The following is a 72,089-nucleotide window of genomic DNA, read 5'->3' on the forward strand; positions in this document are numbered from 1 at the left end:
CCACATTTCTCTAGGTGCCCCAAGCTGTCAGATCTCGAACACAGAAATCGAGGTGTCCATCAGCCCATATGGTGTGGCATCGGACTGTCCGGTGCCCCAAGCTGTCTAGGTGACCGTTTGAGAGAGGGAAATGGTTGAAAGAGACCCGGTCTTTGTGACCACCTCAACGGGGACTAGGTTTGCAAGAACCGAACCTCGGTAAAACAAATCATCGTGTCACTCGCTTTATTTCTTGGTTGATTTGTTTTCACCCTCTCTTTTGGACTCGATTTTATTTCTAACGCTAACCCTGGCTTGTAGTTGTGCTTAATTGTAAATTTCAGTTTCCGCCTATTCACCCCCCCTCTAGGCGACTTTCAAAAGTCCCTAACAACGGGACGGGGCATTGTCGTGTACTGCCCTTGGTGCCCCCGACTCCAACCCGTATGTCCCACCAAGCGTCGCTATAGAGAAACTCGACACTAGAGTCACTATAGTGACTCACATACTGAGTAGATGGAGCGATTCACCATACCAGGCGTACGCCCACCAGAAGACAATGTCAGGAGAGCAACATCAGCAGGACCGTCATAGACAATAGGTCACACCCTCAGACGATATGTCCCCGTGTAAGGACCCCCTTGAACTATAAAAGGGAGGGGCATATAGGCAAAGGAAAGAGCATTTAGCTAGAGTTCTCCACTCACTCAGTCTGACACTTGCACCTGTTGTAACACGTTCCACAGTGAATACTACGATCAGCACTACACTGAACTAGGGCACTAGCCTGAACCGGTATAAACCCTCTGTTTGAGTCACCCGTGATTAACCATTCAAAGTGAGTCCACGCTATGCTCCCCAACCGAACACAAATTTTACTTTGTCCCCGATTTCTGAAGCCACTATAGTTGGCGCGCCAGGTAGGGGATCCGTTAGCGTTCCAAGCGACTTTGTTCACTCTGATGGCTCAGTCATCCTCCTTCACTGTTGGCGAGACTTTCGCATGGGGAAGCCACATCATCTTTGGCTCCCTCGACTTTCTTACCACCGGTGAGCTTCGCCTCACCAACTCCGACGAGCCTGCCATGGCAAGCGTAGGAGGACCCGCGCAATCTGCCGCGAGCAGCAAGGCAGAGAAACGATGCCTCAAGAGGCATGCCACCACCCTCAGACAGTGCCTTAACCAGCTCATCATCGCCATCAAGCAAAAGACGGAGGAAGCCTCACCCTCAACGTTTGTGGCCGTCATCGACCACCAGCAAACTTTTGTCCTCGACCTATTTTAGGACGACCTAAGCCACAGTCGATGGAGGAGCTTGACTCTGACGTCGCTGAGGCGATGGGAAGGGCTTGCTTCGTGGCAACACCGTCGCAGAACGAGAATGCTGGGGGACAAGGAAACCCCAACCAAGAGGAGGAGTACCAGCGCCAGTGCCATGCATAGATTCTCACCCACGAGGCTAGCCTCCGATAGCTAGAGGAGGAGCTTGACACCCTCGTTTGAAAACTCGATAGAGTTTATGGCGACATCGAGCGTCGGCGCCTTGAGGCTGAAAGGCCTCAGGCAAGGAAGGTCTACGATCAGCTCGGTGAGGGGAGCGATGGCGCCCAGTACTTCCTCAACACCAGGCAAAACATAGCCACAACGGTCATGATGCTTTGATCCATCCTCGAGCCAGACGAGCCATATGTACTAGAACCTCTGTAACATGGTGGAGAATGCTGTCGTGCAGAAAGCCAAAATTGATTGACACACACCCACCGGCACGGACAGCTTCGACACTCGCTCAGCCTCGTCCTGGAGCAAGGGGCATAGCCCTCCCAATCCACAAGGTCACGTGTTCTGCTGAAGAACCACCTCGGGGATATCTGTGATGCTCGCCACATCCTCAACAACCAGTGGCAGGAGCAAGAAAAACTAGAACAGTTGCATGCACCCAAGAGGAGATGCGAGTGTAGTCCTTGTCGACCTAGGCCAAGACCACACGCCTTTGGACGTGCGATCCAGAAGGAGCAGTTTCCCGTAAAAGCGCATGTACCAGCAAACATGAACAAGTACGACAGGACCACCAATCCCAGCATCTGGTTGGAAGACTACCGCCTTGCCAGCCACATGGCAGGACTCAAGGATGATCACCTAATCATCTAGTTTTTCCGTATCCACCTCGCGGAGGGGGCGAGGGCCTAGCTCATGCACTTGCCGAGCGACACTATCCACGACTAGACCGACCTTAAAAAGGTCTTCGTGGGTAATTTCTAGGGTACCTGCAAATTCCCTAGGACTTCTTGGGGCCTTAAGCAATGCGTTTAAAAGAGCGGGAAAAGCCTCTGGGACTACATCCGAAGGTTCTCCCAAAAGATAAATGAACTCCCCGATGCCACCAATGCCTACATGGTTAGCACCTTCATCTACGACACTACCAACGAGGCGCTGGTTCACGAGCTCGGCCCTAGGCAGCCGAGAACCATGCGACCAAGTTCTCTGATGGAGAAGACGTCGTGGGGGCGATCTTCTACAAGGGGAAGACCCCACACGACGTCCGCGACATGAGCGACGTAAAGAAGGAGCATCGTGAGAACCCCCGATAAGCACCGGAGATGCAACCACGCCTAGCGCGAAGGAAATCAATTAGCCACCGCCGATTACCCGCCCAAGCCACCAACCAAGAATGGCGGCGACTACTTCTAGAAACTGGTGGATGTGCCATGACAAAATCACTACTTCCCCATCCACCACAAGCTCTGTGAGTGTGAGTTTATGAAGCGATTCATCACCAAGCCTCCCATCAAGAAGGTGAAGCCAGAGGAGGTCGCTAAGAAGGCAGAGCAGGAGGCCACCGATGAAGGCTTCCCATGAGCCAATGGGATGCCTTATTTAGGGGGTGCATTCGATATCATAGGATCTGAAATGTGTATTTATTTCCATTTTTGTAAGCTTTAATTGTCTTGCCATCAATCACCAAAAAGTGGGAGATTGAAAGTCTCTTGTGGTTTTTGGTGTTTGGATGAAAACACAATTAAAGAACTAATCAGGGTGTTAAGTGTTGAACAGATACTTAGTGTAAAGCATGTAAGGTTCAACACATCGAGTCAAGTGTGATATTACATATAAGCTAAGTTGATTATGGATTATGGATGTCACAAGTGAAGAAGATGAATGATGGACATTGATTAAGTGGGATTCGATGTACATGACTTGGAGATAGCTTGGTGACTGAGGATAAAGGAAAGAAGGACTTCAAGGGACTAGAGCAAGGGTAAGGTCAAGAGGACTACGATACCTGAAGCTAAGGTGAAGAAGAGGTTCTTGCAAGAAGTCAAAGTTGATCAAGATGAGAATGGTTATGGTGCATTGAGGACCACGACATAAGGACATGACTTGAAGCCATAAAGGTAACTCATATTCATAGGATGGTTCAAGTCATAAGGCTCAATACTACCTAGCTTGAGTGAAGTCATGGTCACAAGAATGAGCAGAAACTATCAATGTCAGAACCTAGAAGGCCGCAAATAACTAAGCGTACTTTGATTTGGAGTTTGGGTCATTCCTAAGTTTGGAAAGGTTCTTGTTGACCACTGGAAGGTGATGAAACTCAAGAACGATGCAGAATTGATCAGATTTAGAGTTTGAGGTTCTGGAGTTTATCACTCAGCTCAAACGAGGCCAAAGAGGACAAATCATGGTAAAGGTGAGCATCGGTGAGTTCATGGGATTGAATATGTTCTAAATGCCTTTATGAATGTTTCTAAGCACATTGGATAGGCTAGAACTAACTGTTATTGCAAAATTGCATTTTGGTGCCCATTTGAGTTGAAACAGGAACTTCGAGTGGAAAAAGAGAAACATGTGAGTTTTTATGTATTAGTCCATTGGATTATACTCTAATCATATTTATCTAATACATAGGAAGGTTCTTGAGAAAGTCCAAGTCGAATGGAAGAAACGATGAAAATGGACAAATCAGCTATTGTTTATTGAACTGATCCGGTGGTGCATCGGACCACGTGTGCAGAAAAGTCAGCAAGCTAGGCGTCTTGGAGCATCGAACCTAGGGTCTGATGCATAGGGCCATCTATAGGGAACTTCATAGTGTCAGGAGTTTTGGCTAAAATTCACTGGGCCTTCTACGGTCTCGGTCCAGTGGTGCAACGGACTTCAGCTCCAACGGCTATTTCAGCGTCAACAGTCGACTACAACAAATAGGTGACACATAGCGGTCCGATGGTAGAATGGAATAGTCCGGTGCGACCTGAATATGGAAGGATCCTAATTAGATCCTAGAGGCAGGCGCATTGTTAGAGGTCTAGTGCACCCGCAGACAGAAGCTTTCCAGATTTATGTGCAACGACTATTTTGGCCCTTATATAAATAGACCCCATTTTGACTCCAAGCATATATAGAACAAGTGCATACTCTTGTTCTATCACTCTCTTGTGTATTCCCTTGTTGATCAAGTGGTTGGCGTGTGTTCTAGCCAAAAAGAGAGGCACACTACTACATAGAAGAGCTAGTGTGTTCTTGAGTGAGTCATTCAGATTGTGATATTGCCGGAGAGCTACCAAGTTGTTATAGCCTTGATACCGTTGTAACCAACATCGAGATATAGTGGAAGTCTCGGTTTATCACCAAGGTGATAAACTTGAACAATCGGAGGAAGGAGTTGAAATAGACTCCAAGCTACTTTGGCTAACTCCAATGTGGATGTAGGCAAGCATTTGAGACTTGGCCGAACTACGGGAAAAATCATCGTGTCCTATCTCTTTGCTTTATTTCTTAATTGCACTTCTTGCCTTTTTATTTGGTATAGGTTCTTTGTGAAGTGCAGGTTTGTTTTGGACAAGGACATCATTCCACTGCATAAATACTCGTCAAAGTCAAGTAATAATGTTATATAGGTTTTAAGTTATATCAACGCATATTAATCCCTTCTAGGCGACATCTAGGTCCTTAGTACCTCGAAAGGTACTTTCAGTTTGCAACATAAACAGACACACCTGAGTTAATCCACCAAGAATGACTAGGATATTCTAAATATAAAGACTCATCTACAAATATTACTTGATCTTTACTATTTTCGAGTAGATATTTCAAGGAGTCTAAACACTGCCTCTTGTAGCACAGATAGGTATCTAGGGTTACCAGGAAATTTGTGCATTGATTCAGCTTGCTAGAGCTGATAGAAACATTATCGTCTTATTTGCCTTGCTTCTTAAACTTCTTCATGGGGTTCTTGTTCTTTTTCTTAAGGGTGTGCTTGGGATAATTAATTGAGTCACCTTTGTAACTCTTAAGCCTTTGTTTTTCATGGACATAATGTGCCATGAGATGGTCCAAGTTCTACTTATCCTTGATAGTGGGTTGTAGTGCACGTGAAATGTCTCATACTCCTTTCATGGAGACTTCATTATCACATGTACTACAAACTCCTCAAGCAGAGCTTGCTTAAGGTACTTGTTGAGCTTAAAAACAATAGATGTCACTTTATGAATGTACGCCCACACTCCATTACCATCATACTTCATATTAATGAAGTCACTAACGACAATGGTGGCATAAGCTTTAGAGTACCCGGTGAATGGAGCGACCACTTTCTCTAGGCACTCCTTAGATGTATCGCAATCTGGGATGGACCCCTTAATTAGATATCAGGCTCTTGATGATAATCCAACACTTTTTGTTTGATCTTTCCCACTTCACATTTTCTATGTTTATTGCATTGTCTTATGCTCGTACTATGGTGCGCTCTCTATGTGCTCAGCGGGTTTCTCATATTGGAGTGCATAATATTTTCAATCGGTGTGAACACCATTTCTATCTTTTCTCAATAAACATGGTAGTTACTACCATTTAACGGTTCTGTATGCCCCAACTAACAAAGAATTAGGACAACATTTGCATCTTTACAAAATAAAAAGAAAATTTTCTGGACCATTGATAATAAAATTCTAGAAATATAATACCTACATGAATTAAATATTCAACGTTGGTCATATAATAACCATGCATCTAATACAAACTTTCTAATTCTCAAAATTCTAAGACAATGTTGGTCTCGCCCTCTTCTCTGTCTTCGTCTTCCCCAATTCTAGCGATGGTGGAGGACCTCCCCAGACGATGGTTCTCCCTCGCAGCCCTCTAACTTAGTCTCTGTTGGTGCGGTTCTTGACGTAAGTCGGTGGCCGGTCATCGTCGACTCTTGCTATGGCCTAGATGAGTTCCATTAATCTCTTCTTATCGGATCCCATTTATGTTCTTGTAATCTTGCGATTTTGGGGTCTGAGTTAGGGTTAGGGTTTCTCGATCTAGCCTTTGTTGTGTTCTTGTGTACGCGGATTCGATTTGGGTCCTCTCTGAGTGACTTAGACAATGCCTTTTTGCACTTGGACTCACTGTTCTATGATTGATTTGGGGAATTTTTTATTAGGGTGTGAACCCCAATCTTCTTTGTTTTTTGTGATCTATGGTTAGGACTTGGGATCTGTTATTCTAAGAGCCCTCTGTATGGTTCTGGAAGAATTGGGATTTAGGGTTCTACACCCTAAAGCCCTAGGTGGTGTTCACTTTTGAAATTAGGGCTAGGTTTACCTAACCCGAATCTCTTCGTTCTTCCCCTTTCACCTAATTTGGAGATTTGCGTAGGGTTTTTGTACTCGAACCCCCTGTCCTTATTCTTCTTCGTTTTCATTTGGGGGTTAGGGCTACCTAACTCGAACCCCTTTATGTTCAATTTGGGAATTATTGTTAGGGCTACCACCTTGATCCCCTTTTTGTTCTTCTTCTTTCTTCTTCTAATCCATTTTTGGTTCTAAATTTGGGTCGAGGTTATGCTTGGATTCTTTTGAGCATTCCCTATTTTGACCTGATCCATGTTCTTGACTCTAATTCATCGGAATAGGTGAACAAGGGGCCCTTAGGTTGGCTCCAATGCCATTGATAGAAAACAGAGACCCGCCGGATATACCTAAGTCCCTAAATTGCCAATCTGAAGCAAACTCTATGCAGAAACAAGTCCTAACCTAATCTGAGAGGTTAATGGGGGAAGGGAAACACACATACCTTCTAGACCTAGGCTTATGGGCGCACTGGTGAGCGTTGTTGTGTCCTATACCGGTGCTCCACCTCCATCTCGTTGACTCCCACCTCTGGTGTTGTCATGTCCATGGTTAGTGACAATGACATGGGGCTCTTCATTCCCCAACGTCAATGGATACAATGGCTCCATTGCCGCCATAGGCTGCAACGATTCTGGTCACTAGAAAAACTAGAAGATCTGATCTTGTGAATGTGGCGCCTAGGGCTTGCGGGGGCACAGATGCTTTGGCGTCCGTGTCGGTCTATTACTGTTTATACAATGTCTCTCGCGACTGAGGGCCACAACCATGAATTAATTTGTGGCCCCGCTCAAAGCACGATCTAACTGTGCCGAGGGAGTCTGGATAGACTCCAGCTCGGTCAAGTCAGATAACATCTTCAAAAGTTCGTTTTTTATTTTTAATGTATGTATGTTTCACGTGTTTATCTCACATAGTTTTTTTAGGGAGGAGGTTATGTCTAAATCGACTGTAAGTTTATAGCCAGTTTCTGCTCTCTCTCTCTCTCTTCTCTCCTCCATTCCAATATTCTACTTTTATACTTGCTATACTTGCTCTAATAAGAACAAGCCTATCGGATATCCATGAAAGGTAGCGGTACTCATGTTCCGCTTAGTTGCGTGGCAACTAGGGGTGAAAACGGGACGGGATTACCCGGCGGGTACCGGATACGGGTACTTAAAATACCTGGTTTTTCGGGTACCGGATACAGGTAATTTTGTATACGGGTCGGATACGGATACTACCCGGATATACATCAGTCGGATACGGGTAGGATATAGGATGACTACTATCCGGCAAATACCCGAGACGTACGGATAGGATACGGGTACCCGGTTAGCGGGTACCCGCTTCAGTTCGTGCGTGCGTCAGTGCGTGGAATGGAACGTCTCCAGTGCAAGCCGGCCTGCTAGCGCGTTTCAATTTTCAAGTCCAAATGTCAAATCGACCAGCCCATGCTGCCATGCACATGGCACATGCAAACAATGAAACGAGTCCAGTCGGCCAGCCCATCCGGCCATAACGGAGCGCCGCACGACCAGCCCATCCTGCTAGTCACTTCTCTAGTTCTCTGAATCTTTGTTCGTCACTTTGTCCAGACGTCACCATGAAGCGCCGCACGGCCGTAGCCCTAGCCGTCGTTTGTGGACTTGTGAACATGTGAATCTATACTACCTATTAAGGCTGTAAGGGGTAGGCTGCCTCCCCTGGTTCTGTCTTCGGTGAATCTCAGCCGTTCTTTACCTTCGGTGAATCTAAGCCGTTCTTCCACGCGCGATCCGCCCCTGATCCCAAACCGCTCGTTCCCCTCCCCCTCCTCTCTTTCTCCCTCGCGCTTGACTCCCCCGTCGCCCCTTCCCGTCCCCACCCCCACCCCGACGCCGACCGCACTCCGCTCCCCGTCCACCATCCCAGCGCGATGGCTGGGAGGACCGCGCCCGCCTCCCTTCCCTCCTTCTCCCTCACGCCCGACGACGAGTCCCTGCTCGGCTGCTCCCCTCCCCTCTCGATTCTTTCGGCCGCATGGCGGTGGCGGTTGTTGACCCACATGGCACGGCGGCGGTGTGGTGCGTGTGCAGGGGCTCGGCCAGCGGCGGCGAACGCGACGACCCCGACCTCCCCCACCGGGTGCGCGGCGTCCAGCGTGAGCGTGAGTGCGTGACGGTGTCGCAATCCAACACGGGCGACAGGGCCGGGTACGACCCGGTATTCGAGGTGACGGTGTGGTACGCCTGCCGCTGCGCCGTCCCCGCCGTGCGCCTCCGCTCCGAGGGCTTCGCCAGCTCGGTGCCCGTGGACCCGCGCCTGTTCCGCCGCGCCGGCCGCGACTACCTCGTCGCCGACGGCCGCCGGATCGAGCTTGGCGCCGACGCGCGCTTCCGCTACGCCTGGGACCGCGCCTTCCGGATGACCGCCGCCGCCGTGCGTGATGACTGCTCCTGATGGAGTGAGTGAGTGCAGTAAGTAGCTCCTGGCTGCAACGAGTGAATTGCAGTAGCTCCTGTCAGGTGGGGTGCTATCTGTTTGGTAGGATTAAAAAATAATTGTTCTGTCTTCATCCTAGGTATATCGCAAGTTCTTCGGCGGGTACTGCAACTGCTCATACCATGGTTAGTCTTAGTGAACCTCTCTTGGTGTTCTTAGGTTTACCTATAGCTATTATTTATCTGTAGCTATTATCTACTGGGTTTCTTTCTTGGTGTTGATAATTTGTTGGAGATTAGGCATTTGATTTCCTTTACAAAATAGGTTTAGTTTGAAATTGCGGCCAAAGCAATGTTTTCATGTGGTTTCATCAATTTTAGTTTCTATATTTACATGTGTTTGATTGTCCCTTGCCCTCGTTTAGATAGAGATTTCTATCAAGAGTATAGAAAGTTGGTGCCTGACAACTAGCTGCTTGCATTCATCCACCCCCTATAGTTTCAATTTACAGCTGAGTTCTTTCTTCAGATTGCAGAGCTGAGAACACCTTGAAGCTAGGAGATGTCATCCAGTACCATGAATGTGGTTACCGCATTCTCTATAAGAAGCGGGCACCGATCCATGTGCAGTACCAGCAAACTTCCCATTTTCTATGACTCCAAGGTCCGCTCAACTGCATTACCTGTTGTGACATGTTTAATGCATGCACATTCTTTCTATTTCTCTATCAAAGGAATTGCTTTGTATCATCTCCATAGATCTGTTAAGCATGCTCCAAAAGGATTTGATCTTTTAATCAATTATCTTCTAATGAAGGCCTTATGTCATCCAGCAATGGCAGTTGCCGTTCAGTTTGGACTATAGAATTCAATTATGAGTTCAGTTTGTTGATATTAAAGGAAAGATACAGGTCAGCCTCTTTTACTTAACAAGGTAAGAGCTCTAAATTTATGTTAGTATAGTAGAAGTTTTTTTTGTTGTAAATATCACTTGCATATACACCAGCTAGATGCTCACTATTTGTCCTCTCTCAAGGTCTCAATCTGTCTGATGTTTATTCAACCGATTAGCTATCATCATAAACCTGAATAACACTTTGGTATTTAATCTATTCATTTGAGTGATTTATTTTGATTTAGATACTTTGAGAAACAATTTGAGTTGGCTGAAGTAGTAAAACTGCCAATGTTTCTTTACATGTGTGCTGCTGGCGAAGACTTCTATGAAATCATGACACAGAATTTGCATAGGTGCCATATAATCTGTATTCCATAGGTAATGTTCGTGTACATTTCTCTATAGCTAGATTTTCTTTAAATTACTGATGATGAAGAAATCATTTGAATTTGTGTACAACTGGCATCCTACAAGTTCTTTGTAAGTAGAACTATATACCTTCTGTGATATTTTTTTCTATCTTCTGGAATCTATTCCTATCTTTTGGATTTTGTGACTATATTATTGGGTCTATTATTTTATTAAACGGTCAACATTGAAGATAGCTCCATTATCCGATATTGCTATATATTACAACTTTTATGGACAATATCAAACAACATAGAGATGATGTTTGTGAAAGATGGAGCACACTCATATGGATGAACATGTTCATTCGTCCAGAAGAGGTGGTCTTCAAACTGTCCTGTTCATAATCAGTAATATATCTTTCACTCTTATGGAATAGAAAAATCTGCAGTTATATATACACTCCTTCATAGTTTTCTTTAATTTCATAAATAACAGGAATAATCTATTGATATCTATCATCTTGTGTTTTCGTCCACTAGCCTTTTTTATTCCTATAGCATACACTGTCTGGTTGTCGATTTCCCAGATTTTCTCTATCAAAGTTGTTTAATATATAAGTGTTCTTCTTATAAATGGCACTCAAGTTTTCATAAAATGGTACCAATGTTGTGAACCCACATGTTCTCCTTATTTCAGTTAACGAAGGATGTGAACGGATTGTAAATGTAGCGGTCAGTGCAAATATTATTATAAACGTAGCGGTCAGTGCAAATACTATTTCGTCAAGGAGGTGGTCAAGGGCATCGACGAGAGCGACCTCCAAGGCTCCACCAGACGTGGATCAAAGTCTTCGCCACGCACAACGCCCACGAGCGCATCACCAAGCTCGAGAACATGTATTTGCACATCTAGCACCTCACGCGTAAGAAGCAGGTCAGGATTTCGCACGTCTCTTTCGTGGTTATAATCTCTCGCTGCTTTTCTGTTTTGTTAATAATCTTGCTCGCCTCTCGATTCATGTTTTGTATCAGTTTGATCTCTATTTTAATTTGATCTCTGTTTTAGTTTGATCTTTGTTTAGTTTGATTTTTAAGTGTTCTCTGTTTACTGGATGGAGATGCATGATTAATGAAGCGCACACTGCACAACGAGTACAATATCTGATAAATATTCTAACCGTTCGTTGCTTTATGTTTAAGCCTGATGATGAAGTGATGGTAGATCAGTCATGCATGCCTGGTTGTGGTGCTTCCAGAATTCAGAACCACACACTTAACTGAGATGTCACATCTTGCAATGTTTCACTGTTGTTCATATAAAGGTATCTCTTCGTTCATTCTAGCACGTACTACCTATTAGGGTAGACGCGGTATACTCACGGATTAGTTTGTTTTTTCTTTGCCTTTTTTGAATTGAAATTAATTGGACACAGAAGGATTTACGGGTTTTTTTTGTCTATGACAACAGGGAATAATTGATATTTTCTACTGTTGTTTAGTGGTTCTATTGTTTCTCAACCTGGTTCATTTTGGGAAGACAATAGTGGAAATATCGATCGATGTCTTACCCTTGGTTTCCAGGCTTTGGATTGCTGTCAGCTAGGGGACGAAGTCAGGAAGCAGGAGCTGAAGCTCGACTCACCAGGTCTGAATCTGATACAGTATACCCTTATAAACGAGCCATGATTCATGCAGTATAGAGTCACTTTTGTGCTTTCTTTTTGCTTTCACCTAATGAATTGTGTCATGTGGTGATTCAAGTTCAAGATGCATACGCAACACAGACATGCAGCAGCGCAAGGATGAAACGAGGCCTATTTGCATATTTAGTTGGTATGAATGTTTAGCCTGTTGGTTTGGTTTTAGGATATACTAGGGATTGATTAGTTTGTTAGGAACTTCAAGAGATGTCATCAGTGGTGTAGGCAAATATTTACCTCCAATTTACCTAACACCCACTCTGTTTCAGAGGTACACCGATCTCAAGCCCCACAGGCAACCGGTCCTTGGTGTCTTGGTTGCTTAAGCACCGAAAAGCTGCAGGTTTTCACAATTAGGTAGCTTGATAGAGGCATTCATTGACTTAATTCGTTAGCATTGTTTCTGGAGTTATGGTAGTTGTGCATGCTAACATTTGTTTCTTCACTAGCTTTGTTGTATAAGTAAAGGCCATTGTCCATCAGTACAGTTTTCACTTAAAACAATGTGTAAAACCATGATGTACATTTTAAACAATTTGTTGTAAGAGGTTCCAGTATACGATACACCTGTGAGTGAAGGATTGCATATTCTATAAAGTAAAGCTTGTATGGCTTTATGCTGTTCAATACTTGGTATATCAGGATTGACTATTTCAAAGTCACCTTTTGAACTTGCAAGTACAATAATGTGATTCGTGAATTGCAACTTTTTTCACTCACATGCCGATCAAGAAAAGCATGTTTGCATTACAAGGATTGATGAAGGGACTAACAAATTGATAATTAGTGAAAAAGAAGCGTGGGTGAGTTAGCTACATTGACCTCTAGCTCTGCTACCTGTTATCTAAAGCACATATCACATAGTTTTATGCTTTTCTTGTGCAATATTTGTTTGAAGTACATATTTATTGTTTATTTGGTTAAGCAACTTATCTGGTTACTTGTGCCCTCACCGGTTGGGTTCGAGGCTATTCTTGGCCTCTTCCCGGTGCTCGCGGGCCGCCTCAGCGCATCGGTCTGTCGTGGTTGACGTTGGCATCGTGCCCATCGTCCTTGCAGAGTCCGGCCCGGTGCTGCTCCTTGAATTAGTCGCCTTGGTTAGTTGCTGTGCTAGAGAGTAGTCTTGACTGTGCAAGACATAGCATTAGGAATATTGAGGAAAGTTGTTCTGAAATGTACTAGGATTTGAGATAACAAGGTACGAGGAAACTGGAGACAACTTTATCTGTTATTGAGTGGGTGTATAATGATAGGTATATGCATCGGAAAGTAGGTGGGTTTTTTCTTCACGTTGTTCATTGCTTGCTTCCCTACCACTATGAGTAGCATATTTTGACAAAAAAACATTCCTATCTAGATTTGTGTGTACAAAATTACTCTCAATCCTTAGGAAATCATTAAGGGCAACTGAAGCACTTCTTGTTTCACCGTCATGAAGGTAGACCTTTTTCTGTACAATTAAATGACAATTCAGGTTGTCGATGTCCCAAATGTCTCTTGGAAGGATATTGGTGGGCTGGAGAATGTCAAGAGGGAGCTCCAGGAGGTAATTAGATGCTAATTGACCACCTGCTCTTGGTATTGTTTATGTTCCACATTTTGCTGATTTCTTTCAAAATTGATGCAGACTGTTCAATATCCTGTGGAGCATCCGGAGAAGTTCGAGAAGTTTGGTATGTCTCCATCCAAAGGAGTTTTGTTCTATGGTCATCCTGGTTGCGGTAAGACCTTGTTGGCAAAGGCAATTGCCAACGAGTGCGAGGCTAATTTCATCAGTGTCAAGGGTCCTGAGTTGCTTACCATGTGGTTTGGTGAGAGTGAAGCCAACGTCCGTGAAATTTTTGACAAGGCTCGTCAATCTGCTCCTTGTGTCCTCTTCTTTGATGAGCTTGACTCAATTGCTTCTCAGGTGTATGCACATCTCACCTTGGCTCTTTATTTATTTCTGTTGTCATGTTTTTTTGTCTTACAGATATTAACACATGTTGCAGAGAGGAAGCAATTTGGGTGATGCTAGAGGTGTAGCTGATAGAGTGCTTAATCAACTACTGACAAAAATGGATGGCATGAATGCCAAGAAAACTGTGTTTATTATTGGAGCTATAAACAGGCCTGATATCATTGACCCTGCTCTGCTGAGGCCAGGGCGTCTTGACCAGCTGATCTACATTCCACTGCCTGATGAGCAATATAGGCTCTAGATCTTCAAGGCCTGCCTTAGGAAGTCCCCTGTGGCGAAGGATGTGGACTTGAATGCTCTTGCTGAGTACACGCAACGGTTCAGTTGAGCAGATATCACAAAAATTTGCCAGCGTGCGTGCAAATATGCAATCAGAGAGAACATTGAGAAGGTAACTTCCTCCAAACGTCAGTTGGTACTCTACAAATTAATACTCTAGAGTATAAGCTATCATCATTCCTAATCATGAACTAAATAGACAGCTTGTGTAAAAAGGAGCCATAAGTTAATTTTTCTCTCCAATCCACCCCAGCATGTGGATTTAGGTGGATACTGAGTACATTATGTAGACTTGAACTCGCTATAAACTTTCAGTAGACCTGCTAAGGAGCGATCTCCGTCCAATTATCAGCCAGTGAATTCATGCACTGGTACTTTTTGATTCTTTTGTTTTAGTACATTGTTTGTGACTAGCAGCTTTCAGATTGCATGAGATTTTCGATTCAGATATTTTCCAATAAGTTTTTGTGCCCACCGATAATGAATTTAGTTGCACTGGTATTCAGGCAATACTGATTTTGAAGGCTGATTTGTTTGCCTATCTAGAAAAAACATAACAGAGTGGATAAGGAAAAACATGGTTAAAATATTAGGATGTTGAATAAGATTATGCTTTCAGGCATTGTAAAGTACGTTCTAATAGGATGCATATGTTCTATCTTTACCTATGGTTTGTTATTGCAAAAGCATCTAAAAAAGCATGCTTGTTCATGATCATCTATTTTTTTAGTTTTTCATATTTTTCATTTTTAGGGTTGAAAAGAACTTGAAGTTGTTGAATCAACAGAGCATGATGTGCAAAATGAAATTAGGGATAATGACAATGAGGATACTCAAGCTCGTGAACACTCTGATGAGGAAATGGATTCTGACGAGGAACCTGAGAGGTAATTTTTTGAATATCCACACCATTGGAACATAGAATTAAGCATATGGTGATCAATTTAGATTCTACAAGTTATGGCTCACTTCTTGCTAAGCATGGCACGGTCTGCTCCTCCGACCTTAGAATGGCTAGGTAGAAATACAAGTCAGACCAAATCTCTACTGCTGGGGAAAAGAAAAGAGTGAATTTTCAAGCTTTGGCTATGGATGGCCATTTCGTTGATGTTCTTTTGTTGAGATTGGTTTAAGTGCTGTCTCTGGTTTTCGTTCTTCTTTCTGACTACTCTCAACCCGAAATAAGTGAGGATAGGATGCTTGATTACAGATTCATAATTATTTTTCTATTACAGTTTGTTGTTACCGTTGACATTCTTTTATGTTCCCTTTTCCAATCATTAGATGCTTGGCAAATATATTCTTCTTACTGAAGTAAGAATTAATGAAGTTAGTATCCATTTCAGATTTCACCGGTGGTTCTAATAAACCTTTAAGGGCTTATTAGAACCACCAGTGAAAATACTGGGCCGGGAGGCTCCCAAACCCCTTTCTGGTTCAGTATATGAAGTATTTTTACTCCTATAAGTTCAGCTGTGAAGTATTACTAAGAAAATCATTCACACTTTATGGTGATCTGTTAGACTGTTACTCTATACCATGACATGGTAATATGGTAGATACTTTTTGTTTCTTATATGTCACTTCTGAGTATATGTTGTTGAAACCTTACTTTTCATGCTCTTGTTAGTTTCCTTACTTTAACCCTCCTTTTTTATACGTATGTTTGGCTATTGCACTGTTCAGGTGAATTTCAATGGATAGCTTTTTTTTCTTCTAGAATATGCACGACAGCGTATTCAGTATCTTTGTCAGCTACATATATGTGTTACATGCTCGTACCTTTGCCTTCTTACAGGGCAAAGAAAGATGTCTCACTGAACTGAGAAATGAGCTTAAAATTTTGGAGACTGAACATGCAGAATGTCTTGTGAATTACTTCAATCTGTTTTTCACGCAAACTGAATTGTGTGTTAAAGTTTTTTTCTTAACATGTTCATTTTAAGAAATGCAATACACTTCATTTGTAATGTCCAAAATGCTAGGTACGACCTCCTGTGAGTGCTCTAAAAGTTTCATGGTATTAAAAGCTGTATAATTAAAATGATCGAGTGACCATGGCCAAGTGAGTATTGATGTTTCACAGGTTCCAAGGCTGTCGATTTAGTTGCCCTACCAATTCTCTCGATGTGTTTTTTCAGTGGCCCACCTACAGAATGTTTCATGTTCCATTCCCGAGCTGCAGTGGCCAAACTACATTCTGCTAATGAGGTGAGAGCAGATTATTTTGTCTCTAATTGTTGAATGGAAAGCAGTTATCAACTGAAGAGCTATGTAGTGTTGCAGTAATGCAGTGTAACACTGGTGCGACAATTTTTATTTTTATTTTTTGCTGATCGCAGAGCAAATGAATCTGACTAAACCTAGATTGTTAGTTACCACTATTGAATACTTCGATCTAATACTTTTGATACCACCTACATATTTGCACTTTTAACTGAAAATGTCATGTTATGTTTTTGTTTCCCCTCTCGGCTCAGGATCACAAAGGAGGCATGGTGGTCATGTGTGGTGACCTACCATTGTTTTAGGCAAGAGGTCAATAGTAAAAAGTATATGCAGCATGCAATGGATTTTGGAAATGTCGAGGGTCAATGTATTTCTATTGTCAACAACAACCTTCTGCTTTCCAGTGGTGTACAAGGATGTTTTGCTCTATCTCGGTAGGTTATTATAACACCCATTTTGATTTTCCGTTTCCTATTGTTCAACTCCCTTATGTACCTCCTTGGCATTTAAGTACTAATTCTTTAGTCCTAAGATATTGCAACATTTTAGATGCTATGTACTGCTTTATAAGTAATTATAGCATGCACATAATTGGTACTTTTTAATGAAGGAAGAATTTTATTAATTCACCGTTATGCATATAATTGGCATGTTGTGTGACTTCATCTTTCTACCAATTTTAACAAGTTCTCATCCTACTTGTAGATGTACTATGTGAACCAGGAACTTACAGTTGAGGATTTTCTTTATGATTATGATTACAAGATAGACCTTTCTGGGTCTAATCTGAATGCCCTGTTTCGAGTTCACTGATGTGCTATGTCAATACCCTTACATGCGGTGGGATGCCCATATCAGTACTGTTTTATATTTGGATTTGGCTGCATAGAGATGAATTAAGTTCAGGGTATAAATTTGTTAATGGTATAGAATGGCAGCTAGACTGGCGGCATGTTAGCTTTGAAGATATATGTTATTGCTTTTTACAATTGCATGCTTATTACTATGGCCAGCACTATCATTGTTCTACAGTCTATTGCTTTCATGTTTGTGGAAATCAGCATAGTCAATGGTCGTGGTTTTGTTCTACAGTCTATTGCTTCGTCGTGAGTGTTGCTCCTTAAGGGTATGTCAAGGCTGGTCTAGCTGAGTTGGAGTTGTGGTGTGCAAAGGCAACAACTGAGGTGATCCACTTTCTATGGTGGCTTGCTTTATTTTATTTTATTGATTAACACTTAAATTTTGTGTTACAATATGCAGCATGTTCATGGGATGAGCACAAGCTTATTAGATTTTTTGTATGACCAGTTCTACCAAATTATGCATTCTAATATATTCACGCCGAGACTCTAGATACAAATATGAGATCAATTGTGTTCTTATATTTGGATGTGCCAAAGTTTTATATTCATTGTTTGGACAGGAGACAAACACAACGATTTCTGTAGTTTGATCTTGAGTTTAAACTGTTTCAACCAGCAACCAAATGAGTTACCACTTGCAAACAAGCTTCAGGCCAGTATACAACGTCCATTTTAGACAATCTTTTGCTTTGTAGGTTTAGCAAAAAAATATATGTTGCTCAGTTGTACTGTAATTGAAGTGATCAGATGAATAGAATATTCTAACGTTATGTGATCACTTGTCTAGCCGGAATAACATATTGATAAGTCTTTTTTTGTAGTGATTAGATTAACCTTTCTTCATATACTCGATTCATGCAAATCATAATGAGCAGCATACATTGCTTAGCAGATTATTGTTACTGCTACATTTCAGAGTGAATCAAGTGAAAGCAGCCGTGAGGGAAACTCGAGTTATTATTGCGGGTGACGAAATTGATCTTTAGCTTTGTTCATGCAGAAAACAAGTCTATTGTACTGCTAGGACTTTAACTGTGTCCTCAGTAAAAAAGGACTAACTTGATCTTTATTCTTGTTCATGCAAGAATTTTAGGCACATTTGTGACGCCACGCTGCAGTTTGATGGAGGTGAGCTCCCTTCGTCAACGCTCTCAGTTTTTTAAGGCAACCACATTTCATTGTCTGGGACCACAACAGTGTTTTTAAGGCGTCTTGTAGGCCTCCAAGCGCTTGGATAATTCTAGGCACCTTGCCCGCCTAGGCGTTAATACAATGGTCATGTTTACTTGCTCGCCTTACCGACTTAAGAACACTGGACCACAATGATCTTATCGGTGATGAAAATAGCTTCTATGTTTTTAAGCTGACAACATCATCGTACTATTAGTATTCTGTTCCTTGCATATCATAGTGATGTTGTTATTCTCTATCTATGTTTTATATTAATTTTTAACTCTCATGGCAACGCACGGACACATACCTATATTATAGTGATGTTTCTCGTTTCCTATATATGTTTTATACCAATTTTTAACTTCCGTAACAACTTACGGTCATATACCTATAAATTTATTATAAAAGAGATTCAAAGATCTATCTAACAATATTAATGTTCTCTTAAACTTTGGTAAGCTTACGTACTTTTGCTATTGATCCTTTTGAATCAATTACAAGGTAATTCATTTAAAAACCGTAGTAACACACGTATACCTAAATATCATATATAAAAGTCTGCATGGTATTGATGATTACAATGTAGTGGTGAAACAACCAGATTAAAATAACAAAAATTATGTATGAATATGATCACAGATGTATTAAGAAATCTTTTCTCATAACAGTACCATGGTATTATGTGTTCCCGTTGCAACGCACGGGCACTCACCTAGTTATACATAAAAGTGGACTTGTGAACATGTGGATTATATATAAAAGTGGGGATATGCTGCTGATTTATTTTTAAAATTGTGTTGTTTCTTCTATAATGAACATGTGTGAACTATCTACTATTTGTTATATACTTGTGGACTTATGGAGTATGACTAAAAGAGGGGATATGCTGCTGATTTTTTTTTGAAATTGTGTCTTTAGTTCTATAATGAACTTATGATTAGTAACTTTGAATTGTATGTGTCTATTTTGTCAATATTTTTTCTATATTTGAGTTATCATATACATGATTGTGTATTTCTTATTTTATGTCTGTTGGATGATTGGGAACCTAATATCATCAGGACGGACTATCCGACTAATATCTGTTATCTATCCGGGTAATATCCGATATCCGTTTCTTACCCGCCCTAATTATTACCCGATTCCGTCCTGTATCCATCCCGGATTTTAACTATCCGTATCCAATCCTGTATCCGAGAAAAATATATTAGGGTAGGATATGAGATGACCTAGTATTCGTCCGTATTCGTCCCGTTTTCACCCCTAGTGGCAACTGGCAAGTTAACTCCAGACAGTTTATACGCATACCGACAAAGTAACCACAAAAAGTTGTCTACTCGATCAGCACACGTACGTATCTTTGAAGCGATCCTGTTTAACTTATTGCCATCATTTTCAATTGATCAGGGGGTTGATCAGGGGGTGTTTGGTTGCTCCTGCTAAAGTTTAGCCCGGGTCACATCAAGCGTTTGACTTTTAAATAGGAATATAAAATATAGACCCAACCAACTGGACTAGATTCATCTCGTCTTTTAATCTTCGGCTTATAAATTAGTTTTATAATTCGACTACATTTAATACCCGAAAAGAGAAACTTGTTGTCCTCGTCCGGCAACAATGCTTGGCATCGTCAGTAGTGCTGCAACTTGGGCCGTGCCGTGCCGGCCCGGCACGAGCCCGCCGTGCTTCGGGCCTCAGTTAGTCGGGCCTAGCTAGCACGAAATAGAATCGGGCCGTGCCTTACTGGGCCTGGTGAGTAGAAATAAGACCCAGCACGGCCCTAAAGCACGGCGGGCTTCCGTTGGGCCGTGCTGGCCCAGGCACGGCACGCAATTAAGATCCGGAGATGGCGCTTGGGGAGATGGATTGGCCGCTGGGCGCCTGCCTGGTCGCTGGCATGCATGGCATCGTGGCCGCAGACCGCTGGATGGCCGCTGGGCGTGGGCGCGTGGCCGCTGGCCGCTGGGTGTCACGCTTGGGGAGATGGCCGCATGGCGCGTGGCCGCATGGCGCGTGCCGCAGGACCACTGGAGTCTGGACGCCGCGCCGGGGAGATGACCGCATGGCGCGTGGCCGCAGGACCGCTGGAGTCTGGACGTCGCGCCTGGGGAGCTGGATGCCGCGCCTGGGGAGAAGACGAATGGATGGGCTGGCGGCGGCCGACGCCTGGGGAGTCGAGGAGAGAATCAGAGACGGGCGGACGCCTGGGGAAACGACTAAACCTAATTAAATGGCGGCCGACGCTGGACCGGGCTGTTTCCGTGCCGGGCCAGCACGAGCACGGCCCACAACAACGTGTCGGGCCTGGTAGCACGACGGGCTGAAATATAGAGCACGGCCCAGCCCGCGATTCGTGCCGTGCTAGCCCGAATTTAAACCAGTCGTGTCGGGCCGGGCCTTTTTCCATTTTTCGCGGGCCGTGCTCGGGCTGGCCCTTTAGGCACGGCCCAAACTTTCAGGACTAATCGTCAGCCGGATGGATTTGCGTCACACACACGGCAGCCGCGTTCCGATCGCAAACGTGTTCGCTGGTCCACGAGCAACAAGTCAACAACAGCAGCAGCACCACAACGAAGTGGCCGAGTCCTAAGCTGACCGAGCAAGGAACCTTCGCTCGCTGCAAACGGGCTAGTTCGGCACGGTAGAGAATGCCCTTGCTGGTACGTTCGTTGTGGTTACTGGAGAGACAGTTACGATTCTCCAAGAATCTGGCACCTGTAGTCGCGAAAACAAGAGGAGAGGATCAGAGGACGGTGTCGATGGAAGAGCATGCAAGTAAGGGAAGGTGCAAAAATAAGGCACGTGACGGGAAGCATGTAGCGCCGCGCCGCACGACACGCCGACACGGCACCGAAGCGGGGGAGCAAGCTCCCCGGTCGGAGTCACCGACGGCGGACTTGTTGTCGTCGCCGACCTCCGTCGACCACGCGGTAGGGCGAGACGCGGACACCGCTGAGCCAGCTGGGCACCGTGCACGGCGAAATGCGAAGGGGGGCACGTGGCCGCGGAGAGCCCGTGGCTTTCAGAGTCAACTGCCAGATCGTTGCTCTGCGAAGAACCGGCCGGCCCTGTCAAGGACAGGCAAAAGCCGAGTGACCCGCGCTCAGAACACACGGCTTTGGTATCAATGCCTAGAGCACGATGACCAGCTGCCGGCAAAGCAATTCGTCACGCGTCTTTGCGCGTACAGTACTCTGCTCGCTGTCTGGATGACCGGCCACTGCTGCACACGCACGGTACTGGGACTATATGTTTAAATAGGCGGGCAGTGCCGGCCCGGCTCGAGCACGGCTAGGCCCGGCACGGATTAGGACCGCGCCGGCCCGGCCCGGAGTAGCTAGTGGGCTGTGCCGTACCGGTCCACGGGTCCTAAGCGAGATCTAAGCACGGTCCGCTAGGTTAATAATTATGCCGGACCGGCCCGATAAGCCTAACGGGTCTATAACAATATATAACGTTTAAATGATAATATCCTAAAAGTATGTATTTTTGAAGGTTTAAACCATATTTATTAGCTATAAACATTTATTTACACTCACATAACCAACAAAAACACATGTTTTTATGTTTTATACTCTATATTAAGGTATAATATATCCATTTATATGAAAAATAGAAAAAATAAAATCGGACCGTGTCAAGCCTAGCCCGTCGTGTCATGCCTTCGACCTAGGCATGGCCCGATGACCGGGCCGGGCCGGCACGGGCCCGGTTCACTACGTGTCGTGTCAGGCCAAACCTGTGCCGGGTTTCAGACCGCTCGACAAGCTCGGTCTATTTGGACATCTATAACTAGAACTGGGAAGCCAACGGTACGCTCTGCACACCGTGGACAGCACGGGGGCTTTAAGTGGAATGATTGAGGAATCAGTGTTCTGGAAGCAAACCAATCTGTTGTTATCTGTCATGGGTACCGCTATGGATGTAATCGGTTGGAAAAATTTATGTTCGGTTCCACACTGGCTTCTATATTTGTTCTGCTCGAACTTGTATTTTCGGATAAATGTGAAAATGGTACGAAAAAGGGGATGAAAGAAACAAAAACGATTTAGACCATATCCCTATCGTTTTCGTATATCTCGTATTAATATAGGATTATACTATATTTAAATATGCTATGTCCGGTTTTTCCACCGTCCACCATCCTACCTGAAAGGGAAATAGGCTCAAACCTTTTCCTAAATGATTTTGGTGGTTGAATTGCCTAACACAAATAATTGGACTAACTAGTTTGCTCTAGATTATATGCTCTACAGGTGCCAAAGGTTCATCTACAACTATTCTAATTCGACTGTCCGGAATACCGTAGATTATTCCGGACAGGAGAAGCTTTTTGGAAAAACAGGCCAAGCGCGGACCGTCCGGGCCCTTGCGGCGGACCGTCCGCGACACGAGGATGTCACTCGGCCAGAACCAATGCAAAAATCCAAGTCTGTGCTGCGGACCGTCCGATGGAAGAGCAAGCACCGTCTGAGACCACACGCGGACCGTCCGGGCCCTTGCGGCGGACCGTCCGCGACACCGAGTTGACTTCGACCAGGAACTACAAATCAGGGACAGTCCGACTAAACCGCGGACCGTCCAGCTACAACGTGCGGACCGTCCGGCTATAATTCGCGGACAGTCCGCATGTGAAGACCTGGTTCAGCCCGAAGGTGACAAGTTGAGCAAAAGGAATTATAGAGCTGGCGCGGACCGTCCGGGACCAAGGGCGGACCGTCCGCGTGGTGTCACCAAGGCAGATAGCCGTTGATCTAGCCGTTGATCTGTCAGAAGTATCCGTTGAAGATGTCAGAATCGACCGTTGGAGGGTCGCGGACCGTCCGGGCCCTAGCCGCGGACCGTCCGCCAGTGCAATTCCTGGCAGATGCGCCCCAACGGCTATATGGATAGTTGAGGGCTATAAATACCACTCCAACCGTCCACTTCAAGGTGAGGGAGCCCAAGCAACATTCCAAGTCACATAGTTGACATACTCAAGCCCTCCCAACCACCTATATTCATTGATCCATCCTATACACAAGATTTAGTCCATTACAACCAACACAAGTGCCACAAAAGAGAGAGCAAGCAATTGAGAGCTACTCAATTGAGTTTAGCCCTAGCGCCTTGTGAGATTCATTGAGAGATAGTGTGTGCTACATCTTTGTGTTCATTTGCGCGTGGAGTTTTTGACTCCCATTCGAACTTCCTCCAAAGTGTTGGAGGCTTGTAAAAGCTAGCAAGAGACACCAAAGATTGTGGTGGTCCTTGTGGGATCGAGAGTGATCTTTGAGAAGAAGAAGAGCTCGCCGATCCTTGTGTGATCGGGAGAGAGGGAAAGGGTTGAAAAAGACCCGTCCTTAAGTGGACTCCTCAACGGGGACTAGGCCTTCGAGGGCCGAACCTCGGTAAAACAAATCACCCGTGTTCATTGTGCTTTTGCTCGTGATTTGTTTGCTTTCCCTTACTCTAAGTTCTCTTGCACTATTCTTTACTCATATCATTTGGTGTTGCTTCAAGTTAAACTCTCATTTAAGTGAAGCAACGCTCCGCAAGAAAGAACTTGAGTTAGTGCTCTTTTCATCTAAGCTTTCTTGCTTTATTATCATAGACTTATTAGTTGTATTGATTTATCACTTCCGCATTATTTGAAAGCTATACTCTTTACTAGCAAGAACTTAGTTTTTATACTCCGATAATTGTTCATCTTGTTCTAACCACTAATCAAGGGATCTAGTTGGGGGATAAAGTTTTAATTTTCAGGTTCCGCCTATTCACCCCCCCCCTCTAGGCGACTTTCAATTGGTATCGGAGCTAGGCACTTCATCTTGAGTCTAACAACTCGAAGTGATGGCTCGTAAAAGATCCCAAAAGAACAAGAAGACATCTTCCAAGGAAAACACGGAGGTAACTCTTGAAATATTACTTTCCGATTGTTCTAATTATGATTCATGGTCTACTAGAGTTATAAATGCCTTTAGAACCGTAGATCCACAATTAGAACAAATTTTAGACAAGAGTATTATCCCTCCCAACTATGATAGGGAAAATGTTTCCGATGAAGACCAAAGATGTATTCGCTTAAACTATCTAGCTTTTGACATCTTGGTTAATTCTCTTAGCAAGGAAGATTATCATGCCCTCATAATGAATCATTATGAACATATTCCCGATGCGCATGATATTTGGACTAGAATTAAAAGCAAGTCTAATAAGTCCAAAAATGATAGTTCATTTTGTGCTTCTACTTCCTTTGGTATTTGTGATACTAACCCTTGCAAGGGAGAAGAAGAAAATGAACGATGGAGACCAAACGATGAATCCACCTCTCCAAAAGGTTTGTCTTCCCATTTCGATTCCCACATGTGTTGTGTAGCTAATGAAAATGATAGCGGAAGCACAAACGAGGATGAGGAGGAAGAAAGAAGCTTTGTGCATCTCTACGCTCGCCTAAGCCAAGAAGATAAGGCGGTCGTGCTCAAACTTCTAGAAAGAGCGAGAGAACAAAGCGAAGCTCGTCAAAGGCTAGAAGATATTCTCTCCATAAAGATGCAACACTTTGACGAGTTGACTAAAGAGCATGAGGAGCTAAAGTGCTCTCATGTTGATTTGGTCCAAAGGTATGAAACTATTTCAATTGAGCAAGATAACGCTTTACATTGTATCGCTCAATTAGTAAATAGGAATACCTTGCTTAAGGACCAAATAGAAAAGCTAAAAGTTGAAAATCTAGTTTTTCAAGATAAATATGATATGCTTCTATGTTCTCATGAAAATCTTATAGATGATCATATCATATTAAACATTGCTCATGAGGTTGTGATAGAAAATTTAAAATCCCAACAACCTCACTCATGCACATGTATTCAAATTGATACTATATTACCATGTGCTAATGCTTGTTGTTCGTCGACAAGCAAATCTTCTTTTGAGCTAGAATCTACAGGAACAAATGATGATTCATATCAAAAGCTCAAAGAAGAAAATGAGAGGCTAAAGAAGAGCTTGACACAACTTAAAGGGAAATGCATTGCCCAACCTTCTCAAGATAACCGTGATCACATGGTGAAGAAGCTTGAGACAGGAACAACCGTGGCATGCACTACATCCCTTGAAGAAAATGTCAAGGATTTGAGGATTGCCATGAGGAGGAAACAAAAGATGGAATTTAACACCTCCTCCAAAAGCCTCAACCACGCCTCCACAAAAGGTAACATCCAAGGTAATGATCAAGCCACACGTCACATTAAAAGGTGTAGTGAATGCTTTAAAGAGGGGCACTTGATTAGGTCATGTCCCTACATCAAAAATGGCTTGATTATTAACAAGGATGATAGACTTTGTTTTAAATGCTCTAAGAAGGGACACTTGCTTAGATCTTGTCCCCATTTAAAACAAAAAGGCATAGGGTTAGAAAAGAAAGTTTTTACTAACTATGTAGCAGGGAACAAGCAAGGAAAGAAGAAAACTTCAAAACTTGAAAAACGCCTATGCTACACATGCCGAAGAAAGGGACATCAATGCAAAGATTGTCCCATTGGTAAAAATCTCACTCCTAACTTGTCATTTGATTCATATATAACTAGGCAACCCAAGATTGCAACTTGTGCTAGAAAGGTAACAAGTTTACCAAGCGCTAGCACAAAGGACACTTGGGTTCCTAGATCTTTGTTTACTAACCTTAACGGACCCATCAAGCGATGGGTACCAAAATGTGCTTGACAAGATTTGTAGGAGAAGGAGATGGTATGAACCTTTGGGGTGCTTGAGGGAGTTAATTCAAGTCTTATCAACTCAAGCTATCAATCTTCAAATGATCTACATATTCAAGATTGACCCAAGGTTACTTCAGTTTATTGCATTCAAAACTCATATCATCTCGGGAAGATATTAATGTTGTAGGAAATAAAGAATCATCATGTGCGGAATATCAAGGCCTACAACATGGAGGAAAGTCAAGGGGTGGTAACATTTATATTCTTAAGTGCAATTATCTTAATTTGTCATGTGTCTTGTGTAGTCACATAAAAATAGAAAGCATTTAAGGATGTTTTAAAATTATGTCATCATTCTTTGAAGAAATTCCTCTCATATGGTAGATTGTGTATTTATCAAATTCTATATTATGACAATCTACATGTCTTTAAATTGTTGCAAGTTCACATGGCATGTCTTTACATTAACTATTCTATTATTGCCATGTTCTAGATATAGAGAGATATTTCATGTTCTTAAAAGAATAAGGTGTCATGTAAGAAATTCAAATACTTAGGACACTTATAAAAGGAAAAATTCTCTCTATAGCTAGAAAAGTGAGACCAATATTTTTATCTAAGTAATTTAAGTAGTCTCACTTGTAGAGAATAAGTTTCTCTATGGAAATGCGTATCTCGTCATGTCTAGGAAATTCTATCCAATAATTCATGTTGTATCTCTTATTGCTTAAGTGGATATGATTCTTTCACATTTATCGCTTTCCAAATCATGATTTAGATTTATTCCTATAATCTCAAAGGATTATTTATGCTTGTTTTATGAGTTAAAATTGAGCATAACATCATCTATGAATAATCTAGTTCATGCTATGGAGTTTCCATGTTTTGTTAATCTAACTTCTCATTCTTTATCAAAATGATTACTAAATGGAAACTAGTGCTTGTGTTGCTAACGTATCTCTTGAGCTTACTTATAAATATGCATAGAAGGGAAAGTACACAAGCCTCATGGGTTGATCTTCACCCAAAAGAAGAAAGGTAAAAGCAAAGGTATGGGAACTCATCTTCTTAAGTTAAGTTTAGTTCCCATCTCAATGAGTATTTAATCTAAATTATCATACTCTACTCTTGAGAGGAATAGATTCTTTATTGGACCGAAATTAACTGAGTATGCATTCAAATATCATTTTCTTAATGCTTATGTCCATTAGAATCTATTTAATGCCTTTGCGATATTTATATACATGTTATCATATTGATTTGCTTCCAAGTGATGATTAACTAACTTCAATATGATAAAGTAAAATCTCCAATGATTATTAAAATGCTTAAAAGGTGCTCACTCATTTTTCTCAAATGAAATGCACTAATGTTAAGGATTTTACTTCATGTCTGTGTGACTTGTGGATGATGAATCTTGTATGCTAATTATCTAAAGTAATCATCCTTCACCATAGACTCCCTTGCGCTATTAACATGTCTCTTGAGTATTTTCAATAAGTTTGGAAGGTAAAAGAGACAAATATAAAGGGAGGACACTCAAATGAAAAAGAAAGAACATCAAGGACAACAACATCTACCTGGACAATAAGGTCTTCACAACAATCAATGATGTGGTTGTAAGCATTCTAAATCCTTTTTCATTATGAGATTACCAGGCTCAAGTTGTTTATTGCTAAATTTATGAGCCTTGATCAAAATGTATAATGCTTCTCCCTTTATGTTCTTAAAAGTGAATGCATCGAAATCAATTCTTTAAATTACTTGATGCATATCTGTAGGGGGAGTCCATTATTATATTTTGATTATGTTGAGACTATTGCCTTGTCTTAGTAATTTCATATAGTCTCTTGCATGAGAATAATGTTTCTCATATAGCATGCTACTGCATTTCAATCCATCTTGGTAAAATAATGTCACCTTTATCAAGGATTGTAGCTTTCAATGTTAAAATAGCATATTTATCGGATTCTCCTATTTATGAGCTTGTTTGAAAATCTAATGCCTATGTTGTTCTTTTGATCGCATCTAGTGTATGATCATTGAATAACTTCAATTATCACTCATGCTTCTTAGTGCTTCATGCAATTACAATTTGATTTCAATTGGTAATTTCAATCAACATCATCTTGATATGCACTAAGTTAAAAGGAGAATTCATGATGTATTTATGCAATTTGTGATCTACTTGGTATATAATAACATGACTTAGAAAAGGATCACTAGTTGTAGAACTCTCTCGTGTGCAAAATATTTTCATACATTGTCTTCAGTATAGGTCTTAAGCGACTAAGACTAAGGACAAAGCACAATGAAGAGAGCATCTCTATGTAAAGGTACAAAAAGGTAAAACTACTCTATCTCATTCATACATGTACCTAAAATCTTCCTACATTACTTGCATATCATTGTATAAAAGGAAGAAAAAGCATGTTCATGCATTAACCCTGCTTCATACCTAGTTTAACTTCTCAAACATTCATTTTTACATCTTTGTTTAAACTGGATGAAGTAATTTTATTGTCAAGGAGCTTAAAGCTTAACCTTGTAACGAGGATAAGCTGCCTTTTGTTCCAAAAGGTGGATGGTCCTTAGGTCTCTTTGAAATCCTTAAGGGTAAATGCTTGAGATATTTATAACATGCTTTCATAAGTGCATAAAATGTCATTAGCATCACACTTATACTATGACACAATGCACTTTACACTCTTTACGATATAGACATGGTCTCATTAACCTAATTATGTGCACTTGGCATTTTAAACCAAAAATTTGTTTTCCTCTCTATGCACATATTTAGGGGGAGCAATCTATATTGTATATAATTGTTTAAGCTTAATTGATATATCCTTTTTAATCATGACTCTTTCCTTTGGTACATTTGCATATTTCTTATCTTCATTGTGTGCCAAGGCTAAGACTAATATGTTTTCATGAGCATCTCATGTATTAAGTCTTAGATTGAAAGGGAAATGGAGTATTCGGCAAAGACATCGCTTCCACTCAACTCCATTGGTATTATCCACTCTTTGCCGGTATCCCGCCGTCTCTCCGTATTTGGTATAATCTTCACTCATGTTTTATTTGCCAAAGGGGAGAAAGTAGTTATTTGAGGGCCTACATTTCACTCTGAGTATCCGTTTTTGGCGATTCATGCCAAAGGGGGAGAAAGTATTAGGCCCAAAGCAAAATGACCGCACCACCACCTCCTAATTTCAAATTGGTAAAACTAATGATTTTCAATTGGTGATTTTCAATATGATTTTCAATTGGTGATTTTCAATTGGTAAATTTCAAATTGGTATCTTATTATGTTCAAAAGGGGGAGAAAGTAGTATTTTCAAAATTGATATCTTAAAACCCTCTTGAACACTAAGAGGAGGATTTCATTGAGGGGGAGTTTTGTTTAGTCAAAGGAAAAGCATTTGAAACAGGGGGAGAAAATTTCAAAATCTTGAAAATGCTTCTCAAAATCTTATTTATTTATCCTTTGACTATTTTGCAAAACATTTTGAAAAGAATTTCCAAAAGAGTTTGCAAAAACAAAACAATTGGTGCAAGCATGGTCTAAAACATTAAATGTAAATTGGTCTAATTTCAAAGTAACCTTTGCACTTACCTTATGCAAACTAGTTCAATTCTGCACTTATTTATTTGCTTTGGTTTGTGTTGGCATCAATCACCAAAAAGGGGGAGATTGAAAGGGAAATAGGCTCAAACCTTTTCCTAAATGATTTTGGTGGTTGAATTGCCTAACACAAATAATTGGACTAACTAGTTTGCTCTAGATTATATGCTCTACAGGTGCCAAAGGTTCATCTACAACTATTCTAATTCGACTGTCCGGAATACCGTAGATTATTCCGGACAGGAGAAGCTTTTTGGAAAAACAGGCCAAGCGCGGACCGTCCGGGCCCTTGCGGCGGACCGTCCGCGACACGAGGATGTCACTCGGCCAGAACCAATGCAAAAATCCAAGTCTGTGCTGCGGACCGTCCGATGGAAGAGCAAGCACCGTCTGAGACCACACGCGGACCGTCCGGGCCCTTGCGGCGGACCGTCCGCGACACCGAGTTGACTTCGACCAGGAACTACAAATCAGGGACAGTCCGACTAAACCGCGGACCGTCCAGCTACAACGTGCGGACCGTCCGGCTATAATTCGCGGACAGTCCGCATGTGAAGACCTGGTTCAGCCCGAAGGTGACAAGTTGAGCAAAAGGAATTATAGAGCTGGCGCGGACCGTCCGGGACCAAGGGCGGACCGTCCGCGTGGTGTCACCAAGGCAGATAGCCGTTGATCTAGCCGTTGATCTGTCAGAAGTATCCGTTGAAGATGTCAGAATCGACCGTTGGAGGGTCGCGGACCGTCCGGGCCCTAGCCGCGGACCGTCCGCCAGTGCAATTCCTGGCAGATGCGCCCCAACGGCTATATGGATAGTTGAGGGCTATAAATACCACTCCAACCGTCCACTTCAAGGTGAGGGAGCCCAAGCAACATTCCAAGTCACATAGTTGACATACTCAAGCCCTCCCAACCACCTATATTCATTGATCCATCCTATACACAAGATTTAGTCCATTACAACCAACACAAGTGCCACAAAAGAGAGAGCAAGCAATTGAGAGCTACTCAATTGAGTTTAGCCCTAGCGCCTTGTGAGATTCATTGAGAGATAGTGTGTGCTACATCTTTGTGTTCATTTGCGCGTGGAGTTTTTGACTCCCATTCGAACTTCCTCCAAAGTGTTGGAGGCTTGTAAAAGCTAGCAAGAGACACCAAAGATTGTGGTGGTCCTTGTGGGATCGAGAGTGATCTTTGAGAAGAAGAAGAGCTCGCCGATCCTTGTGTGATCGGGAGAGAGGGAAAGGGTTGAAAAAGACCCGTCCTTAAGTGGACTCCTCAACGGGGACTAGGCCTTCGAGGGCCGAACCTCGGTAAAACAAATCACCCGTGTTCATTGTGCTTTTGCTCGTGATTTGTTTGCTTTCCCTTACTCTAAGTTCTCTTGCACTATTCTTTACTCATATCATTTGGTGTTGCTTCAAGTTAAACTCTCATTTAAGTGAAGCAACGCTCCGCAAGAAAGAACTTGAGTTAGTGCTCTTTTCATCTAAGCTTTCTTGCTTTATTATCATAGACTTATTAGTTGTATTGATTTATCACTTCCGCATTATTTGAAAGCTATACTCTTTACTAGCAAGAACTTAGTTTTTATACTCCGATAATTGTTCATCTTGTTCTAACCACTAATCAAGGGATCTAGTTGGGGGATAAAGTTTTAATTTTCAGGTTCCGCCTATTCACCCCCCCCCTCTAGGCGACTTTCACTACCCACACGTTGTATCCCGTATTTTCGTACGCAAAATTATATCTCATAAATCTGTATGCAAAATTATAGGATGACAAAGACATGGAGAGGAAGGACCAGGATCAGGAAGATGAAGAAAACAAATATACGAAGAAAACAAATATAACACGGTGTGACTATACTGAGCTTTGAGATGTAGTTGTAAGATATCATTTTTAGCTTGAATTACTATGATGTGTGTGGTTGACTTTTATGAACTATCAGTGTACTTTTGCAATCGTGTGTATCTACTTAATTAGTTATACATTAATATTAACTTGTTACATGCTTTTATAGACTATAATTATTTTTCATTATGTACTTATATTAACATATCAATATCATATAGTTGTTGTTTATTGATGTTGTTTATTAATGAGATTATGTATGATTGGACGGTGTTTTTTCTGATTTTTGATCCTTATGTAAGCCCGGCATCCCGGTTGATTCTTTCTGTTTACGTAATTACATCCCTAGATACCACAAAAGATGTAAACAATTGTACTGCCACCGCTGGTGTAATTCTAATAGTAGAGTCTATATTCTAAATCTCTTATAGCACGTTTGGATGTCGATATTGGAGTACAGAATTGAGATTTGGAATCAAAGACTCAATTCCCTAGAATTGAAAATTGAACTATAACTAGAAACTCACTCTCTCAGTTCATAGCGTCACCCCTTTGTATTGCGTAGAATTAGACCGTTCAAATCCAAACTCCAATTCAGCGACATTCAAACAATAGAATTAGAATTACATCTTATTTCAATACCCTGGCTGATTTGGTATTGAACCCAATTCAATTCAATGTCCTATAATATCAACATCTAAATGGAGCATTAGCTTCTTCTAAAGGTAAGAATTAAAGCCACCAACTGATGGATCGTCCAACAATGATTTCCTTCTACCCTGTTTTCGCTCGGATCTAGTATAAAATTTCTGAAGATTGTACAAGGACACTATTAACAGGGTGAAAAAAATGAATCAGAACCCTGTCATTTGTGCTAATGATCAGCCATCAGTAACCCTATCAGCCTAGTGGATTTTGCCTTCGTCCCTTTGTTGCCCCGACCATTTTCCTAACCCCTTGCTACAAAAAAACGAAGAATTATCCCGATCAAAATGCGCTGCTTTACCGAGAGCCGGACTATTTATTTGCCTCAACCGTGGAATGGTTCTCCTCGAACGAGTCGATCAGGCCCTTGAGCATCTTCAGAACTTCGTCGGGGTCTTCCAGGTAGTACTTGGCCAGGCTTGGCTTGTTGCCGACGGTGCAAGCGAATATCTCGGCAGCCTCTGGGAACGCGAACTTGCTGGAAGGAGCACTGATAGCCTCGAACATGTCTTCGTCAGACACATCGTCGCCAACACATAGGATGAAATCTGGCATCCTTCCGCGGGCCCCCAAGGCTGCAATGAGTCCCTGCACGGCGGTTCCTTTACCCACCACCTCCTTCACGAGAATAAGATAACTTTGTGAGCCAAAGGGGGGGTAAGTGATAATGCCAAAACAGAAAACGTTCGTGGAGATTAACTTGGCACAATGGCAAACAAAGATAACTAGGCAGTCGTAAACATAGGTAATACAGTCGGCCTAGGCAGTCGCTCGTAAACAATGCAGACGACTAAATGCTAAACTATGTGCTAAAGAGATAGATCTTGTCAGTAGCTGAACATGAGCTGGATAGATCTTCTTAAAGTCAGTCTAACCTATACTTGGATTATCACGACAGCTATCGGTGGAATTTCGTCTTGGTTTGTGCATAGGAAAGTGAAATGGCTGCCCACACAGAGGATTCAGAATGATTAAAGGGTGGTACTCTATCTAAAAGGCTAGCACGCGTGAGATTATTATATGTTGCCGTACCTGAGGATTACCATTAACCTCCACAATCTGATGGCCGCTCTTCACATATACAGGCTCTTCGGAAAGCACGTCGCGCAGGTGGTACTGTAGCTCTTTGGCCTGCCTTGGTCCGAAGACCGGATCAGCTTCCTCGTAGTGCCAGACAAGTGCTGTTTCTTTAGCTTCGATGTATGACCCGTCAGTTACATCACAGTAATACTTCATTACAGGCTCAACAATGTTTTTCCAATCATTGTCTAACAACAGTTTGGGTGACTCCCATGGAGAATCCCTGCTCCACCTGACATACAAAACACAGAGTTACTTCAAGAAGCCGCCAATCTTACTTATTCCTGAATGCCCATGCAGCCAAATGCATGTAACTAACCATTAAGTAGTATCAGTAGTAGTAGAATACAGAGAAAATGGAACTGTCATCGTATAGGAAGGACTTGTTGTCATACTATATTACTACTGTATAGTAGAAGTTTGGCCTTATAGAGCTCTGAACAAGTACACTGCTCTACGGAGTAATGACAGTCAACATCATCAACTCACTAGTCACTACTGACCTTTCTAGTGTACTAGAAAAAGCAACTCCTCTATGCATGATTTATTTATTTTCAAGAACTGCATGTTATGTTCAACACGTTTTTGGCTGCATGGGCATTCAATACCATTAGCAACAAAATTTCTATTAAGCAGTTAGTCAAACAGAACAGCGTATGTATTGACCTGATATGAGAGGAGTTAGCAAACACCAAACAATAAAAACTGCCCACACCTAGCTCCTAGGCCACCTTATCCACCTGTCACTTATCAAATGTCAAGAGCAATGTAGCATCCTGTTTCACAAACCAAAGACCAAACTAAGGGCATACCATGGGACGAAACAGTGTTTACCTTGTGAAATAGCCGTGCTCTGCAGAGATCCCCAGCTTTTCACAGGGCGCAAGCCATCCAGCCAGTTCATCCTTGCTCCTCCCACTGACTACAAAGACGGTATTCATTGGATCTGAGCACAGTTCATTCAGGACGCTAACCAATTCCTGGCTAGGATGTCTGGTGATCAGTCCCTGAGGAACCATTACTGTGCCATCATAGTCCAGTAAGATGAGTCTGTTGCCGGTGCGGTGGTACGATGGATTAATGTGTTCAGGCGAGAGCTTCTGGAAGTTGGGATCAAGCACGACGATGCGGAAGTTCATGGCGAGCCCAACGCTCAAGAAGTTCATCGACGCATGATCCATGCTTGCCTTCTGTAGGTTCTGGTCAAGCGATCGCCCCCAGTAGGCAATGTCGTGCTTGACAACATACATGTAATGCTTCGCATGTAATATCTTCTTGTCCCGCTCATTCAACCTCAGTGCCGAGCTCATCCCCTCGACGACGTCGTCCACGTTCCACGGGTTGACGCGAACCGCGCCGCGCAGGAACGTCGAGCACCCGACCAACTCGGACAGGACGATGGCGCTCTCCCTCGGCGCGCCCGCCACGCCGCTGGAGATCGGACCGTGCTCCCGGCACACGGTGTAGATGTACGGTGTCCTGTTCAGGCCGTCGCGCACCGCGGTGACGATGCAGATGTCCGCAGAGGTGTAGAACGCCAGCTTCTCGTGCATCGTCAAGGGGTCGTCGATCATCACGATCGGGTCGTACCCCGGCTTGGCGAAGCGGGCATTGATCCGATCCATAAGCAGCTGCACCTCCGCGAGAACCGTGTCGGTGTCGCGCCCAGGACTCCGCGCCGGGTTGTTGATTTGCACTAGCACCACCTGGCCAATTAGCTCCGGCCGCGACTCTAGCAGCCTCTCCATAGCCAAGAGCTTGACGTCAATCCTGTTGAACAAATCAACATCGTCTACTCCGATCAACACCTGGCGACCGGCGAACTTCGTGGCAACCTCCTTGGCCTTCGCTGCCGTCTCGGGCGACGACAACACCTCACGTAGGCGGACCATGTCGACACCGACGGAGAGGATCTTCACGACAACAGCGCGGCCGAAGTAGTCGATGCAAATGTAGTCGCCATGGGCGCGGCTGGTGATGCCGAGGAGCGTAGAGCAGGCGGAAATGAAGTGGCAGCCGTAATCGTAGTTTTGGAAGCCCACGAGGTCGGCGTTGAGGAGGGCGCGGAGGAGCTCCTCGCGAACCGGGATGGCACGGAAGAGCTCGGAGGTGGGGAAGGGCGAGTGGAGGAAGAAGCCTATGCGGGCGCGCGGCGACTTGCGGCGGAGGATGGTGGGGAGCGCGAAGAGATGATAGTCGTGGATGAGAACGAGGTCCTCGTCGGTGTTGAGATGCTCGAACACGCGGTCGGCGTACTGCGTGTTGGCGGTGAGGTAGGCGCGGTATAGGTCCTCGTTGAAGCTCAGGCAGCCACTGTCAGAGGAGCGCGTGAACGGCAGGAGGTACTGGAGCTGGAGAATCGGCCACAGGTAGCGCTTGCAGAAGCTGTTGTAGAAGTCATTGTGGAGGCTGGGGTCCAGGAACACCGGACTGCAGGCGAAGCGCGTGAAGAGATCGGCGGCGAGATCATCGGACTCAGAGATCGACGCGGCGGCGGAGGGGAGCGCGCCGACGAAGACCACGGGGCGGGGGAGACCGCGGGTGCACTGGAGCGGCAGCGCGTCGGCGTCGAGGGAGAAATCGAAGCCGTGCGGCGAGTCGAGATTAGGCTCCGCGCGGAGGGGGAGACGGTAGGTGACCACGATGCGGCGCGCCTCCACCGGAGACGTCGAGAGCTCGCCATTGGAGGCGGAGGGGGAAGACGTTTTGGAAACCATAACTTCCCCTGTTGTAGCTACGGAATGAAAAAGTTAGGAAAACTTTAGGAGACATGTTGGAGGCTTGATTTTTCCTATCTATACTATACTTAAAGCACCAGTTTCAATGGTTGTCCCGCGTCATCTTTTTACAAATAACCTCTCACACCTTTCAAATTAATCTGTTGCACGCCTACAAATGGCCAAATGGCGGCTCGGCACGGACCAGACGCCCGCGGGCCACAACTATGGCCCAGGCACGTCATGCCGGCCTGCTGACTGTGCAAAAAGTGGGGTTCGAGCTCATGCCTTGATGGAATAAAGGCGCAAGACACTAGGTGAAGCTATCTAACCAGTAGAACATAATGCTCAGATGTTTCTAATATTGAATATAAATTGTATATATGTATATACGTTTTTTTTAAAATAAAAAATATAATCGTGTCGGGCCGGACCAGCACTATGGGCCGAGAGTACAACCCAATCACGGCACGACGTTCTTGGCTCTTGCAAGCATTATGTCGTTTCTGAGACCATATTGGCAATGGACTCCATGATGTTTGAGGTAATGAATTGGATGGAGCAACAATGATTTGTCACACTAAAAGTAAAATAAAAGGTTATTTGTTGGTTTTAAACGTTAGTAATTGCTACGAAGTAGCATAATTTATATGGAGCACATCCAGTTTTTATTGATGTTTGACTTTAGCAATCACTCTATATTTTGATCCATCTTTTTTATAAGTTTGAGTTCATGTGACTTATTTTAGAAACTTGAGCTCACAAACTTTCTCTTATTTGGTCTCTATATGGTGGAATTATGCCGTTTTATAATCTCTGTTGGTTCAGTCAGTCGTTGTGAACTCGCTTCTAATCGCTCACTTCATTGGCCGTGTTGTACCATGACATATTGCATGGAGTAAACAATAACATCAGTTAGCCAAATCAAAAAATATTATACGGAGAGCAGAGACAATCAATAAAAAATCTTGAAATTTTTTGTGTGGATAGTTTACATGAGTATTGTTGTAAGCCGTCGCAACGCACGGGCAACCGACTAGTCTTTCTTTATTTTAAGTTAGGGGACATTTTAAGAGAGCTTTTGAAGATGCTCTAATAGAAAATTGTTTGATCTATTGAATTCGTTACAGGATTTTGTTGGCACAACGTGTTACACATTGCATTGCATAGTCAATATAGGCAAATGTTTTCTTGTGAGGCTTTTTATTTGTGATATGGCTATCCCATCCAAATTGGTAAGATTTTTGGTCAATTTTAAAAAATTTACCGACTCAGATTCCTGTATAAGAGTAATAATTCTATAATCCAACTCGACCCAACTATAAAAGGAGATAATGGATGGGGAGAAGATAATTTTGACCCAAACCTTATTCCTTTTCATCAATGTAGGGAGTAGATGAACATTTCATATGTTCTATATAGGCCTCTTTAGTAAACCTCATCTTTAATATTAAAGTTCTTTATAGAAAATAGCTTCACAAGAAGAATTTTTGACAAATCTAAGATATTTTGGAAAATTATTTGGTAGCCAACAACTTTATGCATGACTAATATTATCTTCTGTTCAACTTTCTGAACCAGATTCGTTGTCATAAATCTAGAATCTCAACCAAACGGGTACAATAGCATAATAGATTTATGAAAATCTACAGATTCATCTAGTTTAATTCAAAATCACCTTGTACCCTAGATTTTACAAATTCCTCTCATCCATGTTACGAAGCTATTATGCTCTTGCAGAATCTATAGTTGACAGTTATTTCAACCAATCATATTTTAACTTTTTCACAATCGTTAGCTCACGATAGCTTTCTCACATCTCACATATAGAATCATTTTTTAGGATTCTATAGCTAAACCAAACAAACCCTAAGAGAGAAATGTGGGAGAGAGATGTAAAAATCTACTTTTTTAGCTTTGCCTCCCTCCTTTAGCTATGTTACAGCATAAAAAACAGGTTCATCCACAAAACTATTTTATAAAAAAGATGTTTAATAAAAATAGCTCACAACAACTCCTAAAGCTATTGGAGAAGTTGTGTTGGATATTATCATAATTGTTTATAATAAGGGATTTAAAAAGCCACATATTACTAGTTTTAGGGTATACTAATTCTATAATTCATAGCCACATAAATATATGTATAACCTTTAACCCATCCAAATAAAGTCCTTAAACTCTAAAAATCATCAGTATGTAAAATTGCCCACAAAAGCTTTTACAATGGGCCAAGAATATATTTTATGATTTTACGATGTATATATTAACACTGCAAGAAAATCATGTCAAACTAGCAAACTACCTAGTATGGCAACTTACTTTTTTCTCTCGTGGTGGGTAATAGATGACAAACTAACAAATTTAGATAAAGCCAAATTCACCGCTCTTGGGTATCTTGATCCTTTTACCTCTCCGTGTGATAATATTTACAAATGAAAAAAATACACTAACATATAAACATAGGTTTCTAGCTTAAAAGAGAACTAAACACACATATATTAGCACCTTATTTTTAACCATACCGAGTTTTATTACAACCTGGCCCAATATTCTACACAAAAGGAAAACTTTGTCCAACATTTAAGAGGAACAAAGTGCAACACAAAGAAGGATCAAGTTCTGGTTTGCATGAGTTGCAAGGTGTCCATATAAATGTCTCCATAGAGTGGAATGGGTTACCACAACAAAATATGGATTTATGCAACTATCCTCACATTGTGGAACGAGCCCAATAAGACATGCACCAAGTTTTCCTTTGATTCACCATGTTCTTATTTTCCTCCTCTCTTTTACATATCACTGAATGAATTTTATTTTACCAGATTTTTTATGTTTTCTTTTTTGTGTCGGGGCCAGGGCTAGGTTTGCCTAATGAGAGGCATATTTGTGTGTAGTGGCATTGAACAACTCATGAAACATTTTATATTATGTACAATTTTAAGACACCTTAAAATATGGTATATGTTTAATATAGAAAAAGTTATTTTTAGTGGTAACATAGCTATGTAGTCAATGCTCAAGTTATCCTCAGAACATTGTGTAAGGATGAATATATATTTGGATAGTGTAGAGTACATTTGAAAGGCGTGATGTTGGTACAAACTTGGTGCTATATAGGCATGTGTGTTCTCATATGACACAAACCATGTAATGGTATATCTACTTTTTATGCCTTCTTTAGCATTATTACAATACATGGCCAACAAACACCTCTATACAAATATGGGTAATAACAAAGCAAACCACGTGAGGGGTTAGTATATTATCGAAGTTCCATGTGTATTATCCCTTCTCAATCGGTTATAATTTAGAATTGTTCCCCCAAAATAAACTACTGGTATGACAAATTTACATCCCTCTCTTTGTGAAAAATATTCACAAACCAAAAAATAATACACTAATGTATCATTTTAGGTTTCTAACCTAAAAGAGAAAAACATGCATATGTTAGTACCTTATTTTTATACATATTAAGTTTTATTGATACAACTCTGCCCAACGTTCTTCGCAAATGGAAAACTTTATCAAACTTTTAAAAGGAGCAAAGTGCAATCCAAAGGACCAATTCCTGGTTTTGCATCAGTTTTAGGGTGTGTATATAATTTCCTCTAGAGAATGCAATGGATTATCCACAATAAAATATGGATATACGCAACTACCCTTGAACTATGGAACAAGCTCAATAAGACAAACACCCACTTTTCCTTCAATGCCAAATAGTTTTATGATGTTTTTATTTTATTTCTATTTTGTGTGGGATGAGGGACACGGCTAGGTTTGCCTGACGTGAGACAGTTTGCATGTAGTACCATTGAACAACTCGTGTAAACATTTTGTGTTATGTGTAGTTTCATGGCACCTTAAAAATATGGCACATGTTTAATGTAGAAACAAAGTCATTTTTAGTGGTAACTTATCTATATAGTCAATGCTTACATCACTCGTAGAACATTTTATAAGGATACATTTATATCTGGATATTGTATGGTACATTTGAAAGGTGTGATGTTGGTACAATCTTGGTGCTACATAGGTATGTATGTTCTCATATGACACAACCATGTAATGCTATGTCTCTATTTTATGCCTTCTACTAACATTATTAAAATACATGGCCGACGAACTCCTCTGCATGAACATGTGGGAACTAATGAAGCAAGTCTCATTAGAGGATAATAGATGATTGAATTTTGGTATGCGTCATCACTTGTATTTTCAAATTGTTACAATTAAAAACTATTCCCTCATAATAAACTTCTAGTGTGACAAATTTACATCCCTCTCTATGGTACAATATTTTTAAAGCAAAAGTTATCACACTGACATATCAAATTAGGTTTTTAATCTAAAAGAGAATAAAGCATGCACATATTAGCCCTTATTTTTATCCGCATCGAGTTTTATTTGTACAACTTGCCCCAAGATTTTTTCGCAAAAGAGAAACTTTGTTCGGCAAAACGCAACACAAAGAAGGACCGATTTTATGGTTTTTGTCCATATAATTGTCTCTATATAATGAAATGGGTTATCCACAACAAAATATGGCTTTACACAACTGCCCTCCAATGGTTAAACTGACCCACCAAGTTTGCCTTCGATTCACCTTGTTCTTCTTCCCCCCTCTTTTAAACATAATCGAATGATTTTATTTACCATATTTTTATGTTTTTATTTTATTTCTTTTTGTGTGGGGGCTGGGTTTGCCTAAAGTGAGACATATTTGCAAGTAGTAGCATGGAACAACTCATGAAAACATTTTACGTTGTGCATAGTTTCACGTCACTATAAAATATGTCGCATGTAATGTAGAAATAAACTCATTTCAGTGGCAATATATCTAACAAAAATTAAAATAGTGAAGAATAGGTACCACTCTATCTAGGATCGGTGCGGCCTCCATGTGTGTCCCGTGTTGAGTAACTAGGTCGTAGGACGTGTCTTCGTCATCTGATCACTCTAGTTCGACGAAGTCCACATCTGTCCACTAGCTATTAAACTTGCACTGAGTTGCACCGACATACCAAGACATGTATCGACATAAGTTGTAGTTGGTGTGGGGCTGCTCATTCTGGTAGAGGAGGTCCACCATTTGGTCCTATTTGTCAATGTACACTCGGTGGTGCGCCTCAAAGTCAGTGACTTTCTTCTGCTTCCGACGGTCGAACCTGCAAATGGGAAACATCTCTTATACGATTGGATTGCACATTTCACATAAGAGTTAGAGAGCGAAGAGGAAGAAGGCAACTCTATGGGGCAAGTGGTACTCAACGGAGTAGAAGCAAATTAGCGGACACCTCATAATGTAAATGTCTTCGTTTGCCATGCACGTGGAGTAAATGTCTTCGTTTCGGTGGCTCATTGTATGGTTGCCAGCTAACCTGAAAATAGAAAATCAATTGCGGCACAAGTTATATTTATGGGGTCGATGACATACTAACTGTTGGGGACTTGTTCTCAAGTGCTATGAGTTAAGAACAAGGCAACATAGAAAATGTTAATCGTTAAAGTCCTTCGTCCTCCGAAGCATTATTTCCCTTAGGATGTAATGACTTGCGGACGAAGGTTATGAAGGACATACCTTCATACATTCATTAAACAATGGCGAAGGATGAAATATAAAGAATATATGAAATAACATAAACAATCATATATTATTATCGGGCATAAACAAAAACATTGTTTAATTATAAGTGTACCTTCAATCGGAAGGAGATGACAGTACAGGCGTGACGCAAAAAGCGAATGCCAAGTCAGCGTGAACAGTACGGGGGTTCTGTTCACCTATTTATAGGCACGGGACGCAGCCCATACAAAATTACATTCATGCCCTTTACATTTGATAATAATTCTATAGTAATCTATCGAGGTCTGAATAGCCTTTTCATCTTTAAGTCGGTTTCATTTTCTGCAACCACGCCGAAGCTTTCCTGCTGACATCTTCGGCGTTGTATCAAGACCTTCGTATTATCCGGGTCCTCTCCTGCCGTGATACCGACTTGAGTCCGAAGGTACCTGCTCACACATTATACTTCCAAAAATACTGTTAAATCCTGTTTTTGAGGACCTTCGAATGCCGAAGGTCCCCAACAGTAGCCCCTCGCAATATTAATTTGTTTAAAATAACAAATTTAGATTGCGATATGGACGAAGGCTTTACGCCGAAGGTCCGAAAAAACACCTTCCCTTTGCTAGAATAGCAACATTCACTGACAAGCGGGGTCTTTAGATTTTCAACGCTCTTGGCGTATAAATACGGCCATACCGCAAACTCATTTGACACGCTTTCTGGCCAACTGCTCCCGCTCACTCAATTTTTAGCTCTTGTGCACTGCGATTTGCTAAGGTTTTAGTTTTGAAGCTTCGGCTTCGAAAATAGTTTTTTAGTGTCTCCGAAGATGTCTGAAGATAAGAAGACTGTTGCTGAGATGAAGCTGAGCCTTGAGGAAGAGAAAAACCTGGGGTTTCTTATAGCGATGTCAAAGACCAATACAGAAAAAATTACGAAGGAGATTCTGGAAGGTTTGTCTGAAGATACTGGTGACAGTGATAGCTACGATGTGGACAGTGGTGGCGAGGACTCCGAAGATCGTCCCTGGCGACCAAGCCATTCAGTTTATGGTAAATCAACTATCAAAGAGAATCATCTTGTCAACATGAAAGGAAGGTATTTCCGGGATTTGTCCATTGTGAGGGCCGACGAAGGGGAAAAAACTTGCCCACACCCTGAAGAGAATGAAGTCGTAGTGTACCGAAGCTTTTTGAAAGCTGGGCTGCGATTTCCCTTGAGCAGCTTCGTTGTGGAGGTACTGAAAATATTCGAAGTCTATCTCCACCAACTTACCCCTGAGGCAATCATAAGGCTAAATATCTTCGTGTGGGCCGTGAGAAGCCAAGGTCTGAAGCCTGATGCAAAAAGTTTCTGCAATATACACGAATTATCATACGAAACAAAACCTTGGGGCAAGGAACAGTATCACAATAATTTTGGCTGCTACAGTTTCGTTTCTCGGTCCGGGTCAAGCTGCCCCGTGCCGACCTTTCGGAAGAGATGGCCCGGCGACTGGATGACAGAATGGTTTTATGTGAAGAATGATCTGACAGCGCGAGAAGATATCAAAGGTATAATTATGCGCCCTATTTGGCAAAGCTTCGGCCTTCGGAGGCCGAAGGTTGAAATGAGTGAGGCTGCCGAAGAATGCCAGAGGGCCTTCGGAGTTATCTGTTCTTTTATTGGAACGAGGGACTTAGTACAAGAGCATATCGCCTTCAGGGTATGGCCGCTTGCGGAGAAATGGGAAATGCCACAAGAAACCATAAAAGAGGCCGACGAAGGTGGACTTATCAGGTTGAAGTACACCTTTAAGTTTGGAGATAAATTCGTTGAACCAGATGATGACTGGTTAAAAAGCATTGAAAATTTAAGTGATGAGCTGCTTGGGACCTATTCGAAGGCCAAAGACACTGCAATGTCAGCAGCCTTCAGAGGCCGAAAAAAGAAGAGGCTGAATCGGGTATTTGATGCAATCGGGTTTGTCTACCCTGACTATTGCTATCCCATTCGAAGGCAGAAGAGAAAAGGTACAACCTCCGCAAAGGAAGAAGCTGCGATTGCTCCTATCGAGCCAGAACCGAAAAGAAAGAAGATAAAGGTCCTCACACATCGGCCGCGCTATATTGAACCAGCTTCGGTGCCTGAGTTTACTGGAGGAACTCCTTCGGCCACCGAAGCTGAAAAACCTGCCGAGCCAACCTTGCTGCCAGAAATCGCAGAAACGGCCGAAGTGCCAACAAAGATAGAATTGGAACAATCGAAGATTTTGCTATCAGAAATGAAAGAGAAAGCCGAAGCGCCGTCCACAGAAAAAATGGAAAAGGTAAAAGAAGCAACTGAGGGATCCAAAACATCAGAAGTTTTGAGCCCTGCGGCAAACATTGAGATAGTGAAAAATCAAAAAGTGCCAGTAGTGACTCCGAAAAGAAAGAGAATGGCTAACGTGCTAGATGTACTGGAAACAATCAAATCTTCAAGCACACCTCCAAAGAAGGCTGCTGTTGTTCCTGAAACAACAACTGAAATTTCTGGTTCTGAAGCTCCAGAGCAAGAGATTGAAGCCGAAGCTGGGCCCTCAGAGCCCGCAAAGATAAAACCCTTGGAAAGTGAGGCAGAAAAAATAGCAAAGCCAACTTTTGTTGAAGACACCGGTGTTATTGCCCCCGAAGCATCCCCCAAAGTTCGTGATTATATTGTTCGTCATGCTTCGGGGAAAAAACTATCAGAGAAAGAAGAGCAAGAGGCCCAGCACTACGCCCAAAAATTGAAATATCCAAAGGGGGCGTTAATATTCAATGGCAGTGGAGAAGAAGACTTCTTGTATTGTCTTCCCGATAGCAAGGAAATTTCTGTCTGTCGGGAGATGAGCAGGAGCTTCGGATTCCCAACTTTGGAAGACGGACTTTCGGTGCTGTCAAAGAACGATCTGGCCGACAGCCTAGCTTACAATAGCTTAAAGGTGCGACAAATGAAATCCTTGTATTTTTTGTTGAGTTCAAAATTTTTCGTTTGTTTAAACCTATTGACGCAGACATCTTTCTCTTTGCAGGGCCTGATACTTAGCAATGCCCTCAGGGCACAGAAAGATGCTGAAGACGAAGGGTGTACTATAGCCCTGAGCAACCTTCGTTCCGAAGTAATTGAACTGAGGAACGAAGGTCTCGAAAAAGATAAAATATTATACTCTTTGATAAATAAAATAAAGGAAGACGAAGCTGCTTTTAAAAGTCAAGCTGAAGCTCAGAAGCGCGAAATTGAAGACCTTCGGAAACAGCTGGCCAGAGCCAAGGAAGAACGCATACTTGAAGAAACAAAGCGTGAACTCAGCGATCAATGGGCAGATCACCTAGAAGTGACTGTTGAAGAGCTTCGTTCGTCCAAAAAGAGATGCTATAACAAATCTATAGATTGTGTTAAGAAGTTAAAGGCTAGCTTCGCCAAGGTCGGCGCATTCTCAAGTGAGGAAAACTTTTCAAGAGGCAGTCCCGAAGGTGTCATCGAATGGATTGACCACGAAGCTGAAGCCTTCGAAGAAATTTTAAATAGCCGAGGAGATATATGTGCCTTCTCTGGCGCCAGAGGGATTGCCACCATCTTAGAGAAGAAGGGCTGCGAACATGTAAAAATTTTAGCACAGTCCGAAGCTGCTCTAACCTCTGAAGATGCAAGAGATCCTTCGGCCGAAGCTAGTGTAATTGGTGGAAAATTTTTTACTGATATCTGGGATAATGGTGGCCGAGAAATGGCCGGAGAAATTATTCGAAGAAGTGAAAAGGGCATTCACGATGCTAGAGAAGTAGCTGAGGCTGCTGAAAAGAGCGCAGAGGCCGAAGGTCAATTAGGTATTAACTAATAGTTTTTATTGTGTTGTAATCTTTAGGCTTTAAGATTTGTTTGCGATTTGTAATAGCAATGTAGCCGTGTCCTGTCTTACTTCAGATCCTGCTACAACGTCTTCGGGCCCTCAGCCGAAAGGAGACGACGAAATAAAAAAGATGGCTGAAGATATTATGGACGAAGTCGTCAATCGGCTCCTGAACGAGGCTGCAGAAGTCGTTTTGAGAGAGGATTAAGTATTTTTGTGAAAAACTTCTGAAATGTAATATACTGAGACATTTTGTAACCCCAAATGTAATATACCTATTTTTGTTAGTCAATTCTTTACGATGCATGAAACTTTACACGTACCGCTTTTGAGTCTTTGACGAAAAAACACCTTCCCTTCTTTTCATGCTTCGTGAAGAAGAATTTTTCTTTGTCACAACAACATCCAATATTCTGATGAATAACATCCAGGCTTCGTGAAAAAAAAATTTTCCGAAGCTACACTTCCGAAGATCAATGATGTATCTTTTTATGACTATGATTTCTCCCTTTTTTCAAAGCGTTCTTCTGTAGATTGATAATGTGTCCACCTCTTGTGCCATGTGCAGAATGATGTATGATGCTTATGCTATGCGAAATGATGCGATGATGTTATGTCATGTGAGATGATGTTTATTCCGAAGATACATACGCATCCCTGCAATAAAACACAATCTTTTATAAGCCTCCCTTAGGAGCTTCTTCGCCTTTTACTTCAGCGGAATCAACGTTTATTTTTCGCTGTAAGCCTCCCTTAGGAGCTTCTTCGCCTTTTTACTTTCAGCGGTATTCGCGTTGACTTTTCACGCTTCGCCTTTTACTTAGGCGGTATCAGCGTTGACTTTTCGCTGTATGCTCTGCATTCCCTTTGGAACGACTTTGGAGCAGAAAACTTACACTGCGCTCTCTTTGGAACGACTTTTTGTGACTTCGGCAAACTTACTCTGCGTTCCTTAGAACGACTTTTTTGTTGCTTCGAAGCATTTTCGATAGTTCGAAGGTCCTCTTTGTTATCATAAGCCTGAGAAGAAAATATATTTTCCTTGTAGGATTCAACGAAACTAATTACATGAAATCTAGACAATGTCCTTTATTACAGAAAATAAAACTGAATGAAAAAGATTGTTATTAAGGTAGGATATTCGTCAATAGATGTGCTTTGACTCTGGCACAGTGCTATTGACTGTACGAGCTTCGGAATGCTCTCTGAAGTCCCTCTGGTGTGGAGCATACTGGCTCCCTTCTGGCTGCTGGCCTTGTTGCAACGGAGGTGGAGGCGGAGGCTGTTGCCAAGAAGCTTGAGGCTGACTCGCCGAAGCAACAGAAACTGCAGGATGATTGCCCACATATTCTGGAATGTAGGGCGAATGATACGAAGCTGTATGCATGACCTGCTTCGGCTGAGCTTGTTGTGCTGCTGCTTCAGCTATTTCCTTTTGCTTCTGAATAGTAACATGGCACATCCTGGTAGTATGGCCTTTGTTCTCACCGCAGAATAGGCAAAAGATTCTTCTCGGTTGATCGCCAAATCTTCCTCCAAAGCCCCTGGGGCCTCTGCCTCTTGGAGCTGGTGGTCGGAAGGAGCTTTGCTGTTGTCCCGAAGCCTGTGAGGAGCATTGTGGCCTTTGCTGTTGGCTTCCTCTGTCATCATTTTGTGTAGAGTTGTGAATTGATCTTACGTGCCTCGGGTAAAACCTCCCTCTGAAGCCCCTGGTCATTTCAGAAAACCTGAAAGCCTCCTCCCTTCTTTGGCGAAAATCATTATCGGCCCGGATGTACTCATCCATCTTCTGGAGAAGCTTCTCCAAAGTTTGAGGAGGCTTCCTGGCGAAATACTGAGCTGACGGACCTGGCCGAAGCCCCTTGATCATGGCCTCGATGACAATTTCATTGGGCACCGTTGGTGCCTGTGCCCTTAGACGCAAGAACCTTCGGACATACGCCTGAAGGTATTCTTCATGATCCTGAGTGCACTGGAACAGAGCCTGAGCAGTGACCGGCTTCGTCTGAAATCCTTGAAAGCTAGTTAGCAACAAGTCCTTCAGCTTCTGCCATGAAGTGACCGTTCCTGGTCGAAGGGAGGAATACCAGGTTTGAGCAACACTTCTGACAGCCATAACGAAAGATTTGGCCATGACTGAAGCATTGCCACCATACGAAGACACTGTTGCTTCGTAGCTCATCAAAAACTGCTTCGGGTCTGAGTGGCCATCGAATACGGGAAGCTGAGGCGGCTTGTAGGACGGAGGCCAAGGTGTAGCCTGCAGCTCAGCGGACAGAGGAGAAGCATCATCAAAAACAAAATTCCCATGATGGAAATTGTCATACCAGTCATCTTCGTTGAGAAAACCCTCCTGATGAAGGTCTTGATGCTGAGGCCTTCAGTGTTGCTCATCCTGAGCAAGATGACGAACTTCTTCAGAGGCTTCATCTATCTGCCTCTGCAGTTCAGCTAGCCTGGCCATCTTTTCTTTCTTCCTCTGTACTTGTTGATGAAGCATCTCCATATCTCTGATTTCTTGATCTATCTCGTCCTCTGGTGGTGTCGGACTGACAGCCTTCCTTTTCTGGCTTCGAGCCTCCCGCAGGGAGACTGTCTCCTGATTGTGGTCCAGTGGTTGCAGAGCTGCAGCCCCAGTCGCTGAAGCCTTCTTCGGCGCCATAACGAAGGTTTATGATCGCCGAAGGTGTTCAAAAACTCAGAGTGGAAGTGAGTTCCCCGGAGGTGGGCGCCAATGTTGGGGACTTGTTCTCAAGTGCTATGAGTTAAGAACAAGGCAACATAGAAAATGTTAATCGTTAAAGTCCTTCGTCCTCCGAAGCATTATTTCCCTTAGGATGTAATGACTTGCGGACGAAGGTTATGAAGGACATACCTTCATACATTCATTAAACAATGGCGAAGGATGAAATATAAAGAATATATGAAATAACATAAACAATCATATATTATTATCGGGCATAAACAAAAACATTGTTTAATTATAAGTGTACCTTCAATCGGAAGGAGATGACAGTACAGGCGTGACGCAAAAAGCGAATGCCAAGTCAGCGTGAACAGTACGGGGGTTCTGTTCACCTATTTATAGGCACGGGACGCAGCCCATACAAAATTACATTCATGCCCTTTACATTTGATAATAATTCTATAGTAATCTATCGAGGTCTGAATAGCCTTTTCATCTTTAAGTCGGTTTCATTTTCTGCAACCACGCCGAAGCTTTCCTGCTGACATCTTCGGCGTTGTATCAAGACCTTCGTATTATCCGGGTCCTCTCCTGCCGTGATACCGACTTGAGTCCGAAGGTACCTGCTCACACATTATACTTCCAAAAATACTGTTAAATCCTGTTTTTGAGGACCTTCGAATGCCGAAGGTCCCCAACACTAACCAAGTAAAAAGACATACTAAATACAAACAACTCACCATCGACGACGTAAGTGCATACTCAACGTAGGCACGCTGGTGACAGGGAGCCTAGACCTAGTCCCAACGGTAGGCCACCGTAGGCTATAATTACAGGCCGACGACGTTGAACCAAGGTCGAGGAGCAAACTCTATAGGGCGACCAACCGGTAGGTGCGACCACATCCACAACTGGAGTAGGTACATGCAACCGCCTAAACTCGTGTTCCTTGTTGTCTGGCGACAAGCCTCACAAAGCTATCTATAGAGGAAGGACAGCACTGCAGGAGCCTAGTTGTAGCCTCCCGATGTGTCCTAGTCACTGAGGCAAGGAAGGAACATCTAGGATGCGTTGTTACCCATTGTGTCTAGAAAAAGGACAGAGTCAAACAAGTGCAGATCCCAAGCTCAACAGTAGTAGCTAATTGTTTGGTCATATGCTGCAGCTGGACACTCCCTAAACGACTACCTGAGCCGAGCGAGTGGTCTCCAGCCATCGGTTGCTGCCTAACCAGTTAGTAGATGCCCATGAATGCTGAGACCAAGCTGCTTCTGGTAGTCTCGCCGCGTCATGGTCATCTCGCCCCACGGAAGGTGGAAAGTGTGAGTCTCCCGCCACCACCTACAGGAACTAACTTACATGCACACTAACTGTCGGGTACCGTAATTAGGGGTACCCCCAACACTCCTAAACACGATTGGTAATCACCATCAGCACAAGCTGCAGAGACTGATGGGCATGATTCAGGTCAAGGCTTCGTCTGCTCAAGGGACGCGATCTCGCCCCCCCCCCCCCCGAGCCCAGCCTCGGGCGAGAACAGTAGTCCCAGACGAATTCTCGCCTCGCCCGAGCGCCTCTTCAAGCAACGGACGCACCCTCGTCTCGCCCGAACCCTAGCTTGGGCAGGCTTCGTTGTGAAGCAACCTTGGCCAAATCGCCTCACCAACCGACCGTATCGCAGGCGCATTCAATGCGAGGATCGCCTGATGCCTTATCCTGACACACGTGCCTCAGTCGGCAAGGTCGAAGTGACCGCAGTCACTTCGCCCTTCCCCTGACCGACCTGACAGGAAAACAGCGCCGCTCGCCCCTCTCCGACTGCTGTGCCACCCGCTAGGGTGAGGCTGACAACAGCTAAGTCCAGCCTCAGGCGCAACAGGAAGCTTCGCCTCGCCCGACCTTGGGCCTCGGCCTCAGGAGGAGGTCACCGCCTCGCCCGACCCTAGGGCTCGGCCCCCGCCTCGGCCTCAGAAGGTGGTCTCCGCCTCGCCCGACCCCAGGGCTCGGCCTCAACCTCGACCTCGGGAGGAATCGCGTCCTCGCCCGACCCCGGCCTCGGCCTCAGGAGGAGTCTCCGCCTCGCCCGACCTTGGGCTCAGACCGACCGCGCCACGGGGGATACATCATTACCCTACCCCTAGCTAGCTCAGGCTACGGGGGAACAAGACCGGCGTCCCATCCAGGCTCGCCCCGGTAACAAGTAATGATGGCTCCCCGCGTGCGTCCATGACGACGGTGGTTCTCAGCCCCCTACGGAAGCAAGGAGACGTCAGCAACATCCGAGCAGCCCCGACAGCTGTGCTTCTATAGGACTCAGGCACTCCTCTGATGGCCACGATACCGCGTACACAGGGCTCTAGCACCTCTCCGACAACCACGTTGGCATGTACACAGGGCTCAGGCACCTCTCTGCCGGACACGTTAGCGCATAGCTACGCCCCCATTGTACACCTGGACCCTCTCCTTGCATCTACAAAAGGAAGGTCCAGGGCCCTCATGCGGGAGGGTCGCGCGGGAGGATGGGCTAACGAACAGGCTCGCTCCCTCTCCCTCGCGAACGCTTGTAACCCCTACTGCAAGCGCATCCCCCTGGCGTAGGATAACATGAGCCACGTTTTCCCCACTTGTGTTCCATCTCGCGCCAACCCATCTGGGCTGGGACACGCAGCGACAATTTTACTCGTCGGTCCAGGGACCCCCCCCGGGGTCGAAACGCCGACAGTTGGCGCGCCAGGTAGGGGTCTGCTGCGTGTTGACGAACAACTACCCGTTGAGCTCCAGATGGGTAGTCTCCAGCAACCTCTTCAACCCAGGACGCTGCTCCGTTTCGGGAGTCTCGAGTTCATGTCCCTCGACGGCAGCTACGACATGGTACTCCTTCCCCCGCAGTGCGACAGCGACAACGACGACCGTCACCTCGCCCGGCGGCGGCGAACTCGACGATGTCTTCCCCCCGTGGCGGAAGAGCAGCATCCGGGTTTGCCCCGCCGCTTTCCTCGCTGCAGGAGGAGGAGGCGGGGCAACCGTGGCCAAGCAGGAGGCGGCACCTCGTCGGCTGTCGAGCAAGTCGACGACGCCGGCACCCCAGCGGGGGACATGTCGGGCGTTGACCTCGCACCTGAGACGACGACGAGTGTTGTTTCCCCGCAACATGCCAACCCCAAGCGGACAGATGACGCCGGCACACTCGCGGAGGACTTGCTGGGCGTTAGCCTCGTACCTGAGATAACGGTGCAGTCCGTCCCCGACGTGACCTCGTCACCGTCCATCGATCGAGAGGTATCGTCCGTTTTCCACCCTGTGCCTTTTAGATTCAGCTTCGATCCACCAAGCGACCCCGCTTCGGTGAGCGCTTTCGTAAAGGCATATCCTAACCTTCCGGAGTACCATATGTGGTCAACCTGGGACCAACTGACGGCCGTCTCGACCTACGGGCCCCCGGGTTCCGAGGAAGAAGACGAGCCCGACTCTGGTTGGGATTTCTCTGGGCTTGGTAATCCCAGTGCCATGCGAGACTTCATGACCGCATGTGACTACTGCCTCTCCGATTGCTCCGATGATGGCCACAGCCTTGACAACGAGGGTTGTGGCCCAAGTCGCGAATGTTTCCACGTCGATCTAGGGGGTCACGACGAAGGCAACCACCTTGGTATGCCAGAGGATGACGATCCCCCTGGGCCTGCGCCTCGCGTTGACATCCTGCGGGAGCTAGCTGTGGTCCCAGTCCCTGCGGAGGGTCAGGACACACATCTTGAGCAAATCCGCAAGATGCAGGCCAAGCTCGACGAGGAAGCAGGACAACTTGTGTAGCTCCGGCAAAACATCGAGCAGGAGTGGGCAGGCCGAGCACTAGCCGGAGAAGCGCGTCATCAGGTCCGAGACGACCAGCGTTGTATCGCTGACGATGCCAGGGCAAGGCTGCCCCCGGCTTCCAGTGGGGTCAGCCAGAATCTGGCTGCAGCGGCAATACTGCTCCGAGCGATACCGGAGCCATCCACCACCAAGGGGCGGCGTATCCAGGGAGAACTCAAGAATCTCTTGGATGATGCCACGGTCCAGCGTGCCGAGAGCTCTGCCTCCCGAAGGCAAGGGTGCCCCCCGGAGCATTGCGCAGCAACTTCCCAATTCATGCGGGAAGCCTCGGTCCACACCGGGCGCACGCGGGACGCGACGCCTGCAGCCCCGGGTCGCCTCGGCAACGAGCACCACCGACGCGACCGTCGAGCCCGCCTCGACGAGAAGGTGTGCCGAGCCTACCACCCCAGGCGTGGAGGACGCTACGACAGTGAGGAGGATCAGAGCCCCTCGCCCGAACCACCAGGTCCGCAAGCCTTCAGCCGGGCCATACGACGGGCGCCGTTCCCGACCCGGTTCCGAGCCCCGACTAGCATCACCAAGTACTCGGGGGAAACAAGGCCGGAACTGTGGCTTGCGGACTACCGGCTGGCCCGCCAGCTAGGTGGAACGGACGATGACAACCTCATCATCCGCAACCTCCCCCTGTTCCTCTCCAACGCCGCCCGAGCCTGGCTGGAGCATCTGCCTCCTGCGCAGATCTCCAACTGGGATGACCTGGTCAAAGCTTTCGCTGGAAATTTCCAGGGCACATACGTGTGCCCTGGGAACTCTTGGGATCTCCGAAGCTGCCACCAGCAGCCAGGGGAATCCCTGCGGGAGTACATCCGGCAATTTTCGAAGCAGCGCACCGAGCTACCCAACATCACCGACTCGGATGTCATCGGGGCGTTCCTCACCGGCACCACTTGCCACGACCTGGTGAGCAAACTGGGTCACAAGACTCCCACCAAGGCAAGCGAGTTGATGGACATCGCCACCAAGTTCGCCTCTGGTCAGGAGGCGGTCGAGGCCATCTTCCGGAAGGACAAGCAGCCTCAGGGACGCCAGCAGGAAGATGTCCCCGAGGCGTCCGCCCAGCGCGGCACGAAGAAGAAAGCCAAGAAGAAGTCGCAAGCAAAGCGCGACGCCGCCGAGCACAGGAACCTTCGGAAGCCTCCCGGAGGGGCCAACCTGTTCGACAAGATGCTCAAGAAGTCGTGCCCCTACAACCAGGGTCCCGTCAAGCACACCCTTGAGGAATGTGTCATGCTTCGGCGCTACTTCCATAAGGCCGGGCCCCTGGCGGAAGGTGGCAAAGGCCAAGACAACGACAAGAAGGAGGGCGACAAGGCAGATGAGTTCCCCGAGGTCCACGGCTGTTTCGTGATCTACGGTGGGCAAGTGGTGAACGCCTCGGCTTGGCACCGCAAGCAGGAGCGCCGGGAGGTCTGCTCGGTAAAGGTGGCGGCACCAGTCTACCTAGACTGGTCTGACAAGCCCATCACCTTCGACCAAGGCGACCACCCCGACTGCGTACCGAGCCCAGGAAAGTACCCGCTCGTTGTCGACCCCGTCATCAGCAACACCAGGCTCACGAAGGTCCTCATGGACGGAGGCAGCAGCCTCAACATCATCTACGCCGAGACCCTCGGGCTCTTGGAGATCGATCTGTCCACGATCCGGGCCAGTGTGGTGCCCTTTCACAAGATCATCCCCGGGAAGCGCGTCCTGCCCCTTGGACAACTCGATCTGCCCGTCTGCTTCGGAACTCCATCCAACTTCCGCAGGGAAACCCACATGTTCGAGGTGGTCGGGTTCCGAGGAACCTACCACGCGGTGCTGGGGAGACCGTGCTACGCCAAGTTCATGGCCATCCCCAACTACACCTACCTCAAACTCAAGATGACGGGCCCCAACGGGGTCATCACCGTCGGATCCACGTACCGACACGCGTACGAATGCGACATGGAGTGCGTGGAGTACGCTGAGGCCCTCGCCGAGTCCGAGGCCCTCATCCCCGACCTAGAATGCCTCTCCAAGGAGGTGCCAGATGCGAAGCGCCACGCCGGCAACTTCGAACCAGCGGAGGCGGTTAAGTCCGTCACTCTCGACCCTAGCAACGACGCCTGCAAGCAAGTCCGGATCGGCTCCGAGCTCGACCCCAAATAGGAAGCAGTGCTCGTCGACTTTCTCCGCGCGAACGCCGAGGTGTTTGCGTGGAGTCCCTCGGACATGCCCGGCATACCGAGGGATGTCGCCGAGCACTCACTGGATATCCGAGTCGGTGCCCGACCCATGAAGCAGCCTCTGCGCCGTTTCGACGAAGAAAAGCGCAGAGCCATAGGCGAGGAGATCCACAAGCTGATGGCTATAGGGTTTATCAAAGAGGTATTCCATCCTGAATGGTTAGCCAACCCTGTGCTTGTCAAAAAGAAAGGTGGGAAATGGAGGATGTGTGTAGACTACACTGGTCTAAACAAAGCATGTCCGAAGGTTCCCTACCCTCTGCCTCGCATCGATCAAATTGTGGATTCCACTGCTAGGTGCGAAACCCTGTCATTCCTCGACGCCTACTCAGGGTATCACCAAATCAAGATGAAAGAGTCCAACCAGCTCGCGACTTCTTTCATCACACCTTTTGGCATGTACTGTTATATTACTATGCCATTTGGTTTGAGGAATGCAGGTGCGACATACCAAAGGTGCATGAACCACGTGTTCGGAGAGCACATCGGTCGAACGGTCGAGGCTTATGTCGATGACATCGTAGTCAAGACGAGGAAAGCCTCTGACCTCCTCTCTGACCTTGAAACGACATTCAAGTGTCTGAGAGCGAAGGGCGTGAAACTCAATCCCGAGAAGTGTGTCTTTGGAGTCCCCCGAGGCATGCTCCTGGGGTTCATCGTCTCCGAGCGGGGCATCGAGGCCAACACGGAGAAAATCGCGGCCATCACCAACATGGGGCCTATCAATGACTTGAAAGGAGTACATAGGGTCATGGGATGCCTTGCGGCTCTGAGCCGCTTCATCTCGCGCCTCGGCGAAAAAGGCCTACCCTTGTACCGCCTCTTAAGGAAGACCGAGCACTTCACTTGGACCCCCGAGGCCGAGGAAGCCCTCAGAAACTTAATGGCGCTCCTCACAAACGCGCCCATCTTGGTGCCCCCCGCTGCGGGAGAAGCCCTCTTGATCTACGTAGCCGCAACCACTTAGGTGGTCAGCGCCGCGATCGTAGTCGAGAGACGAGAAGAAGGGCATGCACTGCTCGTCCAGAGACCGATTTACTTCATCAGTGAAGTACTATCTGAGACCAAGATCCGCTACCCGCAAATTCAGAAGCTACTTTACGCAGTAATTCTAACGCGGCGAAAGTTGCGACACTACTTCGAGTCTCATCCGGTGACTGTGGTGTCATCCTTCCTGAAAGGGAAATGTGCCCTTGGGCCATTTCTAAGTATTTTGGTGATTGAGTGCCAACGCAAGTGCTTTTGTGTTAATCTATGCAAAGTGGTGGACAAAGTGCAAATCAAGTCAAAAGGTATGTTTCTCAGACTTAGTACATTGTTTTGAAGACTAATGTATTGTGTCTAAGTGCTGGAAACAGGAGAAAACAAATTGGAGAGAGATAGCTTTGTTTTAGCCAAAGTCAGCTTTGTGTGGGTGCATCGGACTGTCCGGTGGTGCACCGGACAGTGTCCGGTGCGCCAGGCTGGCTCAGGCGAACTTGCTGCTCTCGGGAAGGAATTAACGACGTACGACTATAATTCACCGGACTGTCCGGTGTGCACCGGACTGTCCGGTGAGCCAACGGTCGGCCGGGCCAACGGTTGGCCGCGCGATCCGCGCGAGACACGTGGCCGAGCCAACGGTCGGGAGGGGGCACCGGACTGTTCGGTGTGCACCGGACAGTGTCCGGTGCGCCAACGGATCTCAGGCGCCAACGGTCGGCTTCGCCAAATAAGGAAGGAGATCCGCACCGGACTGTCCGGTGCGCCAGGCGACAGAAGGCAAGAATTGCCTTCCTGGATTGCTCTCAACGGCTCCTAGCTGCCTTGGGGCTATAAAAGGGACCCCTAGGCGCATGAAGGAGTACACCAAGCATTCTTGATCACTCACACTCCATTCTTGCGCACTTGTTCGACATTCTAGTGATTTGAGCTCCGTTCTAGTGTGCTAGTCTTTTGAGCTTAAGTCTGGGTCTTGCGTGTGCGTACTTGCTGTGATCTTTGTGTCTTGTGTGAGTTGCTCATCCCTCCCTTACTCCGTGCTTCTCTGTGAACATTAAAGTGTAAGGGCGAGAGGCTCCAAGTTGTGGAGATTCCTCGCGAACGGGATAAGAAAAGAAAAGCAAAACATCATGGTATTCAAGTTGATCATTGGATCACTTGAGAGGAGTTGAGTGCAACTCTCGTCCGTTGGGACGCCACAACGTGGAGTAGGCAAGTGTTGTACTTGGCCGAACCACGGGATAAACCACTGTGTCCATCTGTGTTGATTCTATTGTGGTTATTGCGATTCGCTAAGACTCTTCTCCAGCCACTTGGCATTACTGTGCTAACGCTTAACCAAGTTTTTGTGGCATTAAGTTCAAGTTTTACAGGATCACCTATTCACCCCCCCCTCTAGGTGCTCTCAATTGGTATCAGAGTCGTTCTCTTCAAGAAAGGGACTAACCGCCCGAAGAGATGGATCCTAAGGGGAAGGGAATCGTGATCAACGATAAGGAGAAGGAGTCCTTCGTCAACGAGCCGAAGGATGACAAGCCTACCGACTCGGGCTCGGTCCACAAACGAAAGGATGAAAAGAAGAAGAAGACAAGGCGCATCAAGGAGATCATCTACTACGACGACAGCGATGAATCCACTTCTTCCCAAAAGGACAACGACGACATCGACTATGAGAGAAGGAAACCGGTTAATTCGAACTTTTCTTTTGACTACTCTCGTATTCTGCAAAGTACAAATGCTCATTTGCTCTCCATTCCACTTGGCAAACCTCCTCACTTTGATGGAGAGGACTACGGATTTTGGAGCCACAAAATGCATAGTCACATGTTCTCTCTCCATTCAAGCATATGGGAGATTGTGGAAAGTGGAATGAAATTTGATAGCTCGGATAGTCCTATGTTTATCAATGAACAGATTCATAGAAATGCACAAGCTACTACTGTGTTCCTAGCCTCTTTGTGCAGGGACGAGTACCATAAGGTGAGCGGCTTGGACAATGCCAAGCAGATCTGGGACACCCTCAAGATCTCTCATGAGGGGAATGACGTCACCTTACTCACCAAAATGGAGTTGGTGGAGGGCGAGCTTGGAAGATTTGCAATGATAAGGGGCGAGGAGCCAACCCAAACATACAACCGGCTCAAGACCCTTATCAACAAAATAAGGAGCTATGGAAGCACGTGATGGACGGATCACGACGTCGTCTGCCTAATGCTAAGGTCTTTTACTGTACTTGATCCACATTTGGTGAACAATATTCGTGAAAATCCTAGGTACACCAAGATGTCGCCCGAAGAAGTCCTTGGAAAGTTCGTAAGCGGGCGAATGATGATCAAGGAGGCAAGGTACGTGGACAACGCGTTGAATGGTCCAATCCATGAGCCTCAACCCATTGCTCTCAAGGCAACGAGGAGCAAGGATGCGCTACCTAGCAAGGTGGCGCAAGTTGAGGCGGCCGGACTCAATGATGAAGAGATGGCCCTCATCATCAAGCGCTTCAAGACGGCGCTAAAGGGTCGCAAGGGACAGCCAAGCAAGACCAAGACAAAGGGGAAACGCTCATGCTTCAAATGTGGTAAGATTGGTCATTTTATTGCTAACTGTTCCGATAATGATAGTGACCAGGAACAAGGGAGCAAGAGGGAGAAGAAGAAGGCATACAAGAAGGCTAAGGGCGAGGCACACCTTGGCAAGGAGTGGGACTCGGATTGTTCGTCATCCGACTCCGAAAATGAAGGACTCGCCGCCACCGCCTTCAACAAGTCATCCCTCTTCCCCAACGAGCGTCACACATGCCTCATGGCGAAGGAGAAGAAGGTATGTACTCGAGACAGTACTACTTATAATTCTTCTAGTGATGATGAGTCTAGTGATGAAGAAATAGATTACTCTAGTTTGTTCAAGGGATTGGATAGAGCTAAAATAGATAAGATTAATGAATTGATTGATGCCTTGAATGAAAAGGATAGACTTTTAGAGAAACAAGAGGACCTTTTATATGAAGAGCATGATAAATTTGTTAGTGCACAAAATTCACTTGCTCTAGAAGTTAAAAGAAATGAAATTCTTTCTAGTGAAGTGTCTACATGTCATGACTCTATCTCTAGCTTAAAGAGAATTAACAATGATTTAAATGCTAAACTAGAAGTAGCAAATAAATCTAACTCTTGTGTAGAACATGTTATGATTTGCACTAGGTGTAAAGAATTCGACATTGATGCTTGTAGTGAACACCTAGTTTGCATTTCTAAATTAAATGATGAAGTGGCTAGTCTTGATGCCCAACTTAAGACTAGCAAGAGTGAATTTGACAAGCTAAAATTTGCAAGGGATGCCTACACGATTGGTAGACACCCCTCAATTAAGGATGGTCTTGGCTTCAAGAGGGAAGTCAAGAACTTAACAAGCCATAAGGCTTCCATCTCCACCAAGGAGAAAGGGAAGGCCCCTATGGCTAGTAGTGTGCAAAAGAACCATGCTTTCATGTATCATGATAGGAGATATTCTAGGAATGCCTTTAGAAGTTATGATGCTTTTGATTCTCATGCTATGACTGCTTCTAGTTCCCATGTTGTGCATGATAGAAATGTTGCTAGGAGAAATGTTGTTCATCATATGCCTAGGAGAAATGTTGTTAATGTTCCTAGGAAAATTAATGAACCTTCTACAATATATCATGCTTGCAATGCTTCATTTGCCATTTGTAGAAAGAATAAGAAGGTGATTGCTAGAAAGTTAGGGGCAAGATGCAAGGGAGATAAAACTTGCATTTGGGTCCTTAAGACCATTGTGACTAACCTTGTAGGACCCAACAAGAGTTGGGTACCTAAGACCCAAGCCTAAATTTGCCTTGCAGGTTTATGCATCCGGGGGTACAAGCTGGATTATCGACAGCGGATGCACAAACCACATGACGGGGAAAAGAGGATGTTCTCTTCCTACGTCAAGAACAATGATTCCCAGGATTCAATAATATTCGGTGATGGGAACCAAGGCAAGGTAAAAGGGTTAGGTAAAATTGCTATTTCATCCGAGCACTCTATATCCAATGTGTTTCTAGTTGAGTCTCTCGGATATAATTTGTTATCTGTTAGTCAATTATGCAATATGGGATATAATTGTCTATTCACAAATGTAGATATGTCTGTCTTTAGAAGGTGTGATGGTTCACTAGCTTTTAAGGGTGTATTAGACGGCAAACTTTATTTAGTTGATTTTGCAAAAGAAGAGGTCGGTCTAGATGCATGCTTAATTGCTAAGACTTGCATGGGCTGGCTGTGGCATCGCCGCTTAGCACATGTGGGGATGAAGAACCTTCAAAAGCTTCTAAAGGGAGAACACGTGATAGGTCTAACCAATGTTACTTTCGAAAAAGATAGACCTTGTGCAGCTTGTCAAGCAGGTAAACAAGTGGGAGGAGCGCATCACAGCAAGAATGTGATGACCACGTCAAGACCTCTGGAGCTGCTACATATGGACCTCTTCGGACCCGTCGCCTATCTAAGCATAGGAGGAAGTAAGTATGGATTAGTTATTGTTGATGACTTTTCCCGCTTCACTTGGGTATTCTTTTTGCAGGAAAAATCTGAAACCCAAGGGACCCTCAAGCGCTTCCTATGGAGAGCTCAAAACGAGTTTAAGCTCAAGGTGAAAAAGATAAGGAGCGACAATGGGTCCGAGTTCAAGAATCTTCAAGTGCAGGAGTACCTTGAGGAGGAAGGGATCAAGCACGAGTTCTCCGCTCCCTACACACCACAGCAAAATGGTGTGGTAGAGAGGAAGAACAGGACACTTATAGACATGGCGAGGACGATGTTTGGAGAGTTCAAGACCCCCGAGCGTTTTTGGTCGGAAGCCGTGAACACGGCTTGCCACGCCATCAACCGGGTCTACCTTCACCGCCTCCTCAAGAAGACGTCGTATGAGCTACTAACCGGTAACAAACCCAATGTTTCGTATTTCGAGTTTTTGGGAGCAAATGCTACATTCTAGTAAAGAAGGGTAGAAATTCCAAGTTTGCTCCCAAAGCTATAGAAGGGTTTTTGTTAGGTTATGACTCAAATACAAAGGCGTATAGAGTCTTCAACAAATCATCGGGTTTGGTTGAAGTCTCTAGCGACGTTGTATTTGATGAGACTAATGGCTCTCCAAGAGAGCAAGTTGTTGATCTTGATGATGTAGATGAAGAAGACGTTCCAATGGCCGCTATGCGCACCATGGCGATTGGCAATGTGCGACCACAAGAACATTTGGAGCAAGATCAACCTTCTTCCTCAACAATGGCGCATCCCCCAACCCAAGATGACGAACAGGTACCTCAAGTGGAGGCGCATGATCAAGGGGGAGCACAAGATGTTCAAGTTGAAGAGGAAGAAGCACCTCAGGCACCTCCAACCCAAGTTCGAGCGACGATTCAAAGGAATCATCCCGTCGACCAAATTTTGGGTGATATTAGCAAGGGAGTAACTACTCGCTCTAGATTGGTGAATTTTTGTGAGCATTACTCTTTTGTCTCTTCTATTGAGCCTTTTATGGTAGAAGAGGCCTTGCTAGATCCGGACTGGGTGTTGGCCATGCAGGAAGAGCTCAACAACTTCAAGCGCAATGAAGTTTGGACACTGGTGCCTCGTCCCAAGCAAAACGTTGTGGGAACCAAGTGGGTGTTCCGCAACAAATAGGACGAGCACGGGGTGGTAACGAGGAACAAGGCTCGACTTGTGGCAAAAGGATATGCCCAAGTCGCAGGTTTGGACTTTGAGGAGACTTTCGCCCCTGTGGCTAGGCTAGAATCAATTCGTATCTTGCTAGCATATGCCGCTCACCATTCCTTCAGGTTGTACCAAATGGATGTTAAGAGCGCTTTCCTCAACGGGCCGATCAAGGAGGAGGCGTACGTGGAGCAACCCCCTGGCTTCGAGGATGAACGGTACCCCGACCACGTGTGTAAGCTCTCTAAGGCGCTCTATGGACTTAAGCAAGCCCCAAGAGCATGGTATGAATGCCTTAGAGACTTTTTAATTGCTAATGCTTTCAAGGTTGGGAAAGCCGATCAAACTCTTTTCACTAAGACTTGTGATGGTGATCTCTTTGTGTGCCAAATTTATGTCGATGACATAATATTTGGTTCTACTAATCAAAAGTCTTGTGAAGAGTTTAGCAGGGTGATGACACAGAAATTCGAGATGTCGATGATGGGAGAGTTGAACTACTTCCTTGGGTTCCAAGTGAAGCAACTCAAGGATGGCACCTTCATCTCCCAAACGAAGTACACGCAAGACTTACTAAAGCGGTTTGGGATGAAGGACGCCAAGCCCGCAAAGACTCCGATGGGAACCGACGGACACACCGACCTCAACAAAGGAGGTAAGTCCGTTGATCAAAAGGCATACCGGTCTATGATAGGGTCTTTACTTTATTTATGTGCTAGTAGACCGGATATTATGCTTAGCGTATGCATGTGTGCTAGATTTCAATCCGATCCAAGGGAATGTCACTTGGTGGCCGTGAAGTGAATTCTTAGATATTTAGTCGCTACGCCTTGCTTCGGGATCTGGTATCCAAAGGGGTCTAACTTTGACTTGATTGGATATTCAGATTCCGACTATGCTGGATGTAAGGTCAACAAGAAGAGTACATCGGGGACGTGCCAATTCTTAGGAAGGTCCCTGGTGTCGTGGAACTCTAAGAAACAAACTTCCGTTGCCCTATCCATCGCTGAGGCCGAGTATGTTGCCGCAGGACAGTGTTGCGCGCAACTACTTTGGATGAGGCAAACCCTCCGGGACTTCGGCTACAATCTGAGCAAAGTCCCACTCCTATGTGATAATGAGAGTGCTATCCGAATAGCGGAAAATCCTGTTGAACACAGCCGCACAAAGCACATTGACATCCGGCATCACTTTTTGAGAGACCACCAGCAAAAGGGAGATATCGAAGTGTTTCATGTTAGCTCCGAGAACCAACTAGTCGATATCTTTACCAAGCCTTTAGATGAGCAGACCTTTTGCAAGTTGCGTAGTGAGCTAAATGTCTTAGATTCGCAGAACTTGGATTGATTTATAACATACATGTGTTTATGCCCTTGATCATGTTCCTTATGCATTTTGTTGCTTATTTATGGTGCTCAAGTTGTACAAGCACTCCCTGGACCTCACAAGTCCGTTGCAAAGTGATGCACATATTTAGGGGGAGATGTGTTACAACTTGACCCGTTGAGACTAACCATGTGCTTGAGTTTGCTTGATTTAGTCTCGAAGGAGGATTGAAAGGGAAAATGTGGACTTGGACCATGCAAGACTTCCACTGCACTCCGATGAGAGGGTAACTTATTCCAAGTTCATCTTTATGATCTTATTGCCTTTTACTCTTAGTTGAAGATTTTGGTGAGGCAATGAGGTTAAAGGGCCAAAATTGATCCCGTTTTGGTGCTTGATGCCAAAGGGGGAGAAAATAAGGCCAAAGCAAAAAATGGATCAGCTACCACTTGTGAATTTTGAAAATAATAGAGTTAGAGTTTTTGTTTGTCAAAATACTCTTAATTGCTCTTATTGTCAAAAGCTGGCTTCTTGTGGGGAGAAGTGTTGATTATGGGAAAAAGGGGAGTTTTTGAAATCTTGAATCAATTTCTCTTGGAATGACTCTCTTTATGTCTTAACAAGTATGTTTGACTTAGAGATAGAAATTTGAGTTTGATTTGCAAAAACAAACCAAGTGGTGGCAAAGAGTGATCCATATATGCAAAATATGATTCAAAACAACCTTGAGTCTTCATTCGCATTGATATTGCACTTGTTCTAGTTGCTTTATGTTGTGTTGGCATAAATCACCAAAAAGGGGGAGATTGAAAGGGAAATGTGCCCTTGGGCCATTTCTAAGTATTTTGGTGATTGAGTGCCAACGCAAGTGCTTTTGTGTTAATCTATGCAAAGTGGTGGAAAAAGTGCAAATCAAGTCAAAAGGTATGTTTCTCAGACTTAGTACATTGTTTTGAAGACTAATGTATTGTGTCTAAGTGCTGGAAACAGGAGAAAACAAATTGGAGAGAGATAGCCTTGTTTCAGCCAAAGTCAGCTCTGTCTGGGTGCACCGGACTGTCCGGTGGTGCACCGGACAGTGTCCGGTGCGCCAGGCTGGCTCAGGCGAACTTGCTGCTCTCGGGAAGGAATTAACGACGTACGGCTATAATTCACCGGACTGTCCGGTGTGCACCGGACTGTTCGGTAAGCCAACGGTCGGCCGGGCCAACGGTCGGCCGCGCGATCCGCGCGAGACACGTGGCCGAGCCAACGGTCGGGAGGGGGCACCGGACTGTCCGGTGTGCACCGGACAGTGTCCGGTGCGCCAACGGCTCTTAGGCGCCAACGGTCGGCTTCGCCAAATAAGGAAGGAGATCCGCACCGGACAGTGTCCGGTGGTGCACCGGACAGTGTCCGGTGGTGCACCGGACTGTCCGGTGCGCCAGGCGACAGAAGGCAAGAATTGCCTTCCTAGATTGCTCTCAACGGCTCCTAGCTGCCTTGGGGCTATAAAAGGGACCCCTAGGCGCATGAAGGAGTACACCAAGCATTCTTGATCACTCACACTCCATTCTTGCGCACTTGTTCGACATTCTAGTGATTTGAGCTCCGTTCTAGTGTGCTAGTCTTTTGAGCTTAAGTCTGGGTCTTGTGTGTGCGTACTTGCTGTGATCTTTGTGTCTTGTGTGAGTTGCTCATCCCTCCCTTACTCCGTGCTTCTCTATGAACATCAAAGTGTAAGGGCGAGAGGCTCCAAGTTGTGGAGATTCCTCGCGAACGGGATAAGAAAAGAAAAGCAAAACACCGTGGTATTCAAGTTGATCATTGGATCACTTGAGAGGAGTTGAGTGCAACTCTCGTCCGTTGGGACACCACAACGTGGAGTAGGCAAGTGTTGTACTTGGCCGAACCACGTGATAAACCACTGTGTCCATCTGTGTTGATTCTATTGTGGTTATTGCGATTCACTAAGACTCTTCTCCAGCCACTTGGCATTACTGTGCTAACGCTTAACCAAGTTTTTGTGGCATTAAGTTCAAGTTTTACAGGATCACCTATTCACCCCCCCTCTAGGTGCTCTCACTTCCCCCTGGGGGAGATCATCCAGTGCCGTGAGGCCTCGGGTAGGATAGCAAGGTGGGCGGTGGAGATCATGGGCGAGACAATCTCGTTCGCTCCTCGGAAGGCCATCAAGTCCCAAGTCTTGGCGGACTTCGTGGCTGAATGGGTCGACACTCAGCTACCAGCAGCTCCGATCCAACCGGAACTCTGGACCATGTACTTCGATGGGTCGTTGATGAAAACAGGAGCCGGCGCGGGCCTGCTCTTCATCTCACCCCTCGGGAAGCACCTCTGCTACGTGCTGCGCATCCATTTCCCGGCGTCAAACAACGTGGTCGAGTACGAGGCTCTGGTTAACGGGTTGCGCATCGCCATCGAGCTAGGGGTTCGGCGCCTCGACGCTCGTGGCGACTCGCAGCTTGTCATTGACCAAGTCATGAAGAACTCCCACTGCCACGACCGGAAGATGGAGGCCTACTACGACGAAGTTCGGCGCCTGGAAGACAAGTTCTACGGGCTCGAGCTCAACCACATCGCTCAACGGTACAACGAGACTGTGGATGAGCTGGCTAAAATAGCCTCGGGGCGGACAACGGTTACCCCAGACGTCTTCTCCAGAGACATACATCAACCCTCCGTCAAGACCGACGACACGCCCGAGCCCGAGGAGGCCTCGGCCCAACCCGAGGTATCCTCAGCCGCTGAGGGTGAGGCACTGTGTGTCGAGGGAGAGCGGAATGGGGTCACGCCTAATCGAAACTGGCAGACCCCGTACCTGCAATATCTCCACCGAGGAGAGCTACCCCTCGACAAGGCCGAAGCTCGGCGACTGGCGCGGCACGCCATGTCGTTCGTCTTACTGGGTGATGAAAAGGAGCTCTACCACCGCAGCCCCTCAGGCATTCTCCAACGATGCATATCCATCGCCGAAGGACAGGAGCTATTGCAAGAGATACACTCGGGGGCTTGCGGTCACCACGCAACACCTCGAGCCCTCGTTGGGAACGCCTTCCGACAAGGCTTCTACTGGCCGACCGCGGTGGCCGACGCCACTAGGATTGTACGCTCCTGCCAAGGGTGTCAATTCTACGCGAGCCAGACGCACTTGCCCGCTCAGGCCCTGCAGACAATACCCATCACCTGGTCGTTTGCTGTGTGGGGTCTGGACCTCATCGGTCCATTGCAGAAGGCACCCGAGGGCTTCTCGCACCTGCTGGTCGCCATCAACAAATTCTCCAAGTGGATCGAGGTTTGACCCCTAACCAGCATCAGGTTCGAGCAGGCGGTGGCGTTCTTCACCAACATCATCCATCGCTTTGGGGTCCCGAACTCCATCATCACCGACAATGGCACCCAGTTCACTGGGAAGAAGTTTCTGGACTTCTGCGAGGACCACCACATCCGTGTGGACTGGGCCGCCGTGGCTCACCCCATGACGAATGGGCAGGTGGAGCGTGCCAACGGTATGCTTCTACAGGGACTTAAACCGAGGATCTACAACGACCTCAACAAGTTCGGCAAGCGATGGATGAAGGAACTGCCCTCAGTGGTCTGGAGTCTGAGGATGACGCCAAGCCGAGCCACGTGTTTCTCACCGTTCTTTCTAGTTTATGGAGCCGAGGCTATCTTGCCCACAGACTTAGAATACGGTTCCCCGAGGACAAGGGCGTACGACGACCAGAGCAACCAGACCAGCCGAGAAGACTCACTGGACCAGCTGGAAGAGGCTCGAGACATGGCCTTACTACACTCGGAGCGGTATCAGCAGTCTCTGCGACGCTACCACGCTCGAGGGGTTTGACCCCGAGACTTCCAGGTGGGAGACTTGGTACTCCGGCTGCGGCAGGACGCCCGAGGGCGCCACAAGCTTACTCCTCCCTGGGAAGGGTCGTTCATCATCACCAAGATTTTGAAGCCCAGAACATACAAGCTGGCCAACGATCAAGGCGAAGTCTACGGCAACGCTTGGAACATCCGACAGCTACGTCGCTTTTACCCTTAAGATGTTTTCAAGTCGTTCATATACCTCGTTTTCTATACATACACAAATAAAGTCTAACCGTCAAGGAAGGGTCAGCCTTGCCTCGGCAAAGCCCAACCCTCCCTCGGGGGCTAGAAGGGGGGAACCCCCTCTGCGTCAAAATTTTCCTCGGTAAAAGTCTTTCTGCGAGAACGTCTTTCGCGCTTTTCGACTGCTTCGATAGCGGGGTCCTGAAAACGACGGAGTACACGTAAGCGGCAAGGCCGACCGAGCCGAGGGACTCCTACGCCTCCGGGATACGGATACCTCACTCATCACCTTCTGCGATAAGTAACTCACGCTCGGATAAGCGATTCTGCTGCCAAACAAGTCCTAAACGCTCGAAAACTTTTTCTGCCAGAACGATTTTCGTGCCTTCTCGACTATATCGGTAACAGAATCCTGCAGACGAGTAAGAGTACACGTAAGCGGCAAGGCCGACCGAGCCGAGGGACTCCTACGCCTTCGGGATACGGATACCTCACTCATCACCTTCCGCGAAAAGTAACTCTCGCTAGGATAAGCGATTCTGCTACCGACGAACAAGTCCTGATACTCGAAACAAGAGGGAAGGAAACACAACTTTATAAACACGATAATAAGATGTTTGGGCCTCGGCGGCCGCAACAAGCATACGCATACTACAGAGAAATTGTTCCTGCAGGTTCAGACATCGACAGAGGGGGCAACAGCACCCTCGGTGTCGTTTCCACCTTCGGCGGAATCTGGCCTGGCCTCGGACGGCGACACGGGCGGAAGGATCTCCACCTCGAAGGAGGACGCCAGCACCACGCTTGGGCTATCGTAGCAAAGGTCTCCGCAAGGGTCCAGGCCCGAGCAGACACCTCGACCGGCCGCTCCGTAGCCTCAGTCAGCTGTCCCCCGAGGACATCAGCCCGGCTCATGGCCTCGGCAGCGTGACTCTGGGGTTGGTCCTACTAGCGGATGACCTAGCCAAGCTCCAGCCACCGCTGCTGCACCTCCTCGGCCAGGGAAGCCACGTGCTCCTGGGCCGACGAAGCCTCTTCTCGAGCTGACTCCGCCTCTGTCCATGCTGACACCGCTGCCTCCGGCTCCGGTTCATCGTAGAGCAGCCGAGGGTTCTGTAACTGAGCAAGAGAAGCCTTGAGTGGCAAGGCCGACCGAGCCGAGGGACTCCTACGCCTCCGAGATACGGATACCTCACTCGTCACCTTCCGCACAAGGCAACTCACACTCGGTTAAGCGGTTCAGCCAGCCGACAGGCGAGTCCTAGTGCTCGAAATGAGGGAGAAACACGGCTTCACGCCCAAATACCCAGATGTTCAGGCCCCGACAGCCACAATGAACATACACCGACACTCAAGGTGCCATTACGAACGGAACTCCGGTTCCACTCCCGGGGTATGAACAACCTCCACATCGGAGGGCCTGCGGGACGACAAACTCCAGGTGGCTCGCCGGCGACCACTGCAGCAGCAGCGACAATGACCTCCGCCTCGGGCGGCTAAACAGCAGCAGCGATGACCTCAGGGCAAATGCTGTTGTAGGAAGGCCCTTGCCCACGTCCCCACACGAGGGGCGAGGACAAGCCGTCAAAGCCAAAGAGCCGGAGGTCTGTCCGCGAGTGGCGCCGACAGTCTCGTCGGTGGAGAAACCTCCTCTGGAGACCACCACCTTAGCACCGACGACAGTGGCCACCTGCGCGCCGGCACTACGCCAACGAATGGCGGCCGCCCCAGCCAGCACCGGCAGATCCCCACTCAAGTCCTCGCGGACGGGCAGGCACCGACCTCCGTGTGGAGGCGTCGTGCCGGAGTGAGGACAAGACAATCCAAGAACACGAATGCTGCCCTAGCGGCGTGCGACGTCTTGGACGGTCCCCCGGTGCGCACGACGCAACAGCCGCCCGTACGGTGAGCGGACAGCCACGCTCCGCCCTAGCGGTGGGAGGTGGCACCGGAAGCAGCGCCAGAGCCAGCTAAGCCAGCGAGCGAGGCATGCTGGAGCTGACGACGCTTGCGGCCGACCGGCCCCACGTTGTCGAAGTCCGCCCCCTCCGCTAGGCCGGTGAGCGCCCTCTCCCTTGAATGCTGAAGGAAGAGGTGGCTTGCTGGCCCATGCGGGAGGTAGAACTCCGGCTCAGCTCGCCCCCCGCCACAGCAAGGATGATGAAGATCCTTGAAGCTGAGAGCGGGGCAGAGGCCGCAGCCCGGCTTGCTTCTCCCCATCATCAAACTGGTGGTCACCATCCTGGGTGACCATTGGTGAGGGAAGGCAGCCGGGCTGCCTGATGAAAATCCTTGAAGCCGAGTGATGGTTGAAGGGTGCCAACCTCCATGAGGTTGCGCTCCTCCAATAACAAGACGAAGGCAACGCGGGCGCTCCCCATCCGGGGGCTCGGAAGGTGGAAGGGCGCGATGCATGAGGGGAGTGCGAAGGCATGGCTACCGCCCGAGGGATCGATCCCTTTTTAAAGGCGGCTCTCCCCACTCACGTCCTCAAGCGTCGCGGGCAAAGTCTTCACCAACGTGCTCCAGGGTCCTCCCCCTACGACACGGGGGCTAGGTCCCACACGTCATGCAAGCTGGCCCGGAACGGAAGAAGCTAAACCGCTGCACGCGGAGCGTGTAACCGCCCCGCGGTTACAAGCACTCCTCCATCCTCGCCGAAACCAGCGGTCGAAAGGGCGGACCACCATGCAGGTGGCTTGCAACCGCACCGCGGGGGCGCACCCCTTCGGCTTCGTCGCATTCAGCATAGAGGCCTAGGCCCACACGTCATGTAACCGGCGCGCCGGTTACTACGTGCGAGAAACTGCACCGCCACTTGCGCCAATGCCGCGCCTCCTCGATTGCGGAACCGGTGCCGCGACTCGAGGCAACCCTGCGCATGGCCCAACAGCGCCAATCGAGCGCATCGATCACGGGTCAGTCAGCCGCGGGAGAAGGCGCGATGCTTGATATGGCCAAAAGTGGACCGACAGTAATGGCGGCAGCAGACGAGCGGAAGCGGCGGTCAAATCGTCTGCAGGCTCACGTCCCCTCTTGGAGCAGCAGGGGAGCCCTCTCCCATGGCGTGAAGACAACGCGCCCGTGTTCCGTTCCTCGAACGGCTCGCACACGCGGCCGCCCCACGAACTACCCGTCCCGTCGCATTAACTCCGCGGCAGGGCAAGCGACACCTTTGGCAGGCGAAGCGGGCGTCGTTTCACCTCCGCCATGATGACCGCGTCAAAAAAGGTGTGCCACACCATTTAAATTCATATCCTTTTCCTCTTCCCCTTTCTCTCTCTTGCTACAGGGACCGGGAAAGGGGATATTTCGAAAGGGATCCTTCTCCGCGAAGGAAGCGGGCCTCGAGCCCTCCTACTGATCAGGGGTTCGAAGGCTGGCCCCTCGGAAGGGTTCGACAGCCGCCCCAGAGCACTCGGGCTTCAGGCTCATTACTGATCAGAGGTTCGAAGGCTGGCCCCTTGGAAGGGTTTGACAACCGCCTCAGAGCACTCGGGCTCCGCGCCCACTACTGATCAGGGGTTCGAAGGCTGGCCCCTCGGAAGGGTTCGACAGCCGCCCCAGAGCACGCAGAGCGAGGGATGACTCTGGGTACGTCCGTTACATGGCCGAGGCTCGAGCTACGCTCCTGAGGTACCCTAGGACATTTCCGAGACCAGTAGGAGCGATTTTGTAACAAAATCCCACCAGAGGGAGGCATCGAGCCCTCGGACCCTATCAAACGGGACCGGGTCCGGCAAATCACCTGCAGGTACTTTTGGAGCGCGCCTCTGGGCCACTAGCTGACCCTTATCGAATGGGGCACGGACGTCCACTCGGATCACCCGTTAGCAACTCACTGGAGACACCATGTTCGGCGCCCTTCGAGGGCAACATGGCGCTTCCCCCCCTTCCTCCTTGCGGAAAGGCGACGAAGGGGTGTATGATAAAAGTCGAGACAGTCCTTGATCGTCCTCTCGCTCCGTGCAGAGGCTCGGTAGCTGCTCTCGCAAACCCGGCTACGGCCAAACCGTTGACAGCGTCAACAAACCAGCCTGAGAACTCGGAACCTGACCATGCACCCGGGCTACAATCAGATCGCATGAGGGAACAACCAGACCGGCCGAGGCATCACGAAAGGCATTAAGACCTCAGAGGAGTCAAACCACTCCTCCGAGGCCTCGGGGGCTACACCCGGCAGGTGCGCTCGCGCACACCCACCGGAACAAAGTGTAACCGAGAAAGGTCGGTCCCCTTGCAAAAAAGTACGACAAAGCCTCCAAGCGAGTACCAACACTCCCTTTGAGGCTCGGGGGCTACTGTCAGGTACCGTAATTAGGGGTACCCCCAACACTCCTAAACACGGCTGGTAATCACCATCAGCACAAGCTGCAGAGACTGATGGGCACGATTCAGGTCAAGGCTTCGTCTGCTCAAGGGACACGATCTCGCCCCGCCCGAGCCTAGCCTCGAGCGGGAACAGTAGTCCCAGATGAATTCTTGCCTCGCCCGAGGGCCTCTTCAAGCAACGGACGCACCCTCGTATCGCCCGAACCCTAGCTCGGGCAGGCTTCGTTGTGAAGCAACCTTGGCCAAATCGCCTCACCAACCGACCGTATCGCAGGCGCATTCAATGCGAGCATCGCCTGACGCCTTATCCTGATACACGTGCCTCAGTCGGCAAGGTCGAAGTTACCGCAGTCACTTCGCCCTTCCACTGACCGACCTGACAGGAAAACAGCGCCGCTCGCCCCTCTTCGACTGCTGTGCCACCCGCAGGGTGAGGCTGGCAACAGCTAAGTCCAGCCTCAAGCGCAACAGGAAGCTCCACCTCGCCCGACCTTGGGCCTTGGCCTCAGGAGGAGGTCTCCGCCTCGCCTGACCCCAGGGCTCGGCCCCCGCCTCGGCCTCGGAAGGTGGTCTCCGCCTCGCTCGACCCCAGGGCTCGGCCTCAACCTTGACCTCGGGAGGAATCGCGTCCTCGTCTGACCCCGGCCTCGGCCTCAGGAGGAGTCTCCGCCTTGCCCGACCTTGGGCTCGGACCGACCGCGCCGCGGGGGATACATCATTACCCTACCCCTAGCTAGCTCAGACTACGGGGGAACAAGACCGGCGTCCCATCCAGGCTCGCCCCGGTAACAAGTAATGATGGCTCCCCGCGTGCGTCCATGACGACGGTGGTTCTCAGCCCCCTACGGAAGCAAGGAGACGTCAGCAACATCCCAGCAGCCCCGACAGCTGTGCTTCTACAGGACTCAGGCGCTCCTCTGACGGCCACGATACCGCGTACACAGGGCTCTAGCACCTCTCCGTCAGCCACGTTGGCATGTACACAGAGCTCAGGCACCTCTCTGCCGGACACGTTAGCGCATAGCTACACCCCCATTGTACACCTGGACCCTCTCCTTGCATCTATAAAAGGAAGGTCCAGGGCCCTCATGCGGGAGGGTCGCGCGGGAGGACGGGCTGACGAACATGCTCGCTCCCTCTCCCTCGCGAACGCTTGTAACCCCTACTGCAAGCGCATCCCCCTGGCGTAGGATAACACGAGCCACGTTTTCCCCCCTTGTGTTCCATCTCGCGCCAACCCATCTGGGCTGGGACACGCAGCGACAATTTTACTCGTCGGTCCAGGGACTCCCCCGGGGTTGAAACGCCGACACTAACTAGCAAGTTTTCTAATTAAATAATGTTCCAAACTAAATTATTAACTAAATTACAAACTAAC

The 72,089-nt window shown here is 46.4% G+C and overlaps 2 protein-coding genes, 1 long non-coding RNA gene and 2 pseudogenes across 3 annotated transcripts; 3 read left to right on the forward strand and 2 right to left on the reverse strand.

Annotated features, from left to right (window-relative positions):
* Positions 1–8,491: 8,491 nt before the first annotated feature.
* Positions 8,492–9,015, forward strand: LOC103643255 (uncharacterized). Its single transcript, XM_020543432.1, is given in 2 exon segments — positions 8,492–8,716; positions 8,719–9,015. Coding segments are annotated over 2 exon segments (522 nt in total).
* Positions 9,016–9,080: 65 nt separating this feature from the next.
* On the forward strand, positions 9,081–10,064 carry LOC103643256 (uncharacterized). Its single transcript, XR_560917.4, has 3 exons — positions 9,081–9,182; positions 9,526–9,660; positions 9,814–10,064. It is a non-coding gene; the product is annotated as an uncharacterized lncRNA (long non-coding RNA).
* Positions 10,065–11,803: 1,739 nt separating this feature from the next.
* Positions 11,804–14,597, forward strand: LOC103645269 (cell division control protein 48 homolog D-like; annotated as a pseudogene).
* A 5,381-nt stretch (positions 14,598–19,978) lies between these two features.
* On the reverse strand, positions 19,979–20,893 carry LOC109943732 (translation initiation factor IF-2-like; annotated as a pseudogene).
* An 11,346-nt stretch (positions 20,894–32,239) lies between these two features.
* Positions 32,240–36,371, reverse strand: LOC103645270 (uncharacterized). Its single transcript, XM_035961855.1, has 4 exons — positions 36,332–36,371; positions 34,076–36,143; positions 33,362–33,641; positions 32,240–32,947 (listed from the first exon to the last, which is right to left on the reverse strand). Exons 1-2 carry the CDS (start codon positions 36,369–36,371, stop codon positions 34,240–34,242), a joined length of 1,944 nt encoding a protein of 647 aa, XP_035817748.1. The 3' UTR covers positions 32,240–32,947; positions 33,362–33,641; positions 34,076–34,239.
* Between the last annotated feature and the right edge of the window lie 35,718 nt (positions 36,372–72,089).

The sequence above is a fragment of the Zea mays genome, chromosome 1, assembly GCF_902167145.1.
Source record: "Zea mays cultivar B73 chromosome 1, Zm-B73-REFERENCE-NAM-5.0, whole genome shotgun sequence".
NCBI lineage: Eukaryota > Viridiplantae > Streptophyta > Magnoliopsida > Poales > Poaceae > Zea > Zea mays.

Coding starts and splice junctions, on each gene's coding strand:
- LOC103645270 (XM_035961855.1), bottom strand. CDS start 36,371: ATGACGTGCCTGGGCCATAGTTGTGGCCCGCGGGCGTCTG. Junction 36,144..36,331: donor TTGTGGCCCGCGGGCGTCTG/GTCCGTGCCGAG, acceptor TTCATTCCGTAG/CTACAACAGGGGAAGTTATG.